The 65,405-nt window shown below is 27.2% G+C and overlaps 2 protein-coding genes across 5 annotated transcripts; both read right to left on the reverse strand.

Annotated features, from left to right (window-relative positions):
- Nucleotides 1–7,988: 7,988 nt before the first annotated feature.
- On the reverse strand, nt 7,989–9,031 carry LOC111627926 (body wall muscle protein HR-29-like). The gene is made up of 3 exons (XM_023371607.1): nt 8,739–9,031; nt 8,340–8,671; nt 7,989–8,276 (listed from the first exon to the last, which is right to left on the reverse strand). Exons 2-3 carry the CDS (start codon nt 8,655–8,657, stop codon nt 8,127–8,129), a joined length of 468 nt encoding a protein of 155 aa, XP_023227375.1. The 5' UTR covers nt 8,658–8,671; nt 8,739–9,031; the 3' UTR covers nt 7,989–8,126.
- Nucleotides 9,032–12,190: 3,159 nt separating this feature from the next.
- LOC111627938 (apoptosis-stimulating of p53 protein 2-like) lies at nt 12,191–60,476 on the reverse strand. 4 transcript variants are annotated; one of them, XM_023371635.1, is made up of 12 exons: nt 60,421–60,453; nt 56,922–57,066; nt 51,746–52,025; nt 22,548–22,738; nt 21,855–22,466; nt 17,884–18,155; nt 14,517–14,929; nt 14,232–14,446; nt 13,837–13,970; nt 13,004–13,170; nt 12,737–12,936; nt 12,192–12,620 (listed from the first exon to the last, which is right to left on the reverse strand). In XM_023371635.1, the coding sequence occupies exons 2-12, from the start codon at nt 56,928–56,930 to the stop codon at nt 12,585–12,587; spliced, it is 2,529 nt and encodes an 842-aa protein (XP_023227403.1). In that variant the 5' UTR covers nt 56,931–57,066; nt 60,421–60,453; the 3' UTR covers nt 12,192–12,584. The 4 variants fall into 4 exon arrangements, with proteins under 4 accessions (XP_023227402.1, XP_023227403.1, XP_023227401.1 ...); XM_023371634.1 differs by lacking the exon at nt 56,922–57,066 and having other exon boundaries at nt 12,191–12,620; nt 22,551–22,738; nt 60,421–60,476; XM_023371633.1 differs by lacking the exon at nt 56,922–57,066 and having other exon boundaries at nt 60,421–60,476.
- Between the last annotated feature and the right edge of the window lie 4,929 nt (nt 60,477–65,405).

Below are 65,405 nucleotides of genomic sequence, written 5' to 3' on the forward strand. Positions count from 1 at the left end.
ATGCGTAAAGAGCTACGTTTACAGAACACCAAAGAGTTGGTATGCGAGCAGACGCGTAATTTTTGTCACCGACTTTTATAACAATAGGCATTTTAGCGAATACCACCTCCATTCGGTCGACGATAAAAAATGAAAAATAAATGAAAATTTATAAAAAACACTTCAAAATTCTAAAAAAATATTTCGCGATACACCTGAGGCACTTTCTGTCTCATGTGTCGCGACACATTGGTATGGAAACACTGCCTTATTCTACAACCAACTTTGAATGAACAGAATTTTTTTCACTATTTTAATCATAACATAAATGCAGTTGAAATAATGCATGCATAAACACACACACACATATATTATATGCTTATATTATGTTTATGCATTCATATAGACAAAAATATGTATGTTTGAAGCCAATGAAAATACCTTACATAATCGCAAGTTAACAAGTAAGTTATTTCAAAAATATTAAATCTTGTAAACTATGACGAAAAATAAGTAATTTATTATATATTTTTTAACATTATAATAAATTTATATTTGNATTATATCTATTATCTTATTACAGTTTTAATAAATAATCAACAAGATAATTGTCATTAAATTAAAAAAATGCTAGTAACTTCTAAAAGATGTGTTCTGTTTACAAAACAAAAAGGAAAAAATAAGATAGAACGGGAAATTTTGTATCCATTAAAATCGTTGAAGATTTAGATTTGTAGCAAATAAAAAATTCAATAACAGGATTTTGTGGATAGCCTAGAGATTTCACTACGATATATTAAATAATAGTTTAATAAAGAATCTGATACAGGATAAAATTTTGTTACGGATAGATGAAAACGTGTAATAAGTATATCCAGTGCAAATATTTCCAGTAATAACACAAGAAATCGTGATTACTAGAAAGAAAAGTATAACAGTATTGAGTTTATCTCCTGTCTACGTTATGTTCCAATTCATGCAATTGGCAAAGTGAGTAAGGCGCACATATCAACTGAAAATAAGTTGAAATCCAAAATTGAAAACACTGTCTGTAGGAATGTCTTAAAATGTACTACTGTGTCTCAACCTTTTTCAGCTACGTTTCCCCAAACAATTCATTTTAGCGTCGCGATTTAATTAACTAAAAGTGTAAAAGAGTTGTTTTTGCAAAAAAGAAATTAAAAAATTGGTGAAATGAATTAAAGAAATCCTAAAAATCATTTGCGTAGAAAAATAATTGATGAAAATATACAGACAAAATTTAATATTAAACTACACATAGAAAAATGGTCGAACATGAAGTCAATTTTAGAATCTAATGGAGCAATATTTTCAACGAAAAAGAATGTTTTCGGAAAAAGTGGATATTGGATCGTTAGATTGCTAGATATGGCTGAAATAAATACAGTACAGCACTATAAAAAAACTGATAGTTAAGTTTGACTGTAAAGTCTTATAGTTTAATTAAAACAGAATTACTCGTGTGAAGACCTGGACAAATTTTAGTTGGATAATAAAAATTAATATTCTGAGTTAGCATCTAAAATAATTAAAGTCTTAATTTTATTTGTCATACTATATTTATGTGTGTTGGCTTTTTCTATAATAGTTCTGATTAAAACCAAGGAAGCCTACAAAATCATTGGAAGATTTGTTGCTGCTGTTCCTTGCTTTGAACCATTCATGGAAAAATTAGTTCAAAGCAAACAGGGACAAATTTCATATTAATTTCATTATTAAATGTAATATATTATATATATATTATACATTGAAATGTGTTTTTCTATTTTTTAATAAAATTTGTATTTTAGTGTTATTTTTATAATACTTTTTCACAAGCATCTTCCTAAAATCTCCTCGCTATCCAACAGTTGAGAACCATTGGAATATAATACAATATCATAAATTTGCTCTTCCTTCATTTTGTATGGAAGAACTTTGTAGTATCTGTGGTAAACAATATATTTTGTCTGATGCGAGATATGTGTTTCTCCAACGATCGTCACTATTCCAAACAATTCTAAGTTTTCAAATATACTTAATTAAAGTTTAAAAATTAAGTAATGGGTTAACTAAAAAATATCTTTCAAAAATTAAAGACATCTCGTACGTTCAATAAATTCGTTCAAAAATTGATTTAATCATTGAAATAACTAACGTTCTACTTTCGATATGACACATAAATATATTTCTGAGTTTTTTGCTTAATTTTTTAAAAAATAAATTGAGTTATTGATGGTTTTATAATTCTTTTCAACTGATCAGATCGATGATAACTGATAGAAACTATTCTTTTCCTTCAATGTTCGAGGAAAGGGAAATAACACTCGATTGCAACAGACACCTTACAAACCCATACTAATTGGGATTCATAAATATATATGAGATATTGTATGAATCTTTTGAATGAATGAATGAATAAATGAATGAATAAAACCATAAAATATACATTTGTAAATTTGATAGAGCAAGTTTATATTTCAATATAACACAAGATTTTTTTCTATAAAAACAAAAAATACTAATTCCAAATAATTTTAATTGCATTATCAAATTGCTGTAATCTATCATTTTGAATAAAATAGCCTTTACACGCCTTTCGGAATTATTTTTGCCCTATTGAATTTATTTTTCGAAAAATTATATTCGAAAAAAAAACAACAGAATTTGGATCGAGTCAGAATAAAGTCATTTTATCATATATTTTAGAATGAAAAAAAGAAAAATGTATTGAAAACGATAACCTAAATTTTATTTAAATTTATTCAAAGCTCTTCGATGATATCCTGATATGTTTCTTAAATTACATATTGAATAATATTTCATTCGATTCTGTTGAAAATTCAGGAATTTATGCCAATTTAAAAAACAGTATTTGTTTGCAATTTAAAACGAAGATTAATGGAGAAAATATTCTATATAATACTTTTCAGAGTGCAAACAAATTTTTTTTATACATTCTTATGTTTTGAAACTCCTTTCTTAGTAGAGTGTAAAATTAAATCCAATAATGCACTTTATATAATCCATTAAACCAAAGGCATAAAATAATTTGCATTTGAAAATAGTAGATAGAACATAAAACAAAAATTATACGTGTATTGTACAGTACATACGCTTCGTGCGGCTTCCAATGTTTTAGTTTCTATTTTTTTTAATTTATTTTTTTTTGTTCCTTTCAGGATATTCAATACAATCTGTTTTGTTTAAAATAAAAAGCAGTCAAGAATTGTATTGTAAAAAATTCCATATTCAAAAATGCTTTAAACATTTTCGTTATCGTTAAACAAATCATATATGGTAAAGTTACGTATAATAATTAATACGTCATTATGTTAAATTAAGACAAAATTAATGTAAAAGAATATTCTAAGCAGTTATAAATTTTATAGTAACCACGATAGAATAATGCTCTGCGGATAGTCGAGACAGTTAAGACGGTAGCTGTCCTCTCTGGGGAATCCGGAATTGAATCCGGGTGATGTAATTTCTGGATTTTTTCATGGGAGATCTTTTCCGGATACGTCGAACCCATTCCTCATTTTGAACACTAAGAGGATCTTTATATATATATATATATGCCTATACACAATATACACAATAATGTATACAGTATATAAAATAATATATTACGATCTTTAATTTGCATCCGTTACTATATTTTATCTTTTCTATTTATTCATGTTTTGGATTTTTTTTGCATTAAGCAAATAAGCAAGAATAAATTTCTAATTATAAAATTTACTTTGATTATTTGAAAACTTAAAATTAAGAAGTTAGAAATTATAATATCGTAGCTACATATTCTTTCAAATAATAAATAATAATTTTTAACTAAAAACTTCCAATGAAATTTTATTGTGAAGCATTACTTAAAATTTATTTTTGTTAATTGGATTTTATTGTTCCACCCAGACAAATGGAATACATTTCATCCGAAGACAACAAAAATTATAATTATTTTTCGAAAATATTTATAAGCGTTTGTTTTCAAAAGACTCTTTAAAACATTGAAGGAATCGAAATATTTATAACAAAAGAATCATAAATAATAATCCGTTGAGAGTCAACGAAAATTTTATTTTCAAAAAAGGAGCAGAATATATAGGATAAGACAATATTTATTTTTCAATATTTTCAAAACTAGAAGAATGAAATTTTAAGAACTTCTCGTTTAAAATATACAATAATTCCATGAATATCCTTTACAAATCACTGAAAACACATCAGTAACAAAGAATATGTAAACCTGTACTTTTGAAACCAAATAAAAGGGTAAAGATCGACAAAAATACAAAAAAACTCGTACAATAGCCGGAGGAAAGAGCTTCGAAAGGAAAAGCTTCGCATCAAATCTCTGATCTTTTTGAACCAAAATAAACGAAATGGAAACTAAAATTCAGGATAATAAAGAAAAGGAGAACGAAGAAAAAATAAGATTTTTATTTCTTGATCAAAGCATCATTGAATCGAAAGAAAAAAATTGCCTTAACTTTGCGATAAAAAATTCGAGTAATATTGATAAAAACGATATAAAATTTATATAATCTTCCGTAAAGGTATTTGTGGTGTTCGGAAAACTGATCATAAGCAGTAATGCTAATTTGAATAATAATAAATTAATTTTTAAGTTACTTCAACTTTTCTAGAAATACAAAACATTTTTCAAAAGTGAAAAAGTACAATGAAATGATCAAATTACATCACTATATACGAAATATATCATATATTTTACGAAAAGATCCTTTATTAGATGATAATATATTTTATATATAAATCCAATCAATACTCATAGTATAATAAAGAATAATATGAAAAAATGATTGAAATTGCAAAATGACAGTAAGTAAAATTTATAAAAAAGAGAAAAGAAGCAGAATTATTATTCAATCATTATAATATGAATAAATCATTTCTTAAAGGATACGGATATCTTCTTGTTTTCCTATAAATTATTCATGATCAAATCAACTAATGCTATTCTGCATATTCATTCACGCCTATTAAATTAGCTCTATAATTTTAATGTAAAAATATTTTATTTACTGATTGCTGCTTTTATTTAATTCCTTTCACATTCAGTCAACATAACAGTATTCACTATGAGCTGATAAAAAAAACCCTATAAAAATGAGTAAAAAATTTATTTTGTAGATTTTTAAATTAGCATCTAATTACATTTTTGAAGTTTGAGTTTAATATTTTTAGATTTTTAAAAATAAATTTATTAAATATAATTTATTATAAACATTAATAATTTACATTTAAAAACTTTAAAAGTGTAGTTGGATAAAGAATTGAGGTTTAAATATATCGAAGTATCTGAAAAAATTATTTTTTAATTTATAACATTATCAATTTCAAAATTAATAATACAAGCATAATTAAAATATAACTTAATATAAAGTATTATAATTCAAATTATAATTGATTGTTTTAGTATAAAAGTAAAACTCCAGACTTTGAAGCTAAAAGTTTGTAAAGTCTGGGGTATTAAATTAGTGCAATTGGTTTTGAATGATTAATAAATATAAAACTTAAAGACCGAATTAAAAGTATTCTGATAATAAAATGGTAAAGAATTTATCTGAAATAATAAATTTAGACAATATAATTAATTGTAATAATAAGTATAATAAAATATATTTTTGATTTCTGTTAAAAAAATGGACCATAAAAAATAAATAACATTTTAATTTTTATTCTAAATATGTTTCATCTTGCGCATCAGTTTATATGTAAAAACGCTATTTTTCAAAACATTTGAAATTCAAACACATAGGCCTATATCTTTTCAGGATTTCAGGATAACATTCCCTTATATCCTTATATAGCTTCATTTAATTCATCTACATCAATTTACTATTGAACGTATTAAGATAATGAAATCGTTATTAATCTTATTTATATTTTATTTAAGTGAATCAGTAATAACATTCGAGAATTTCTGTGGAAAATATAGTCTAATTGGAGATATCAGAATTTTTATTAATTTATTTATTAATTAAAAGAATGCTTCACAAACAATTGAAATGAATTCAGGATGATGGAGAGAAAGAGAAGACGATAGATCGCATTGGTCTTGAGACGTCAACCTACTTAAGTTAATGAATTCGAGATCGAAAAAGGGAAGTTGACCTGATATAATAATATAAATCCTTGCCTTATTTACTTTGTAATAACGTGCCTGTTTGAGAATTATACTGAATATTAATAAAAACTGTATTATTATTATTTAATTTATTATGAGTAAATTTAATAATCTAGACAATTTAATAATTTTAATGCAATTTTAGTCTAATTATCATATGAGAGTTTTATTAAATCAAACAAGCCCCGTTACAACCAAAGATTTATAGTTTTAATATTTAATATTGAAAGGAAAAAGTGATTTATTCCATTCCTGTTTATACTTTGTTAATATTAAGGATGTAAAAGAATTTAGCCAGAGAATATATGATAATGTTGTTTGTGACAGCGCAATATATAGGCTATATGATAAATGAATAATAGTTAACATGAAAATATTTAGTTTAGAAAAAAGTAGTCCAATCCATGTGCTCCTTACAGCAAAAAGTCAAGAAATAATTAATTTATATAATGAATAAATTATTTTAATAAATTCAATTTCCTTAACTTCATCACAACTCTATATTTCAATTTTAAATTTCCAGGGATTTTTGGGAGATGGTATATCCCGGATATATCGGGCCTCATCCCTTACCACCCGATCGCTCTATTGTTTGCCTGGACGAATCCACGATGGACCCAAAAAAGACTTTCTTAGTGCCAATAAGGTGGAAAGAATAAAGTATAAAAAATACAATAATGCTTGATATAACTTTTTTAAACACAAATGATTGCAAATATAAGTTTGAATGAAGGCCCATCAATAGACGAGTGGATAAAACATTGAACACTTGTTAGTTGATCGGGATGTTCGCGCCTGACCAACGACTGGTTAAGGCTGATTTTAAAAAAATTTGATAATACGGAATTTAAACTTACCAAAACAAAAACTCACAATTTTACAAATAAACTATAAAAATAAAAAGATTATTTGAATCAATGCGTAAAGAGCTACGTTTACAGAACACCAAAGAGTTGGTATGCGAGCAGACGCGTAATTTTTGTCACCGACTTTTATAACAATAGGCATTTTAGCGAATACCACCTCCATTCGGTCGACGATAAAAAATGAAAAATAAATGAAAATTTATAAAAAACACTTCAAAATTCTAAAAAAATATTTCGCGATACACCTGAGGCACTTTCTGTCTCATGTGTCGCGACACATTGGTATGGAAACACTGCCTTATTCTACAACCAACTTTGAATGAACAGAATTTTTTTCACTATTTTAATCATAACATAAATGCAGTTGAAATAATGCATGCATAAACACACACACACATATATTATATGCTTATATTATGTTTATGCATTCATATAGACAAAAATATGTATGTTTGAAGCCAATGAAAATACCTTACATAATCGCAAGTTAACAAGTAAGTTATTTCAAAAATATTAAATCTTGTAAACTATGACGAAAAATAAGTAATTTATTATATATTTTTTAACATTATAATAAATTTATATTTGAAAAAGTAAAAAATTGAAGGCATCTTTCAAATATGTCAGTTGTTTTAGAGGTAAAGAAATTGTTATAAAAAGAGTAAAATTCGGCGAAAAATTGATATTCTAAAAATAAGCTAACAACTTCTGATTTTTTATATATGTTGATACATTTTATATTCATATAAATATTTATTTATTCAAAAATTCCTTTTACTATATCCGTTTGACTTTGCCGGATTATTTACAGTTACAAAACAAATATTTCAAATCTTACCCAATTGAATAAATTACAAAAGATCGATTACGGAAACATAAATCTTCGATAGAAATATTTAAATATTATGTAAGACATTTAATTTTAAATCCGAAAATTTGTCTACATGTAAACAAAATAATTGGAAAAGTGAGATAAACTGACTACACGCAAATAATTCAAATTATTCCAGAATTGTTTTTACTTCTGAATTTTATTAAATTTTGTTTTAAATAAATTACTTAAAAGTCAACAGAAATTTTGTTTACTCGTTCGAAATTAAAAATCAAATTTATAATATATTTATTTTTGTTTAAGCTCTGAGAGCAGCGGGAAGAAATCCTTCAATGGACAATATTCCATCAGCAGACCAGAAGCGCTTTAGTTGTTCGAGTTTGGTGTCTTTTGGAAGACTCACTTGATATTTGAATTCTTTGTCCGAGTCGTTTGACTTTGCATGAACCTACAAAACACATATTATTTTATAATTATCGAGAAATTAATACATTCAACGGTTTGGACTTACTATCAATCGATCATCTTCGATGTTTATCAAAACCTCATCCGCAGAATAATCTTTAACATCGAAGCGAACATCCAGATTTCTTCCTTTAGAAAGATCTTCCATAATAAAAGGTCCCGACAAAGATTTCTCCTTAGTTTTGACTTGTTCGTTTTCAGAATCCGAAGAGAATAAGGGCTCGTAAGTGCCCATGCTTTTTCTGAATCGAACCATCTCTTCTTCTATTTTCTTTATTTCGGAAACAAGACGGCTCTCGATAGAATTAAATTCTCTTTCTAACAACTCGACATCAGTCAAAACTTCTTTCTGATTTGTAGCCATTCCGCAAATTAATGCTAAATAAATTATAATTTATATCAAAAATAAAAATGTCAAAGAAAAAAACAATTTCAGAAATCTTACATTCGTGCTGCGAATAATAACGGCAAGAACAAATACCAAGCTAGCAATAAATATGGATACAACAATAAGTATATTGTTAAATTATGCATAAACTATTGTTTTACTTCGGTTTAATTACAATATATTTTGCATTCGTTAGACATCTACGCTTTCTCCCTTTGTTTATATGAAAAATTATTATATTCAATGGACTCGGTCGTGATGTATTTTTAATTCATTAATATGTCAAAGCGTTCGGGAAACCAGTATATTTTTAACTCGGTTTTAAATATCTCAAATACTGTAACAACTCGATAATCGTGACAAGTATATCACGATTAACGCTTATTCAATCGGCATGGCCTTAAGCTCCGTACCACATTCACGATGGCTGTAAAATCCTAATCATAAATTAAAGCAAGCTCACGATCGTACTACTAATACAAAATTCTGATCATGGATAAATGATAAAATCTCGGTTGCTACGATATCGGTTACGGCAGTTTCCATCATTGAAAATGTGACATTTTTGGGTCAATCCGTGACGGCGTATGAAGATATTGTATTCGAAATAAATTTATATAATGTTGCGTTTACACGTGAACCGATATAGTAGATCATCTCTATATTATTATATATCTAAAACTATATTTCCAGGAATATAATTTCAATTTATAACACCGAGATTACGAAAAGTAGCACAAGCTCGCTTTACGACGGCTTTCTAGGAATCAATTAGGTTGTAAAAGCAGAAGTATACTGTATATAATAAAAAATAACCATATTTTTACGCAGGAAAGATCAAATATCAGCCTAATTTGGTGATATTTTTATACATTGTAACTTTAGGTATGATTTACTAGCAATATAACAATGATATACCGGGTAATAAATGCCTCGAAAGTCTCAACAGTGAATTATTAAACATTACTTATTGCTCGACGTATATTTACAATCCGTAAAACATTATATATAGACATAATTATACGTTTTTGGATCTGTGTTTCCGTAAATAGGTTTAAAAATTATTAAATATATTTCCCCCCCTATAACTTCCGATAAATCATGTTATGAAATTCACAAATTTCAAAGTAATTTTTTCGTTTTTCAAGTACAATTAAAGTATCGATACTTTAAAATTAGATACAAAGTCCCCTAATTTGCTAAAACTACTAATTGTCCCTATTTACACAAGACTTTTCTTGTATATTAATATAAGACATACAGTATTAACAAATATAGACGATTATTCTTATCAATTGATAAATTCAAAATATTAAATAGTCCAAATTAAAATCTGACCTTTAATCCTTTCATGTGTACATCACATATTATATATATATATATGAAACATGTGATGTACGTATGAAATTTCATATATTCTTTATATTTATGTACTGTACAGTACTATTTTATACGTGTATATAAAGAATAAACTTTAAAAATTGTTTTGTTAACTCGTGAAATTTTCTTTCCAGCTCTACTTTTTAAAAAAAATATTAATAATTCTTTTTGAATTATAAAAATATTGTATAAACTGTATTTGACTGTCAAAATTCAGAGATTTGGGATTCTTTTCCGAATAACAAAAACAGAATTACTTTATTCTGGATTCCCGAAAAAAAAAAAAAATCGAAATAATTTAAATTCGCATCTTTATCGTTTGTGACTATTATCTCTTTTTAAAAACAATTTAATTGCTAATTATTTCGGTTCTAAAAACACTTTTACGTTAATAGAGTGCGTTAAACATTGCGTTAAATTAACAAGCTAAAATTATCATTTCAGAGACTATTAGCATTCTTTTAACTGTTTAATTTACATAGATTTGCTCACAATAAATTTCAATTCATTAATTAAAAACCCATTCGAATTTGAAATGCTTAAAGAAAAATATTCAACTAAAGTGAAATATTTTTTCATTATTCATGAATATTTAAATAATTTTCAAATTCCAAGATCATTGTAGAAACAGTATAAGCACACAGAGCATCGAATACGGAATTATTTAGCACTTTCATTACTTTTTATAACCAGATTCCTGGAGAAAAACCTTATTGTTATTCAATAAGTTGGGAAGGATTAAGTTACAGGTAATAACTGGTGAAGATTACAGCATCGTTCATCGGAGCGGAAAGACGATCTCAATCAGTCAAGCATTGATAGCTCTTTAATCAGGCAACCTGCGACCGGCATATCGAAAACTAACAAAGTTAGTCGTTTACTTGATTGATGTTACCGCAAAACACAAACAAACTTTTAATAATGAAAATTCCATCTCGTCATACACCAAAGAACCGCGTCGTTTCTTAGAATTGTTCGAATTTCAATTAAATGAAGTTGTAAAAGCAACACATCTTTATTAAAATAAATTTTATCATAACAAAAACTTTCGAGTGCTGCCATCTGTTATGAATAAAAGCAATCAATTTAAATAAATTAATTTTATAATAATTTAATAGCCGTTTTTAAAAGTTTGTTAACTGAAGTTACAGTAAATATTTACACAAATTTCGTTTTAAAATTTTGATCATTTCACTGTAATATCGCACAAAATTAAAATATTTGCTTTGTTTATATGTATTATTTTGCTTTTTTAATACAATTGACAAATTAAAAAAATAAATAAATTTGAAACTATTTAGCACTATAAAATATAATTACGAAATATTTTAGTAATCAGAAAAACAGATTAATTTCTCTCTAAATTATCTCGATAAGATAAATAAATAAAATTTTCACTTATAAATTATTACAGGAAATCATATAGATCTTATGTAAACATTAATAAGATCTATATGATTTCCTATGACTTATGTTATATAAATCATGTTAAGTGTAGTATAAATTCAAGTTTTAATTTAGCTAATGTATATTTGGTAATATCTACCAATAAAATGTAAGAAGTTTTCTAGCTAACTGTAAATAATACAGTATATATAATAATAAAAATAATAAGTCACTCAGGAAAAAAGCTGTAAGCTCTTTATAATTTATATTTAACACTACTTATTCTAATTAATATTGCCGTTTTAAAATAGTATTTATTTAATTATTTAATTAAAAAAAACTATCTCAAGAATTATAATAAAAATATCCAATAATTTGGGAAAATTGTTCATGTTTTAATAATTTATTCTCTTTTCTATTTCTCACAATTTGTCAATATTTGAGTTTTTCTTCCAATAAAACATAAAAAAAAGCATTTGTGTTTACATAACTGCTTTATCTTCCTTTAATTTTTAATATTTCAATACTTTCGATGAGAGTAGAACTCTCTTAAGAATGTCATTCCACTTAGTTTTTCCTCTTAGAGAAAAACAATTTTGATTTAATTTATAAATTTTAAATTAAGAGGAAGTAATTGAAAACAAACAAAACAAACATCAAAGAGAAAAATAATTAAATGCTCTGTATACATAATGAAAGAATTTTTATTAATATATATAATTTTTATTAACATATACACATATATAATATATATGTATATATTATATATATATATAAACGATCAACAAGGTAAGTATACATTTCCATGGCTCGCATCGGACAACGCGTTCATCAGGTGTGCGCAGTATCCTCGGATATGTTTTGTAAAATTGTTTAACCTGATTGGACGGTACTTGTACTGTACAGTGCTGCCATCTATCAGCACATACAAAAATAATCAATCCGCTTTCGTTATTTTTCTTAAATCCCGTATGTACATAAACGTCATTTATTTGTACAACAGATCGATTCAAAAATAATCACGCACATCACAGCGATGGGATCTGCTTTGTCGACGACGTTTTAGTCGATTCGTCTAGCTGCATCGATTCTCGTTAGTGTCGAGAGGCGACGAGATGCGGAACGATTCTCACTATTTTAGGAGTCCTTCCTCGAGCTGATTCGAGGATAAAGCTGAAAACGGAAACATTAAACAAAAAAAAAATTGAGTGCAGTTCGCCACGTGCCGGTAAATTTTCGAAATTCTAATTATTCGGGAGTATCGAAATTCATTAATAACTGCGACTCACCCCCAACAAATTTCTAGGAACGTAACCTTCCCTGTCTTTGAGTTTGGTCCACCACCATTCTCTCTCCATTTCGTCTCCCTTCCTCAAAACCACCATTTTATCCCCCTCGTGAAAGCTTAATTCGTCCGGATTCTGGCTGTCGTAATCGTAAACGGCGTAGACGACTCCGGCATTCAGAATACCCAATTTCTCTTGAACACCTGAGAAGAGAAACCCCATTACTCTGGAGAAATCCGGTGAAAAAAATGTTTGAAAAATTTCACTTACTGTACAAATATTCGGAGCATCCATCGAATCCTTCTTCGTCCTCCTCGCATTTTTCCGCTGCAGTTTCATGATCGCTGAGCGTGGTGGCGAATATACAAGCACCATGTTCTACCAAGTACTTCACCATGGGAAGATTATTACAGGACGCCGCGCAGTGTAATGGAGTCCTGCAATAGATAATTAACATCTTAAACGTATTCGTTAACGCACAGTACGATGAACATTTAAAAAAAATAAAGAAAATTTAATAAACGCATATTTCTACCTATATTAACCGGTAAAGCACGTCGTATGTAACCAGTGATCCGCCGGTTCATAAATTATTAAAAAATATGATACCGTACGGAGCTTTCTATTCGTCCATCGAACAGGACACAAAACGTCACGTTATTCAGCCATTAATATCATGTAAGAGATACGGTTATATTTGTGAGAAAGAGAGAATAAGATCATCCGCTTAATTGAGTATAAAAATTTAAATATTACGAATCACGCGAGATTTTAATAAAACTTTTCCGACCGTCAGAAAATCCGTAATTCTAATATTTATAAAAAGTAATTTACGGGGAAGAGAAGCAGAGATGGCCCCATAAACACGTAAATTTCCATTTTGACTCTCGTCCGGGGGGGATATTAAATAACAACCGAAGAAAATCTCGACAGAAATTAAAAAGAAGTTGGAGTAATCCGATACAGTAAATTTGAAAAAGAAGTTAATCCGTTTATATCGATTTTACCGCCCGAGGGAGAAGCCTAACAAAACCATAACCGGATTGTAATAGGCCGCAAAGTGTCCGGAGTGGAAAACGGATAATTACATAAGTGAAACTCACCATCCATCGCTATCCTGGGCGTTGACGTCGCATCCATATTCCACCAGATACCTGACGATTTCGAAGTGACCGGCACAGATGGCGTTGTGTAGGGCGGTTATTCCTTCGTCATTTGCGGCGCTCGGATTCGTTACCTTCCAAGAAAAAAAGGAAGTTGCATTAAGGAACACTTCCTGTCCAATAGAACTTTCCAAGAAATAGCACTTAAAAACTCTTCGTAAACCGATAAATCGACCGTCTCACAGCAGCTATGCAAATCCGTTATTTATAATTTCTTTGATTAATTTATAAACCGGCAGATAAAATTACTCATTACGGACGCGTTTACTCGTATAAAATGGTAAAACTTTAATTTTAATAAATATTACTAATAAAGTTGGGAGATTTATCTTTACCTCTGCTGTGGTTTTTCTGACAAGCTCCACTTCTCCTTCTAAAGCTGCATCGAGAAGAAGGGCGAGAGGGTCGAAACTCACCCGCCTAATATTTTTTGCAGACCCTTTGGTTTTCAGATTTCCTTTTTTAGCTCTCCGAATGGCTGGTCCCACGTGACTTTCTCTGACGCTCGGCTGTTGTTGCGCATCTTCCGGACTTTTTTCTATAGATTGATCTGCGATAGAGCATTCGGAGTTAAATCGCATTGTATTGTTCGGAAAAAAGAGAAAGTGGCTCGCTCTTACCGATTTTTTCGTTGGTTCCGCCGTCGCCATCCGTTCTGATCTCTTGGGGTTCCGATCTTTCGGGATCGCCCGATTTGAGACTATCTTCGCGTCTCTTTGTCTTGCCGGAAGCGTGACTTTCGTTTTCTTGCGAAGATGCGGGATTTAAGTCTGCGGGTGGCGTCTGACCCTCTGGAAAAAGGAATGCTGGAGGCATTTCGATGCGACGATTGAGTGTGATGTGAATGCTGTGCACGTTGGAACTGTTCTGTGATGAATTGCTACCGCTCTTGATTCGTAATGACGGATCGATCAGATTGGCATTTTGATCCGAGGCAGAGTTTTCTGTCCTATCCGCTTCGGGGGATGTCTTGAATTGAGACTTGTTATCTGAGTGTGGATGAGGAAAATTTGTATGTGGTCGATTACCATATCTGAAATATAAAAAAGTGACAAACCGAAATTAAAAATCCGTTAACGGTCATTTTTAATTAGTTACTTCATAGACCAACCGTTTTGGAATTATACGTATCAAAATTGAGCAGATAATCGTCATAATTTAACGGATTATTTCCTATCTTACGGACAGAGAATAATTTTTATTGCCTCATAGAAACTTTTTTGAATCATCAAAAGGCGCATCGTTTAACGCATTAAACCATAAAAATTCCATTCTTTTAAAATGCCATAAAATGAATTCCTTTAAAACTGTTATTTTATTCCAATTAGTCGAGTTAAAACAAACCGCAAAAAACGAAGGGAAAAAAAATCTACCATCCACTTATTCTCAATTACAGAAAGCCGCCTTTGCAAATCAAAAGCTTTCATTTCTGCCAGCTCTATTTAAAGTTATTATGATTAATTTCTACAAAAACTAGACAAAAGATCTACTTCAGCGAAATCATAAATTATTTCCTATATTTATCTTTGTTTCGCAGCGGACAAACACAAAGCTTATTCTCCAAAAACGATTTTAAACTTTCATTGCAAGTATATACTAGAATAAACAGACGTTTTCACTATTTACAAAGAATGAAATAAGGAAACATTTATGATAAATGCAAAGGTCACACAGTAACGTCATAGAAAGGAGGTGCCGAAGATTTTCATCATACAAAAATAACTATAATAGATCACGGAGATAACAAAATTACATAAAACTCATTCGAAATTATAAATCATCCGTAAAAAATTCGTATGTAGAATTTATTTTTAAAAACTCGCTAAAAATAGTTTTTTAAACATTTTTTCTTTATTTTCTTTACGGTAAACTTCCAGAGAACATCCATTATTTCGAAAATTCTTCTAATATGTCTTTATACTGACAGATTTTTATCGATAAGTTAAAACACAAAAAAATGCCAAATTCCCTCGATAACTCAATAGAACTTATTAAAGAACAAATTCACTGCTAAAAATCTCATTTATCTTTTAAATTGTCGAACAAGACAATTCCATTCAATAATCAGCCAAGAAATTCCCCGAACTGAAGTTACTTGATGGAATCGTTGTGGTTTTAATTATTTATAAATTCTACAAATTGTATTTTTGTACAAAAAAAAGACGTGTAAATCGAATTTTTAAAAAAACTCGATAATTCAGCAAAAAATATTTCCAATTTACTGTAAAATTATTTAAAAAATACATTAACAATAAATAAAAAATATTATCTATTTTAACAGATAATTGCTTTTTCAACCTTGAAAATATGAAAGGTTGAAACGTTTACATTGGAAATACCAAACGTAAACGTATATTTGTGGAAATAATATTGCCTAAGGACCGGAAAAACATAACGAAATAATTTATAATGGCCATCTAATACATAATTATGGCAAATTTATTAGAAAAAATTATCTAACGAATGAAAGTCCATTTGATTTCATGAAAGATGAACAAGTTTGATCGATTTACACTCGAATTCGAGTAGCGAACGTGGAGGAGATTCATTGTTTTTCAATGTTGAAAATGCCATTAAGTTGTCGAACGAAATCGTTTTTCGCGATTAGTATTCCGCTAGCAAACTGCTAGAACTATTTTAAGCCAATGGGGTTTTATCGTTTCCGGATTGAACTAAAGACAAAACTCTTCCGAATAGAAACGGTATCAGAAATTTTATAGGAAGTTCTCAAATTCCTTGTAAAAATAATAATTATTGCTTATTTTATTCAATTATATTTTAAAAGTTGTTTCCATTATCTAACTTCAAAGTGAAAATTTCGATTTGCATAACCATTCTTAACTTGAAACTAGTTTTGACAGATATAATCGTGTTAAAAATTGCGTAGTTATCCGATTTTTTTTTTACAAGTCAAATATGAAAATAGATTGAAGCATTTCGATCCAAACTTATTAGTAAACCGACCTTCCAGTAGCCCGAAGTCAACGAAATAGTGCAATTTAATGAAAAATCTTTTATTTTTTAAATAAAATATTTCGGATAGAAACAAATTCAAAGATATTTGACTGGATTTTTACCTTATTCTACCCATTTATATGCAAACACAATTTACGTACTTATAGTTTTACGTACGTAAAACTATAAGTACGTAACTTACAATAACGAATAAAACACTATTTCGAGGTATAGAGCCGATCACTTCCGTTCATTTTGTTACATCTACAATTACAAATTATAGAAATAAATGATAATGCCATTTTAAATCACTTTAATAATGATAAATAAACGGCAATTTTCTGATTTCCGTCTTTCGGGATTTAAAAAAATATTCACGCAAACGAAAACTTATTTCCATTATTGCAAATTTCGTTTACAGTGAAAATATAAATGAGACGGATTTTGTCGGACAGCACGAACAGACGCGAGAAAATAATACCTGCAAATTAATCAAATGTATTATATACCGGTTGCAATCTAGACCGGGATTATTCATGTATGGCAACATTAGACAATCCTGCTCCATTAAAAGGGGGAAGGGTTATTTCGCCCTTCAACGCTAGTTATAATTTATAATAAACATTAATCAATTGTTAAAGCGTGTTACACGATATTCGAGGTTAACTATATTCATTAACACGTATATTTATCGAACGAATAGTTATTATAAACAGTTCCGTCTCGATACCAGATCAGATTGGCCAAACGGAACTGCTTACGAGAGAGTAAATTTGTAGGAAAATGTGGCGAGTCGAGGACCAACAAACATTTCAGCGAGCGGGCGTTAACGTCGAGAGACGACGTATCCTATTACTTCCACCAGGAACAGGAGAGGAAAGGGCAGGAAATGCAATTTACATGACCGGTAACGGCAGCAATAAGCTGCAGTAAACAGCAACGCTAACAGAATGAAATTGATTAAGGAGATAGTTAGATGGCCTCATTAAAGGCAGAAGCGCCGCATAACGGTAGATTTCGTAAATTACTTACCGATAAGAATCGCTGGCATTGGGATTCTGACAATGAATGAGTCGAGGAGGAGGTAAAGGCTTGCTGGGAGACTTGCTGGGCAAGGGTTTGGCTTCTCCTTGTTCGCTGGTCGAATGACTAGGAGATTCCGACGGCTGCCTCGGTCTAGGGGGTGGCTGTCGGTGGAAGGATGTCACCGGTGGCCCTCCCGAAAATCCTTTTCGAACCGACGATGGAGCGATGGAGTTTGCAGCCGGTTTGATCCACTGCTCTTTGGTTACTTGTGTCGGCACCTGGAATATTTTATTTTGTTACAAATCTCTGTCCAAGTTTCACGCGAAGACTGCTTAATACGAATTAAAACCGCTTCAAACGGTAATTAACGATTTTTTAACCGATTAAAATTCAGACTATTCGAATAAGATCTAATTACACAAAATTATGTTTCCTGTGTCGAAGAAAATGCCATGTTCTGTCAACAAAGTTTTATTTTTTTTACGAAGCAGAAAAACCGATTTGGAAAAATCTCGTTCGAAATTGATTTCGAACGAGATTTTTCAAAATTCGGTCCTCGGGCGAGTAAATTAAATCTACTGCGGATGTTCTCAAAATATATTACCAAGCACTTCTCTTGTAATGAGCTCGTCAATATTGAAGCCTTATGCAATGTGTACATAAATAATGTTGTATCGTTTCGATAATTACATCGGAGGAAGCTCTTAAAATGACCTCTAACAATTTACTCGGTGATGTCTCAAGTCCACACACTAGCTGCTAATGTATAGCGTGTTTTAAAAATGATAACGATAAGCAAAACTTTTTAAAATCAAGTTCTCTTCGAATGAAGATAGGAAGTTTGTTCGAGTGATGGCAAATGCACAATAAAAACCGGCTGTGCAATCTTTCCATTACCTTTGGATGAATAATGGGGTGGGTAATAAAATGTTTTCCCCTTTCGAGACTTCAAAACTATGCTCCTTAATGTTTAATGTAAACAATTTTTGAAAAATGCCATTTTTTATATTAAATATTAAAATATTTCACAAGTATATTCTCTAGCGATTTTTCTTCTGGAAATTTTAGTTATCTTATCAGAAGTTTTTCTTTCTTTAAGAAAATAAACTCGAAACTAAATTTCTTAAACTGTTGTTCATTTGGAAAGAGAAAATCGACGTTGCTCCAAGCTAAAATGACAAAACGGTTGATAAAAAGTTTCGCATTTCCGAGATTGCTTCGGATGGAATAAAACAGATTAGAAATAATGTAAAAAAAGGTGATATTCATTTTTATTTGTGAAAAAATTTACATTTTATAACACTCTTCGAAGTGTCTATTCAGATTTTTTTTTAATAAAAAGTGATTTAGAAAAAATTCATGGCTTTTCATTTATAAAATTTTAAAAGTCATCCATTATTCATTTACCTATAAAAATAAAATGCATTAATTCAAAGTATAACAACAACGAAGACAAATTCTTCATTATAGCAACTTAAAATGAAATTTGATTCGATCGATCTTGAAATTCCACTTATAAAAGATACGAAAATATTTGATTAAATACGCTTCTCCGGTTAGAAAAATTCTCTTATTTCGATACAGATTCAATGATACACACAAATTTTATCGCCTTTTCAAAAGTTATGTAAAGCTGCTTCTCTCATCAATCATCGATGCTAATTTAATCCAATATGTAGATGATTCATCGTCTTCTTTCATCCAGTGTTTCTCAATTTGGATGCCTAATAAATGAACACTCAACAATCTAATAAATTAAAAACTCCTTCGACAGTAATAGCAAGACATTTTGGAAAATCACGTTCTCTCCATCCTTTTCAGCGAATTAAGATAAAGATAAAATTTTTTGATCATCAATCAAGCGTTTTAAATTATTTAAATCGGATCTACAGCCATTATTTGTATAATTTTCTATTAAGTAAGTAAGGTAGAAATAATACAATTTGAAGAGTAATACCAAAAATTTATTATTATTATTTTTAAAACCAAATACGTTGTCACATAACCTTACATCATTTAAATAAATATTAAGATTGGAAAATTATTGCAAAAATAATCAATTATAATTCAAATGTAATAAAAGTAATTTGTTAAAACTCATATTTTACAAAATAAATTTTCTGTTTTTTTATTATATTATATTACACATAAAATATCAATTTTTTAGCTTATAAAACAAAAGAAAAAAAAATTTAATGAACATTTGCTATTTCTGTTTCACGACTTGATCAAATCACACAGTCGACAAAGTTGTGAAGTGCCAGTTTTAAATATGCACGTACTGTATTTAGTTTAAGCTTTTACATTTATTTTTAATGCAAACTAGTTCACTTTTTTATTCTTAAAAATGTAATCTAAATATAAATTTGAATAAAGAATAAATTTGATGAGCATATTTTTTATTTATGCTAATTCCTGACTAAAGAACTGCCTGAAATACTTTAATAAATTACTATATTTTCAGATCAAAATATAAGTTATATTATTTTTCACAAGAAAAATTCTTGTTTAATATAAACCTTTAGAAATTTCTTAGAAAATGCAAAAAAGTATTTAAACACTATAATATTTCCTAAGAGATTATATTTTCTTCTTTAATCAAAGACGTGTAGGTGTAATATTTGTTAAAATAACACACGTCGTTAACTTGATTCATATACAATATAAAAATAACTTTACTTTCCTTCTTAATATGAAACTTCTTTACATTTATTCATATTTTTTCGATTTTCCAATAGACTATTGCAAGTCATACGAATGCGGGCGAAGTCAATCGTTACATTTTCCAATAAAATTATCATTAATCAATTTTAATTATTATTAATTTTTTACATTATATAACTTATAATTATGATTCTTTTCGTCGCAAAAGCGATATTCGATATCAATCAATATCATTATCAATTTGCAAAAGTGTAAATTGATTCTTTAGTCAATAAGTAAAGTTTAAGAATGTAGAGAGTTTTCTTTTTTTAAAATCAAGATAAGAGTATATTGTATATTTTAAACGTGGGTCTTCCATATAAACAGCAATATAATAGATTTAAATTAATTAAATTATATAGCCTAAATCAATTAGCGTGATCTCGAAAGAGAAATCGAAATAAATTTATCTTAGATATTTCGCTAATGTGATGAAATTCGTAGTGATTAAAAGGCTTTCTCGTTCTCGTATCATTATCCCATCCTCATAGAAAAAGTTCAGCTTATGCGCATATTTTATCGAAAACAAATGATAAAAAAATTTCCGTTTTCACAAAATTATATCCTAAAAATGATTACGTAAAAAAAAATTCAATATTTACAACATTAAATACTAGTTTCGGAGGACAACAAAATCTGTAAAGAAAATGACTTCGTTTTTTTTAACGAAATGCTGTTTAACAAAATAAAAATATATTTTACTGTTTCATTCAAAATACATATTTATTTCTCTGCATGATTTCACTAAAAGTAATGGCAATTCTTATATATTGTTCAATATATAAGCTTACATTTTCTACTGTCCATGCGGATATGAATGCGGGCTATTTTCATCGATTTATATAAAATACCGCATCATTTCAAGTAAAATACGACGAAATTACTGCTTTCAAAGAACAATGACTCAATTGAAATGAATTGTGTAATAAAAAACAGTCTTCAATCATATTGAAATGATTAAAAGATCGTATATCTTGTAGGTCTGTAAAAGCAATTGTCCGTAGGTTTTAACATCAAAACTATTGGTTAAATTTTCAATTTATTAAAAGGATCATATCAGATAATGTTAAACGATGTATCTAAATCTTATTATTATTATTTTTTCAGTAAATTTCATTTATTATATTCATTGGATGACAGCTGATGTTTTAAAAAATATCAAACTTCCTTATTAGTTCGTCAATTTTGACGTTATAAAGAAAAATTAAATCAATGTTCATCGAGAGAGAAAGAGAGAGAGTGTGTAAAAAAAGAAAAAGAAAAAAGAAACTTACCGTCGTGATTGCGTTACTTTTATTGGGAAGATTTTGATTTCGAGAGCTGGGAAGATGGGATACTAACAACGAAGAATTGTAAGTGGTGCCGTATGGACGAGGCGCCAAATTACTAAGTCCCTGAGGTGGTGTGGGTTTTACAGATGCTACTGGGCCCTTATTCTGTCCCGCAGGGATACCGTTTTGCACAATGGGTTGTGGTTCTTCTGGCCTGCCAGAATTTACTTCCTTCCTTACCGGAAATTTGGTGTTGTAAGGAAGTGTTTGATATTTGGGATCTTTTTTGTTTGGAGCAAAATCGCCCTCCGTCGAATGAACTTTAGTAATAATGTCATCGTGACTTCTATCGGGTTCTTGCACCACACGCTTGACTGGCTCTACTGCTGCCACATTTGACGTCAAGTTTCGAACTCTAGAATTTGATTGTTTGGCAAGAGTCACCGCTTGGATATGATTAGCCAATTGTTGATTATGTACGCGTTTTCGATGAAGTCGTTGTTGCAATTCTCGAATTCTCTGATCCATGAGAGTGATTTCTTCCTGCCTCTGAGATAACGTCTCTCTTTGTTGCGCTATTCTAGCGTTCTGTTGTTCTGTCAAATTTGCGCGATACTAAAATAAAACCAGTTTTATTTATTTTTTTTATTTGGAATAAATATAAATTAATTTTAAATCATTAATAAATCTACCCACTACCAATTCTTGGCGTAATTTTTTCAATTCCATAGCAGTCGTTGTTGTTCCGTTGGTAATTTTTCTTCCAGCTAAATTGCCCTGTCTCAGTTCTTCTAATTGTTTGGTGAGCTCTTCTACTTTGGCTACAGCCACTGACAATTCTTTTTCCTTTTCATTAAATAATGCTCGAACAGAATCCAATTCTGCGGCTGGAGAGAGTACGGGCATACGTTATCTTTCTTAATATAATTCAAATAAGGGTTTATAATTATTTATAAAAAATTAATTATGTTAAATATAAATTAAAAAATTATATTTTGACATGTTAAACTAATTATTTTAACTCCACTCTTCAATCAGAGAATAGCAAAAGGCATTATCACTCGGTTCTAGATGGATAAGTTAATTTATTAGAGAAAAAATTTTTCAAATTAAACCTTAACTGAAGTGGTTTATCGGTGCGTGAAATGAGGGTAATAAATAGTCTACTTAAGACGGAACATTGATGGAAGAAGACAAGAACAGATATATTGTTGGCTCATTAATGAACAAGACAGTAACAACGACAGTCATTGATTTGATAGAAGACATGCTGTACAATTTTATATCCGTTGTGCTTTCGAATAGAATGGCTGAATTTTTTCCTAAAAGTAAATAGCCGAAATCAATTTACACAGCTTGAATATATATATAATGTTACAGTGAAACGACTTTTTCCACCAGACAAAACATGTTCCGAAGTTCTCTAGGGTATCGATAGTTATCATCATCTTTAATTATTCAAATTTAATTAATGTAATCCTTATTTCAAAGTATAATTGTTTAATTATTTCTTGTTTGTTACAATTATGTGTTTAATATATTAATTATGTTAAAAGAAAATAATATTTCTTTAAATAAAGAATTTTCTTATAAATTTTTCAAAATATAAATAACGGTTTATTCATTTGAATATTTCAAAATGCAAACTAAAACCGTAAAAAGTACGAAATACTGAAAAATATAAAATTGAAAAGAAGTATAATACCAATTAATTTATTGTAATCTAATAATAGTTTTGTATGAAAAAGCCGAACTATTTTCAATATACAGTATATAAAAAAAACGAAATTAAATAAAATCAGAGTAAAGTACGAAAAATTTGTATTTAATAAATTTATTTATTAATATAATATAAAATCCTTTATTTTAGATAAAATTTAATGATTAAATATATAACTTCTTTATAATACTTCAAAACTTTACGTAATTTAAACAGATTTCCGATAATCCTGAAAACATTACAATACGATTTAAAACTATACAAATTTCCCTATTACTTAGTATTTAAATGGAAAAACTCTAAAACTGTTCTGTTAAAATATATTTTGTTATAAAATAAAACGACTGTTTCAACAGATTTCAAACCTTAAAGCATATAACAAATTAAATACAGATACAAAGACTGCAGAGAGAAAAACCACGTAAAAGCTAACAGTTTTGGCGATAATACATTGAATATCAGACAAGATAATATTTATAATGTGCATAAAAAACATAGATTTGCAAATTGGCAGAAAAATTCTATATTAAGTTCATAAAGGCAGAACCTCTTAGTCTTTCTTTATATATTTAATAAAAAATATTTTTAATAATCGCAATTCTGAAAAGGCAAAAAAATTATTTATTTTGTGAAAGTTTATTTAATACAGACTGAATTCATTGCTCGTTAAGTTAAAACAGTCTGATATTCAAGATCGAAAAAATACTGTTTAAACTTTAAAGAATCGTAAAGGATACAAACAAGTTTAACAAATAAAGTTTCATATTTTTATTGAAAATGTGTTATGAATTAACTTACATCAAACCTTATATCTAAGCGTCAATTAAACAACCATACCTTTTTAAATCAAAAGTAATCTCTCAAATATTAAAACACACATAAAATAATAGATAATAATTCAACACGCCCACACAATTTTTAAAGAGTATATTAAAGTTTTTTATATTAACTCTGATTTCCCTAAAACTGGCAATGGATATGTTTTTAAAAAAATCAATCCTGATAGTCAAAATCATACCAAAACATAAAAAATGAGAAATGATATGCCTATTCACAAACTTTTACAGCAAATATATTTTAAACGTAATATAGTATTTCTTTTATTAAACGAGTGTTTCATAGTTAAATGCACAGCATTTCTTCGATTTAATGAAGTGATTTTTCTGGACCGAATCCATTTGAGTTTCCCAACTACAGCACCAGAGCGATAGAAGTCAAGTAAATACTGACTACTCGTAAAGAAAAGTTCATTTTTTATTCATTTTTACAAAATTCTTTGCCAAAGATTTCTAAATAAAGCAGTTCAAAAGATGAATTGATAACAAAAGAACATTTTTCACATAACTTCTGTAATAAGCAAAATAATCTAACAGTAGCTCATGATTAAGATATTTTATCTGTATCCAAATGTTGATCTACTGCAAAGAAATACAATACATATTTGAAACTTTTACGGTGTACTTTTTAAAAGATTAATTGGATCATTTCTTATCAATATTTTTTATTGATAAGAAATGATCCAATTAATCTTATATGATATAGATAAATGTACTATTATAATACATTAATTAAATAATTTATATTTAAATTATTTAATTAATGTGTCATAATAGTACAAATCTCTAAGGGAGTAGGAAATGTAAAATAAAAATACAGCAAAGTAAAATGTAAATATAAAAAAGCAATGCTTGTGATGAATTTAGAATAATTTTTAATGTATAGGGGAGATCGGGGCAAGATCGGCATGTTAAGCTTTACTTAAATTTTGTGTAATAAATACTGCTGTAAACTGAAAAAAAAGCTTTGCATATTGTCTATTGGAATGTTACCTTACTATAGAACTGGTTAAAATCAGTTTGGAAATAAAAATAATTAAAATAATTACAACTTTACAAGAAGAGAGAAATTGACGAAGTTGCCCCGGGTATAGGGGCAAGATCGGCAACTTCTCTCTTTTTGTAAAGTTGTAATTATTTTAATTATTTTTATTAAAGTTGCCCCTGGTATAGGGGCAACAGTAATGGGGCAAGATAGGCACGTATATAAAATTATGTTATTAACAATGTATAAGTTGGAATTCACTATTAAAACAAAGAAATACAAATCCAACACCCATTTAATATTATTACAACGAAATGCAAGTTCAAAGACATATATACATGAATAACAAATGCAAACATGTTTTCATTTATCATCTGTTTGATTTTTATCCTTTGCTTCTAATGTGGCTTTATGTTGCCGATCTTACCCCGCTAGTCATGATTTCGAAACATTAAGTACAACCCTGAGAACAGAATGCCAAGCCACGATCTGGCCACGTGAATAAGTTGAAGTTACATCCTTCTAACAGGAAAAGTAACTTTCGTTATCATGGAATTATAACAAAACCTGCCAATTCAATATAAATGGAAAAAAAATATTATATGGAATTGAACGAAAATGAAAATTTGCTTGATAATTCAACTACGCTTGTTGGAGAACAATAAAAACACTACACTCAACAAGCCACCAATAAAACTCAACTGCCTAACCTATAACCAAAGTCTCCTTTTAATTTGTTTTTTAAAAAAAGCGCTTGACAAACTTACCCCGCATGCCGAAGTTGCCCCGATCTCCCCTAATGTAATTATAAATATATTTTAGATAAAATAATGTTTCCTATACTAAAATTTGTTTCATACTGGTATTTGATATTGTAAATGTTAAATATACTTTATCAATTTAATGGCAACGAACTTTAACAAAACCTCTCTCACTAAATTTTTAAAATTTATATATATATATTTTAAATCATAGTAAATCTTAGATTTATTACATATAATATATACATTTTTAAAAATCTAAAATGTTATTGAAATTCAATTATAATCAGAATATTTGTGGACAAAAGAAAACAAATATAATAAATTTTCGATTTAATGGACTTCTAGTGAGAGAGATTTTGTTAAAGCTCGTTGCCAATTAATTGATATAAATTAGTAAAAAAACGAACGATTTTAAAAATTTATATGTATATACATTTACATTTTTAATCTTACTTTATCGATTTATTGGCTATACAGTATATATAACTTTACTTTGTCCTTAAAACATTTCATAAAGTAATTTACTAATGTATATAATGATAATTTATTATTAAAGAAACTGTTAAATTCCAAAAATTCTGAAATGAAATGCTATGCAATATTCATTTTTAAATAATTAAAAAAATATATATTTTTACTATATTTTTACATTTCGAGAATCTTTTTTCTCCTTTTAAGTTTTTTTTAATTAGTAAAAATCTTCAAAATTTTGCAACAATATTATTTTGATTTTTACTTGTATGCTATTTTTCAAATCTTTTTGCATTAAATTAATTTGACATTTGAGTACATATATATATTTTTTATTTCTGAGATTACTTATAACTTTTCCATGCCTTTTAATATTTTAAGATGTAAAAACATTATTTATAAACAAAAATTGTGTAATACCAGCAAAACAGAGCAGAAATAATAGATTAGAAATGGATTCTTGCAAGAAGGAAGCCAAATATCATCAATATTTTTGCATTATCTTCTAAATATTTTTTATGTAAGGTATGACATTGTTACTAAAGTAAATATTATTCAAAGTTTCAATATTAAGCAAGACTGGAAATATATTTTCATACAGAAAATGACTTTATTAAAACAAAAGAAAGATAAGTAAACACATTTGTAAAACTGAATTTCTGATCCTGTCCGGATTTTTTCTTTTTTACTTTATATGAAAATTCTAATTTATTATTTTTATTATTGATTTTATTTCCATTAATATCATGAAACGATAGCTTCAGATGTAATAAAATGATTTCGCTTCTTTGTATTATATTTTACGATATACAATTAATAATCGACAAATATAACTTGAAAAGACAAAAACAATTATTTCAACAAAATAAAAAAAAAGAACATTTTCACTGTTGATTTATTCCTATATACCTATAAACATATTACTTTTTCGGTTGACTATTTTCAAATTCAATTTCCCTTCTGACATCATTAATTATTCCTAAAATATGAAGTACAGTACATTCTTTATGTTGATATTATATAAGTAATGAATATTTTTCTGCTTTTAATAAAGTAAAAGGAATATAACTTGAATTCATTAAATAAAACATTTAATAAATTTTTCACGAAATTACTTTTTTCCTTTGTTCTTCATTTAATTATAAACTAGAAGCTATTAAACGATACGGTTTCGCGTTCTATTTTATTCTTTTTTAAATAATATCCATATAATAGTATTTACCTGAAATTTCACTGTTTCTATTTTTCTATAAGATAAATTTAGATACTTAATAGTAGAATTTATAAAAACTTAATGTTTAATATAAAATGTAGATGATAGAACAATTAGTCTAATGGTAAGCGACCAATACAGATTTAAAGTTCTATTAAGTCGCATTGAGAATTTTTATTCCCAATTGACCTGCTCTATTCCCAGAATGGTTTCTTTAAATAAGGCAAGAGTATACCTATCCTTTTTTACACAGTTTCCATTTCAGGTACTTTAAAGATTATTTACATGAAAAATATAAACTCGACTTCATTCGATAGTAGTGTCAATCCATATAAAACCTAGGAAAAATAATATCGGTACAAATTTAGAAAAATAAAACATCAGCTATTAAATATTTCATGTAAATTCATATTAAAGATAACTTTGTTTTTCCTAAAATAGGAGAAAAATATTTAAATATATTCACTATCCAGTGAATACATTTCACTATTTCACTATTCGACGAATGGAAAGAAGAACGATTTCAAAAGAATGCAGCTTTGAAAAAATCGATTTAAAAATCGCAATTTATAGCATATTTATATAAAAACTTTATAGGAACAGTAAGAAGAAAAATATATTGGTAACATTCACTAAAATAGCAATATTGGTTGTCTGTATATGGTTGCGAGTGAAAAGATCGGGGTGTGGTGTCTGCATATTATTCTCGATCGATGAAAAATATTTCCCTTGAGAAAGATTCCTTCTCTTTGATATTTGTATTGAACTGGCCACAAAGCAGCGCTCGCTTTTAAAAATTTTATAAGTGATTTTACATAATTAAAGATTCGCCATATTTTAGAAAATAATAAAATCAGATATGTCGAGTTAAAAAAAAAACTTCAAAGTTAGAAGTAACTTAATCTGAAAAATTTTCAAAAACTAAAAAAAAAAGCAAAATTATTTTTTAATAGAAAATAACTGGAAACGTATTAATTTTTTGTTATCTATAATTAAATAATGCAAAAAGAGAGATAACGCAATTTTTTATATCTTTTTCGTTACCTTATTAAAAACTAAATATAATTCGAAAGACTATAAAAAATGAGAAGCTGGCAATGTCGATAAATTAAAAACAAAATGTTTCTTCCATTAAATAATTTTTCATTATTTTTTTTTAGCAAAACATGTTTTAAAATTAGAGTATTTCAGTATATCTAAATTATTTGAACAGGAGAAAAGAAACAATTAAATTTAATCACTTTTCTAAATAAGATATGAGTAAATCTAGTTTAATGTGTACAATGTGCTTTATATATTTTAAAAAATGTACAAATTTTCATATATTATTACAATAAGATTATTGTAAATTTAGATATTTTTTTCTTCATTTTGACAAGATCCTCTTTTTGCTTTTTAATTTGTTCTGTTCTAATTTATAATCTATTTTAAAAGGAAGATATAGTTTAATGAGAAACAATTTAATCAGCAAGATTCATTTAAAGGAGAAGTACTCCGATAGCATAATTGCCTTTTTGGTAGATTAAAATCTTATTTATAATCGAACAACTTGTTTGCATAGTTGCTTTGATGCTTATCATGAGGGAACTAATGAAGAAGATAAAAACCATAATATCCAGAAGAAAAAAAAACTTTTAATTTACTACTTTTATCATATCAACATTTCATCTATGAAATATTTATACCTCCTTACTTAATTAGATACTCATTATTAATGAAACATAGTATAAGATACCTGGCAATTACTGTTATGAACATAAAGAAAAAATTCTAGAATATTCAATCTTGTGTCAGAACTTCCTATTAAAGTGATGATGCAAATTCTTACCGCAAAGAAGATATACAAACCTCTATACATCTTAAAATAGTTTCTTTTTAACGCTATACAATGGTTTTAGAATTCGGTTTATTTATGCAGTACTAAACTATTTCCATGACTTTAGACATACGGTTCAGTAACCATAAAAGCATTGTTCGGTCCAGCATTAGACCGTAAATGACGACTACGAAACTCATTTCAGACTTCAGAAACCAGAAAGACTTTACGGAGTCAAGTCGAATGTCTAATTTTGACTTCAATAATTTTTTTTTTGAATATCAGCAAATGGTTTTTCGAAAACGATGTAGATATTAACACGTTCAGCTTACAGTTTCTTCGAGAAAAGATTTTGAAATGGACTGAAACTGGAGAGAAAGATGAAATTACTTCATAAGTCAATATACCATCTTTTTAAAACATTTCCGTGATTTTGTTACTTCACTGCTATTTTCTAAGCCGTCTCTCAGCAGATATTAACTATATAAACAATTTAACTTAGATAATACGATTTTAATATACCACATATCTATTTTTATCATTAAAATATTAATTTCAAACTCTTGCTGTTAAGAATGCCTTTGTGAACATCTTGTATGATGACGAGAACCATCGACTAATAAAGCATTAATAAAGATTGTTCAATCTTTACGAAATAAGTTAGAACATCATTAACTCTTAATTGCAATTTAAATATGCTTCGATAATTAGAAATAGCTATCGGTTTTTTTCGTTACCTATAAAAACAATTCGATTTAGGAGGGAAGGAGCGAGAATAGCTTTTAAACAGTTTAATGATTTAAAATGCTTAATATGATTTTAATCGATTATTGATCAAAAAAAAGATTCTAAAAATGAGTTTATGAAGCTCATTTCGTATAATTGCCAAGAATACAAACCAATGTAAGTAATACAATAATTAACTTTCGAAGTATCACAATATAGGAAATATTTACACTGGTAAAATCAATAAGCAGAGCGAACTCATCCAAGAAATTAAACATCAATGAAAAATGAGTAAGATATTTATTTTGTTTGTAGTTCTTTCTTCTACAGGTGTCATACCACATATACTACACAAAAGTTCTAAATACTTTTAACCTTAATTACGAATTTTATATAATTATGTGAAAAACAGCAATATTGCATGTTTACGTGTCATCTTCGGAGATTTTTTTGAAATCACAGATAAAGTACTGTACATTAACATCATACAATTACTATAAAACAGTTATTTTTAGTAGCGGTATCAACAGAGCATCACATTTACTATACTGTACTGTACAGTATAGTATAGTAACATCACACATCAACACCATAATATTATTTATGAGAAAATGACATTTATACATTTGTCTTACAATTATTGTTAGTAAACTCTGTAGTCTACAGAAATATATATTTTAATTTACCATTTATAAACTTTTATGAAAAATAAATAAATTGTAATCACAGATATTGCTAACAATCGTTAAATGTTTTGGGGCATGCTAGTTATGATAACCTTAAAGTTAAAATACATTTATAGAACTTTTAATTATTATCTTCCGATAAATAAACATTTCCAAGCGGTGTTTTAGTAATGTTAACCTCAACATGTGGCTGATAACAATATTTATTTGTTCGTGGTACAGTAGTTTAAATTATACGCTGGATGAATTACTGTTAATTAGTATTAATAATTACAATTAATAACTCGTCAAGCTATATATTTTTTAAATTGCTTTGACGTGTCCTGTAAATGTCAGAGTCAATAAAACAAGAATTTCCACTATTTACACTTTTATTTATTTATTCCGCTTGATGTTATCAGTAGCTAATTATCATTAACATCGGCGAGTCCAAAATTGATTACAATAAGCGGATATCACGTTTTTAGCCAAAAAATAGTAATTAAAATTACTGTATGGTATTAGAATCACTTTATCGTTTATTTTTCTTCTCAACTAAAACCAAATTACTTTTGAGTGTAATGAAATTCTAGTAATTATTATTATTTCATTGATTATGACTTTAAAAACAATTGTTTATCACTATTATTGTTTATATTCAATTAAGAAAGCGGCAATTACTTCTTCATGCAAATTTCCCAATTGATTTTTCTAACTTCTTTAATTTAATTTCTCTAAAAAACAAGATGTTGAAAAACATTACCAAAATTGCTAAACTTTGTTTAGAATGATAAATATAAATGTTTTCAAATGAAGACATATTTAAAACATACAAAGACTTAAATTTATAACGCCACCAGAACTCGCCATTACAAATTAAAGGAATTTTAATTTTATTGTAGATCCATAAAATTACAAATATAAAGACATGACTTCATGGAATTATATTTTATTAAATTAACATGGAATTTTCTAATCATTTTCAATTGTATTTTTTTATTAATTAATTTAATGTCGATAATGGTGATTCATTATAACAAAAGTTTTCATTATGTAGTCATTCATATGTTTATAATATTGTAAAATTTTCTTAATTCATTTTTATTTTTAATAAAAAACAATAATCATCAGTAAATATAGTCTATATATTTATATTTTAACAAATTTAATTAATATAATTATTCAAGATAGAAAACGTGATCTTATATAATAAATTAACATTAGCAAAAATACATTATCCGCATGAAACAGTGAGAACACTAGATTCATATGTCTCTACTGATAAACAGCTTTCCTAATTGGGGTGTATTCACCAAAAACATTTCAGGAATCCTTGTTAACAATTAGTAAAAAGACCTAGTAACGACGTAGACTACAACGAAAAAGCATTCTTATTTTATCATAATTTTTCACAGCAGTATGTTACATTTTTTGTGTAAAGAAATTCACATTTAGAAAATATATATACAAAAAATTATATAGGCTAAAGTACACAATTTCGTAAATATATTGATTTCTTCATGCTTTGAATTATTTTAATCTATGAAAAATTATTTTCAAAGTTGAAATATCACAATATAGTTTTTAAAATATCGAATCAAACATTTAAATGCACCTTTAAAACGTATACACGAAACTGCACTCGTTCAATTACGTATATCAAATATTTAATCTCGCAATAAATTTTAAAGATACAATAATTTTCTTATTACTGTTTTCTATTTCCACTTCTGCTGCTACGGAACAGCTTAAAATGCGACGCTGAATATAAACAAATGCATTTGTAATAAAAATGCTGTTTTCCATTTTTTTCCTGTTTTTGTTCATCGAAATAGCAATCTTAATATATTTTTGGCTTTAATACAGCATTTCTGAATGGATATACTGAATAAATATATGGAAGATAAATGCACCCTTAATAATATGTAAAAACTGACCCTTTTTCTTATAGTTTGAATAAACCATTTATTTTGATACATTGCCAGATTTTTCAAAAGATCACAGAATTTTTTAGTAAACTTATATGTCTGTAATATGTTCTTTTTTTCCCTAATCGAACAGTGTTTTGAATTTTCAATTTTGTATATGAGAACTTCCAAACTAACTTTCCATCCTTAGCCAGACTTTTTAAAATCTAATTCTTTTAAGCATAGAGAAAAACAGATGGATCCGTACGAATCCTTCGTGAACTTTTAAGTTTATATTCGATCGATCAACCTGATCTATTCTATAATGCATTGTCAACGTAACGAATTTCCTCTACTTTTGCAATGGTTTCGAATACAAATAACGCGCTAACTGAGAGTGTAAATGTCAAAAGGAAAGTCAAATAAATTCGACGATCGATTTACATCATCCAGTTTATTTACAAACCGATAATATTCGAATTTCAATTTTATCATTTCACGAAAAATATTCAAATTATTTCTCCACGCTGAATAAAATTAAATTTTAACGACAATTTTTATTATTAAAATACTACCAAAATTTATTAATTAATCGAATACTTTAGGAAAAAAAATCCGAAACAGAAAAATTTATTTATAAGATTTCTATGGCCACTATTTCTTCTAGAAGTTATCGGATAATAAATTAGTTAGGTCATCAGTAATCCGCCACAATCTGGATCTTTAGTATCTCGAACATTCATCTTAAAATCCCGTGATGAAAAAGCACCAGTATTTTCCATTAAGCTCACATATTTCATTCGATGTCTTAAAAAAATTTCAAACAATTTTTATTTATTCGTTTAATCATCTAATCACCATTTTCTCGTGTTTTATTTTACTAAATTCAAATCTGGGATTTTAAACAATGTAATAAAGTCTGTTTCTCAACTGGTATAATGTAAATAGAAACCATGTAAGACCAGATAAAAAAAATGTGTAAATAAACCATTTTATTTTATTTTAAAATAAGAAAAAAGTAGTGTGTTAAATTGCATTATTTAAATTTCTCTGTTTTATTTCATTAATTTCTTGGCTCAAATTAAATAATTATTCAATTAAATATAATTATAAATAATACGGCATATATTCTTCAATTAAGATACTTTCAGTAAGGTTTTTGCTTATTCTCATAAATTTTTTTAAGATTAAATGCTGTCTTATCGAAAATATCTCATTGATTCTTTTTACGGATTAAGAAATTTACTGTACTCAAGAACTCAATTATTCAGAGGAAGAAAGTCTAGCACCATAATGTTTGATAGAGGTATATAACTTACCTCTGTTAAGAAGTATGGATAATACATATGCATGGATAATGTTCTCGAAGGTACTTTAAATTAAAATTCTTGACAAACACGATCACGTATTGACATCAGAGTTAATATAATACATTACAGTGAAGCAATAGATCATTACGCTACAATACTTAATCGTTTTAATGAAAGTGCAGCGAACGACAAAAGTTTAGTAGCTATAAAGGTATTATTGACTGATGACTAACAGCTTATTTAATCGCGATTTAAATATCGATCACGAACACTCAATAATTTCATTAAATTAATAAAATATTATTATATTTATATTTTAAGCATTAAGAAATTTCAAATTCTAAAAGATATATTACACTGTACTGCTACTACTTATAATAAATATAATAAAGTATGAAATACATTGAAGAATTATAATACGAATTTTCGGGGTTCAAAGGGTCTCGAAATGTCGAGATATGCAAAAACCAGGAGGGTCAAATTTGTCAGGATTACAATACTTTCCTCTGTTATATACATAACAACCGGGAAAGTAAATCATCGCAATAGGAGGGTTGGATTCGAATCTGAACGCATCTCTCGTAATTTTTCACAAGATTCCGCTATATCAAAACGAGATTTTGTTTACAATCTTTTGACTGTGCGGGCTGACTTACTGCAGATCAAACCTGTAAAGGCAAACAACTTATATTTACTATTTACGGCCGTACATTTCATTGCGTAATATGTCATGCATAATCAATCTAATCTATTTATTTGAAAAATACGCTACTAGATATAAAGTTGCAACAAATTACTCTAATTAAATAACTGAAAATTATTCAAAATTATTAAAGATCAATAGTTTTAAACATTTATAATTTACTGATAAATAATTGCCCTTGTGTTGTATGCATTAAACCTGAACATTTAAAACCAGAAATAACTGGATAATTTATCTATTTTATAATCTATTATCTCTACTGTTTTAATTGAACTGGCAGTAAATAAAGTAAAAAATAAATNTTATTATTTTTATTATTGATTTTATTTCCATTAATATCATGAAACGATAGCTTCAGATGTAATAAAATGATTTCGCTTCTTTGTATTATATTTTACGATATACAATTAATAATCGACAAATATAACTTGAAAAGACAAAAACAATTATTTCAACAAAATAAAAAAAAAGAACATTTTCACTGTTGATTTATTCCTATATACCTATAAACATATTACTTTTTCGGTTGACTATTTTCAAATTCAATTTCCCTTCTGACATCATTAATTATTCCTAAAATATGAAGTACAGTACATTCTTTATGTTGATATTATATAAGTAATGAATATTTTTCTGCTTTTAATAAAGTAAAAGGAATATAACTTGAATTCATTAAATAAAACATTTAATAAATTTTTCACGAAATTACTTTTTTCCTTTGTTCTTCATTTAATTATAAACTAGAAGCTATTAAACGATACGGTTTCGCGTTCTATTTTATTCTTTTTTAAATAATATCCATATAATAGTATTTACCTGAAATTTCACTGTTTCTATTTTTCTATAAGATAAATTTAGATACTTAATAGTAGAATTTATAAAAACTTAATGTTTAATATAAAATGTAGATGATAGAACAATTAGTCTAATGGTAAGCGACCAATACAGATTTAAAGTTCTATTAAGTCGCATTGAGAATTTTTATTCCCAATTGACCTGCTCTATTCCCAGAATGGTTTCTTTAAATAAGGCAAGAGTATACCTATCCTTTTTTACACAGTTTCCATTTCAGGTACTTTAAAGATTATTTACATGAAAAATATAAACTCGACTTCATTCGATAGTAGTGTCAATCCATATAAAACCTAGGAAAAATAATATCGGTACAAATTTAGAAAAATAAAACATCAGCTATTAAATATTTCATGTAAATTCATATTAAAGATAACTTTGTTTTTCCTAAAATAGGAGAAAAATATTTAAATATATTCACTATCCAGTGAATACATTTCACTATTTCACTATTCGACGAATGGAAAGAAGAACGATTTCAAAAGAATGCAGCTTTGAAAAAATCGATTTAAAAATCGCAATTTATAGCATATTTATATAAAAACTTTATAGGAACAGTAAGAAGAAAAATATATTGGTAACATTCACTAAAATAGCAATATTGGTTGTCTGTATATGGTTGCGAGTGAAAAGATCGGGGTGTGGTGTCTGCATATTATTCTCGATCGATGAAAAATATTTCCCTTGAGAAAGATTCCTTCTCTTTGATATTTGTATTGAACTGGCCACAAAGCAGCGCTCGCTTTTAAAAATTTTATAAGTGATTTTACATAATTAAAGATTCGCCATATTTTAGAAAATAATAAAATCAGATATGTCGAGTTAAAAAAAAAACAAAACAAAAAATAAATTAAATAATTTAGTAAATTATTTTACATTAATAATTTTCAATTGTAAACGCTTAAAGTAAATATGTTTTAATTTCATTACAAAAATGAAATAATTGAAAAATAAGACCTAAATGTTAATCTGGTTATTCAATTTTTCAAAACTTGTTAATGACGATAAGACAATTATTACTTCAAATAAGTAAATTTTACACCACAAGTACATAAACCTTAATCGATTTTCTGATTTTACATAATGATTTACAATTAATATATTATCCAGACAAATAATTAAATTTCAAAAGAAAGGAAAATATCAAAGAGCAATCAGAAATCATATTTCATATTCCGAGCGTATTCACAACATGACTTATTAATGAAGTTTTGTGCTGCTATGCAAAATAATTTATAAATTAATTTATATTTTTATATTTATAAAAAGCAATATACTGAATATAAATTTAAATAATTTATTATTATTTGTCAAATTGTTATTTTTATCGTTCACAAAATAGTCGAAGCTTTTTTGAATGAGAATGTTTGTAAATCCTTTTCGAATATTTAAATTAGTATTAAAAATACGGTTAATTCGAATTTGCTACAATTAGTACAAATGTAGATAATTTATTATCTAGTTAGTACATCTCGTATCTCAAGAATAAACTGGAAAAGATAAAGTAGCATATGGTCACCGGTTCCAAGAATGAGTGCGTGTCGAGGATTTTCCAAAATGTACAGTACGTGCTCTGTAAAATCCTTGGGAGTATGTGAAATCTCACGTGTTTCACAGTTTTAGTGACACATTAGAGTTGTTTAGCTATGCTTCTACACTGTCTAAGCATGAAACGTACAGCACAGATTTATCTGGATAAAACAGCTGAAGTGATTAAGGAAGTGGAAAAGAAAATAAAATGTGATAGAGCCAGAGAACAGGAACATTGACGAACACCAGATACTCAAACTTGCAAACTAGAAACTTGCAAAAAACCAGTTTAATTTTCAAAAATGTATAATTCCATTCGGTGTTCAAATTAAAAAGATTCAATTGTATTAAACTTTTGAATTGTTTCAACTTGTTAATAAATAATTATTTTCCAGAATATTATAAATGCAATACTCAATAATTTCAAATGTTTTCTATTAAACTTTCTTTTATGATGCAGTTAAAAGTAGTATATTTACATCATAACATTGGTGCATTTATCAAGAGAATGATATAACAGTTATTGTTATAAGTTTCATAGTGGTAAAGGCATTGTTTTACAATATAACAGTAGAAAAGAAACCAAACATAGTTCTAAAATGAAAAAAAACTTAAAAATCTGTATATAGCGTAAGACGATTTAAATAGATAATTCAAAAATGTGCAATTTATAATCTCAATTAAAAATCGATTGGAAAAAATATGTAAATTACTTTTAACACAAACGAGTTACAATTAAATAAATATAATAAGTGATACCGTTATTTGTAAACATTAATGTACAAATACTTGAATTTTTATTATTTATACGATTGCATATTAAAATAAATTGTTATGAACAAATCCTCTCAAAACATTAGCGGCGCCTTTTATAATACTCGTAATTTAATGAAGTGTGTTCTGTTTCTCTAAGGTACATTCTTGGTTAAGTATCAATCAAGTATTCTTCTCACCTGGATGGACTAATGTAGAATTTTTAAAACATACGGAAGATGAAAATGTAATCATCAACAACAGTTCAATTGAATTTACTAAGTATACGAATAAATCTGCAAAGATTACACGAATATTACAATTTGCATGTAATATTATTTATTAACTTTAATTTTACTAGTTAAAAAATAAATTTAAATAAAATTAATTATAGTTTTTTCTCCTGGAATTAGATTCATAATACGTCGATTGTGTTTCGTGATTATATTCTGAAACATTTTCAAAATTGCAATCTTCAATACACGAAAGCAGACTTTAACAAATAAATCTCTATCTAATTATTCTACATTTTAAAAATGACAATTAAAATGTAATCGTATGAAATTAAACAAGACGCGGTTTCCTTTCGATTTTCTCTCGAATAAACGTATGAATATCTTCAACGAAATGACTTCAATCTTCGAAAAGTTGTTTAAATTCTATCAAAACAAAACTTATTTTTCAATGGAGGAAAAAAGAAATTAAATTTGAAAGATTGATGATAAAAAATAAATTGAATAAACCGAAATAAATTTAAGAAATCATTACAATTGTTATAGTGATGGTGGTAAAATATATAAGCATAATAAATAATGCATTATTTTAAAATTTTATTTCAAGTATTTTTTACACAGATTTATATACTGAAAATATCTTTTGTCGACTCAGCAAATTTTTTTTTTTAGTGAAGTAATAAATATTTTGTAAAAAATTNAGATAAAATAAAAATAGTCAATATGAGCTTTATAAATAATAAAAACTTATAGCCTATATATTCTCAAAGTACGAGTAATTCAAATAATCGATAAACTATTTAATATTCAAAGATATATATTCAAAGAGAATATTCAAATATTCAAATTACACAATAGAAAAATCAAAGTATGTTTTCTCCATACTTCCTCCAGGACATACAGTATTGTATTTATATTGTTGTTGATATTAAACTTTCACACTTTCACAATTAAGCTTTATCAACTGGTGATAAAATAATTAAATATTGTTTAAAAATTAACATTTCGAATAGGAAATTATAAATTTTATTATATGTTAAAAAGTTAATTACATTATCATTAATATGTAATTTAAATAGCGATATTTGCAACACAAAGAACAGATGATAATCTCTGGAATTATTAGAGATTTCATTTTTGCTAGATACTAAATGCATGGAATCAGATTCAATCGAAAATTACTCAAAGTGTAAAATTTAGAATAAGGTTAAGTTAGTTTTCATAGTATACATTTTTTGTGAAATTAAAGGTATCAAAATTTTATTCTTTCGCCATCAATTTAAATTACGAATTATTATAATTAATAACATTTATCATAAAGCANCACGCAAGGGAAACTAATAATATAATTTAAACATGAATTACTATAAAAGTAAGATTTTTAAGTGTTTATAATGTATTTTCACATTTAGAAAATTAATTACACTATTATATATTACATTAAATTAATAAATGAAATATTCTATCGCTTACTGATAAATCATATATTATATTATTATATTTAAGGTATATATTATAAATTTCACCAAAATAATGCAACACAAAGAACAGATGATAATCTCTGGAATTATTAGAGATTTCATTTTTGCTAGATACTAAATGCATGGAATAAGATTCAATCGAAAATTACTCAAAGTGTAAAATTTAGAATAAGGTTAAGTTAGTTTTCATAGTATACATTTTTTGTGAAATTAAAGGTATCAAAATTTTATTCTTTCGCCATCAATTTAAATTACGAATTATTATAATTAATAACATTTATCATAAAGCAAAAACGGTTTTGGGTCCAAGATAAGCTATTTCATATCGTTACGCTAGAAAACAACCAATAGAAGAATAATGAGGATAATTTAACTTGTAATCAATGATTAATTTGTACATGTGCCTATGCCTAAGGTCAGAGAATATTTAAGCCAATTAATAAAGAGGTTAACTTTCTAGCTGCGAATAACTTACTAACAACAATTGCTTTCGATTTTATTGATACTAATCCAATCAATTAACTTATGTCAATTTTAACTGCTGATATAATAATTCTAAACCATTCAAATAGGCTAAAAAATAAAAAGTTTAAAAATTATATCTATTAAACTCGTAACGGATCTGTCTGAAAATTAAACATGAAACTGTTAACAAGAACATTTAAATATTTATCCTATTTATTTATTTATTTTTTTACTCTGTGCAAATTGTTAATCCTTTCAAAAGTTAACAATTCAATTTTCATTTCAAGATCAATAAATTGAATTGGATTTATTAAGTGAAGCACTAGCACACAGTAAAGTTACAGAAACAAATTTTATTTGAATATTATGGACGAAAATCTAATCGGCAATAGTATCATCTAGATCTCATTGTGGATGGCCAAGAGATTGAGAATGAAATGCTCGACCGAACTATTATAGAAGGAAAAATAAATAAAATTATGGACTCTTCGGTATTCCAGTTCGAATTCGGATTGTTATGAGAAAATTCTTTATTTTCTCATAACAATCATTCAACAGTCGGAAATTTGAATATTACGTTTCTTTTTTTGGAGTCTTTATTTTTAAATCTAGATAAAACTAAAATTACCTTAACTGACTTGACTATTCAACTAATATATTTAATTGAATACTCTTGCTTATTTTACAATATTAATTTTCTTTTTCCATAAAATATTTTATAAAATAGTTTACAGTAAAGAAAAACAATTATAATTTGAAAATTTTTCCGTAGTCTTTTAACTTATTACTAAAGTAAAAAAAAAATAATAACTTTTCATTACAAAATACCTTGATATTAAACATAAATATATTTGTTGAATATTATAATTAAATTTTTCTATAATTGTAGTTAAAATTTGAAATTTTATATCGAAATTATTGAGTAAATTACTTTACATATAAATTAATATATTTTTTTCTAAAGAATATAGCAGCAGGAAAATATGTCTAAAATATAGATTATTATATTTATCATTAAATATATGGACTGAATATTTAACAGCATCGAATTTTGTAATATTCATAACAAAATCTGTAATCACAAAGAAAGAAAAAAATTTGGCACCACTACATGAAAATTATTTGGAAATTTCACAACAAGATACTTTCTTTCAGATAAACTTCTCAAGTAATGCCTCAGGCAATTCCGTATACCTCATGCGAATCATGCAAACCTTTAAATTCAACAGCAGTTGACGATGACAGTAACCAGAAAATCCTATGTTTTACCATTTTCGAGAAAGTTTCAAGTTTTATTCTTAAGGCAGAAAGGACATATAATGTTTTGAATTGTAACGGTTGCTATGACAAAGAGAACTCTATGAGCTGTTGTCCTGGCAACGTACCAGAAAGAATACAGCAAAGAGTACTCGAAACAGAACACTAAAAGAAAGCAACTCTAATATTTATACTTCGGTTTATTAACAAAATTTATTCTTTATTTCAAACTTTGGCAAATTCCTAATTGTTGTGTCGAAGAAACAAAATGGAGTCTTGCCAAGAATTGCCGACGGGATTAAAATTATACGATCTAAACTGATTAATTAGTTTCTAAATCGATGATAATAAATAAGGATTTCTTACAGTAAGTGACTATAATTTCATGATTTTTTTAATACATACGAACAATTGCCACGCAAGGGAAACTAATAATATAATTTAAACATGAATTACTATAAAAGTAAGATTTTTAAGTGTTTATAATGTATTTTCACATTTAGAAAATATATATACAAAAAATTATATAGGCTAAAGTACACAATTTCGTAAATATATTGATTTCTTCATGCTTTGAATTATTTTAATCTATGAAAAATTATTTTCAAAGTTGAAATATCACAATATAGTTTTTAAAATATCGAATCAAACATTTAAATGCACCTTTAAAACGTATACACGAAACTGCACTCGTTCAATTACGTATATCAAATATTTAATCTCGCAATAAATTTTAAAGATACAATAATTTTCTTATTACTGTTTTCTATTTCCACTTCTGCTGCTACGGAACAGCTTAAAATGCGACGCTGAATATAAACAAATGCATTTGTAATAAAAATGCTGTTTTCCATTTTTTTCCTGTTTTTGTTCATCGAAATAGCAATCTTAATATATTTTTGGCTTTAATACAGCATTTCTGAATGGATATACTGAATAAATATATGGAAGATAAATGCACCCTTAATAATATGTAAAAACTGACCCTTTTTCTTATAGTTTGAATAAACCATTTATTTTGATACATTGCCAGATTTTTCAAAAGATCACAGAATTTTTTAGTAAACTTATATGTCTGTAATATGTTCTTTTTTTCCCTAATCGAACAGTGTTTTGAATTTTCAATTTTGTATATGAGAACTTCCAAACTAACTTTCCATCCTTAGCCAGACTTTTTAAAATCTAATTCTTTTAAGCATAGAGAAAAACAGATGGATCCGTACGAATCCTTCGTGAACTTTTAAGTTTATATTCGATCGATCAACCTGATCTATTCTATAATGCATTGTCAACGTAACGAATTTCCTCTACTTTTGCAATGGTTTCGAATACAAATAACGCGCTAACTGAGAGTGTAAATGTCAAAAGGAAAGTCAAATAAATTCGACGATCGATTTACATCATCCAGTTTATTTACAAACCGATAATATTCGAATTTCAATTTTATCATTTCACGAAAAATATTCAAATTATTTCTCCACGCTGAATAAAATTAAATTTTAACGACAATTTTTATTATTAAAATACTACCAAAATTTATTAATTAATCGAATACTTTAGGAAAAAAAATCCGAAACAGAAAAATTTATTTATAAGATTTCTATGGCCACTATTTCTTCTAGAAGTTATCGGATAATAAATTAGTTAGGTCATCAGTAATCCGCCACAATCTGGATCTTTAGTATCTCGAACATTCATCTTAAAATCCCGTGATGAAAAAGCACCAGTATTTTCCATTAAGCTCACATATTTCATTCGATGTCTTAAAAAAATTTCAAACAATTTTTATTTATTCGTTTAATCATCTAATCACCATTTTCTCGTGTTTTATTTTACTAAATTCAAATCTGGGATTTTAAACAATGTAATAAAGTCTGTTTCTCAACTGGTATAATGTAAATAGAAACCATGTAAGACCAGATAAAAAAAATGTGTAAATAAACCATTTTATTTTATTTTAAAATAAGAAAAAAGTAGTGTGTTAAATTGCATTATTTAAATTTCTCTGTTTTATTTCATTAATTTCTTGGCTCAAATTAAATAATTATTCAATTAAATATAATTATAAATAATACGGCATATATTCTTCAATTAAGATACTTTCAGTAAGGTTTTTGCTTATTCTCATAAATTTTTTTAAGATTAAATGCTGTCTTATCGAAAATATCTCATTGATTCTTTTTACGGATTAAGAAATTTACTGTACTCAAGAACTCAATTATTCAGAGGAAGAAAGTCTAGCACCATAATGTTTGATAGAGGTATATAACTTACCTCTGTTAAGAAGTATGGATAATACATATGCATGGATAATGTTCTCGAAGGTACTTTAAATTAAAATTCTTGACAAACACGATCACGTATTGACATCAGAGTTAATATAATACATTACAGTGAAGCAATAGATCATTACGCTACAATACTTAATCGTTTTAATGAAAGTGCAGCGAACGACAAAAGTTTAGTAGCTATAAAGGTATTATTGACTGATGACTAACAGCTTATTTAATCGCGATTTAAATATCGATCACGAACACTCAATAATTTCATTAAATTAATAAAATATTATTATATTTATATTTTAAGCATTAAGAAATTTCAAATTCTAAAAGATATATTACACTGTACTGCTACTACTTATAATAAATATAATAAAGTATGAAATACATTGAAGAATTATAATACGAATTTTCGGGGTTCAAAGGGTCTCGAAATGTCGAGATATGCAAAAACCAGGAGGGTCAAATTTGTCAGGATTACAATACTTTCCTCTGTTATATACATAACAACCGGGAAAGTAAATCATCGCAATAGGAGGGTTGGATTCGAATCTGAACGCATCTCTCGTAATTTTTCACAAGATTCCGCTATATCAAAACGAGATTTTGTTTACAATCTTTTGACTGTGCGGGCTGACTTACTGCAGATCAAACCTGTAAAGGCAAACAACTTATATTTACTATTTACGGCCGTACATTTCATTGCGTAATATGTCATGCATAATCAATCTAATCTATTTATTTGAAAAATACGCTACTAGATATAAAGTTGCAACAAATTACTCTAATTAAATAACTGAAAATTATTCAAAATTATTAAAGATCAATAGTTTTAAACATTTATAATTTACTGATAAATAATTGCCCTTGTGTTGTATGCATTAAACCTGAACATTTAAAACCAGAAATAACTGGATAATTTATCTATTTTATAATCTATTATCTCTACTGTTTTAATTGAACTGGCAGTAAATAAAGTAAAAAATAAATATTTTTACTCTCAACAAGCTTCTAAAAACGCATGGATGACAAAAACAAATAAATAAATCGAAAGTTTGAGGATTTTCCTCTACAGTTTATGGTTTATTTCATGTGTTTCGAGCTCTTATCTGGAGATAAGAACTGGAAACACGTGAAGTATATTGCATTTTATAGCCTTACACAATTTTAAAACTAATAAATTAAATAAAGTGTATATATTTTCGATCATTTCAAAGTTTAAAAATTTACAATTATTATTACAATAACGAAAAATTATGATATTAATCGAAACTTAGTACTTTATTTTAAAATACTTTTTTAATTAATTAATTTTCCTTACATTAAAAAATTAACTTTCGAAGCGATATTTACAAAATTTGAATGATTTTTTTTTAAAAAAANCTTTCACACTTTCACAATTAAGCTTTATCAACTGGTGATAAAATAATTAAATATTGTTTAAAAATTAACATTTCGAATAGGAAATTATAAATTTTATTATATGTTAAAAAGTTAATTACATTATTATTAATATGTAATTTAAATAGCGATATTTAGAACAATCTAATTACTACATCTCACCTTGGACTGCTGCCATTTTTCATATTAAAGAGAAAATTTTTTAGATATATATTTGTACTTAACAATATATAATATATATTGTCGAAAACGTTATTTTGACTAGCATTTAATCTATTTTATTCAGATTTCTACCTTAAAACCTATACATTAATTATCTTTCTTTTCGTCCTCAGATTTCCTTCTACAAGCATTTATTTACTTTTATTTTTAATGACAGTCTCTTTTGATAAATTTATGTTCCTTAAAAGTGTTCGGTATTTAATATCAATTTTGATAATTAAGAAGAATGAGTGTATTATTTCTTTAACAAACTAAAAAACTGTTTAAAGTCAGAAGTGTTACCATTTGTCAAATAGGCGCGCTAATTATTAAAGCGTTAACTCTCTGTTTTGAAAAAAAAAACTTTCTTACGCAAAAAATATTAAAGATAAAATTCATATTCAAATTTTATTAATAACAATTTTTAACAAATATCGTATTTCGTGTTTCCTTCTGCTGGAATTTTAAATGTGTCCAATATAATAAAAAATTTTCTATATTTTATGTTAGAATTATTGAATGAATTATTTTTTAAATAATTTATATAAGTATGATAAAAAAAAAATATTTCACTACGTTGTAATATCAAACATTAAAAAAAGCAAAACTGCAATAAACAACAACGTATGAACCAAACGCATTAACCTCTCCTAAATATAATTGTAATTTAAATTAAATAGAGTTACCGTAAAACTTATTCAAAATTTTTCTTGAATAATTAAATGGTAATTGCTACTATTACAATTGACTTAATCTAAATCAATTTAGGCGTAAAAAATAGAGATTAACTGCAAGTTCATAGTGATGCGATTTTTTCCAGTTTAATAATTAAAAACAATTTTTTAAAATTGTTTTTAATTATTCAAATATTTTCGAATATTACAAAACGATATTTTTTTTAAATAAAAACTTCTATCGAAATTATAACAGAAATATATCTCTAAGCTCATCTATATCTCATTTGAGCTAAATTATCCTGTTATAATTTACTTAAAAACAATTTTTTAAAATTGTTTTTAATTGTTAAACTGGAAAAATTTGATGAGTAAAATATTTATATATTTATTTAAAAATTAATTAAACCTAGAACTTCCGACCTCTGATTTGACAAGCATTCTTAGATTTCGTCTACTAGACCTGAAATGGCGGCAATGTTTTCATCCGTGACCGAAGTCTTGCCAAGGTCAACGAACCGAAAATTCCCACTACGAAACAATTAAAAACTGATACAGAAATTGTTCTAAGACCGGGTACACTATCTAAAGCAATCGATCTCCTTTTTCTTTGCCCTAAGACTTGTAGGGCTCGGATTTCTCACGAACAAGCCGATGAAACTGGCGATGTGACAGATATTTTTTCTGATATGAAAAATGTCTGTCAATTTCGGAGTGGATCACTTGACTTACATCTATTGTCTAAGCTCTTCATTCGCAGCATCTTTTGTATCATTCATCATCGTTCATGCTTAACCATTTCGATATAGCCTATGCCCATAAAAAACTCATTAAAAACGAAGAAAATTGTACTTTTATGTATGGGTACGAATAAAAATCTTTTTTCGAATGGTTTATGCAAATCTGATTATTTGAATGAAAAATATTTTTGAATCAAATAATCGTGAAAGGAAAACGATTAGTGAAATCTTGTCGTTTCGAGCATTTATGCGATATTAAAGAGGATTTATATAAATATCATCTATAGCCTTTAGCATCCCGTAATAAATCATTTCAACGTGATAAAATTCGCATAGGGTCCATAAAATTTCATTTCGAATTTCTCAATTTACACCTAAAATATAGAATATTTCTCTAAAATTTAGTTCAAAAACAAACTATTTACGCCGTCAAACTGGAATATTTTTATCGAAATAAACACGAGCGCGGATCTTTTATTTGAAATAAACTTCATCTAATAATATCAAATAGCTTCAAGAGTTTTCGTTGAGAAAGATGACAATTATCAATTTAAAATTTTCTTCGATTTCGAATATTGTAAAACGATATTTTTTTGAATAAAAACTTCTATCGAAATTATAACAGAAATATATCTCTAAGCTCATCTATTTATGCTCATTTGAGCTAAATTATCCTGTTATAATTTACTTAATTGTATAAATAAATTAATTAATTAAATGCATTCATGTTTTTCTAATTAAAAGTAAAGAAAGTAATGCAGTATATTCAGGATATATCTGAATAACATCCAAATTTCTCGCTTCTCCCTTTCTCTTTACCTTTCAATCCTCTCTTCTTCTCATGGAACTAAATACGAATTTCAAAATAAAGTAAATTTCATCAATTAAATTTTAATGAAACTTTCTTTTCTAAATTTCAAGAAACTTGAAAATAATAGTTTTAAAACAGCGTTTTTCGCCGCAAAAAATATATGAAACATTTATTTATTAACAAAGTAAAATATTTTAAAGTAAAGTTTAAACTTCAAACTTAATTTAAAATCTATCCACTAGAGAAGCAAATCGCGCACTTTCTGGTAATAATTTGAAATAACATTAAAAATAAAAGAATAACTTGTATCTACGAGGCTGCGCTTAAACCATCGGAAAAAGAATTCTGAAATCTAATTTGGTAAATAAGATACAATTTCACGTCAAACTCTATTGGAAACCAAACTGAGATAGATTGAATAATGGTATAAACTATAAATATTATCAGTATTAAATATTCCCTTGCTTATTCGGAAGGTAATTGCTCCAGAAGAGTTTACTTCTTTAGTAATAGACTTAACGTAGAAAAAGTAAAATACTAATTTAACAAGTTAATTGGTAAATGAGAATACAAAAGTATTAATAATATGCTTGAGTGCTTTTACAAACACAACCCAATGTGGAATATGAGCATTTGTCGTGTGCACAATACCGTGAAAATCATCTTTAAGCACAACAACTAGCAGTAAGAACTTTTTTAACTGCGACACAAAAAGATAATTATAAGGAATGTTCGCTCAAGATCACTTTTTCACTCGGGATCGACTCTACATAGTACATTGTCATTCCATGATGAAATTTCATGTACAATTGATTTAAATTCATAAATTTCTAACAGAAGTATTCGTTAAATTCTACATATACACGCAAACGTACAACTATTTTAAATAGTACTGTACTTCTTTAAACATTTTTTAAAATAGACACTAATAAAAGAAAAATTGATTTTATATTATCTTAATATAATAATACATTTATAAAAGTTCATAAAACTAGATAAGTTTTTTTTTTACAGAAGTTTCTTATTAAATAAAAATTTAATTCAATAATTTCTTTCGGAAAAAGGATTATATTTCTACTTGGTTTTGTTTATTTTTTAACATCAAAACTAAAATACAGCAAGAGTTATGCTCGATTTATGTAACAAAAACGATGTTATTGCTTTTATAATAATTAATATTCATTAAACTGCTTCATTATAAATTGGACGAATTCAAGATTTAACGTAAAACCATTATAATAATACTACTAAAATATAATTCTTTAAAATAAAACAAAATTTACAAATACGTTTGCATTGAGTGATTAAAATATATTTTTTTAAAATATTTAGATAGCAATTAAATTCCACAGTAATAAACTAGGTTTTGGAAAAACTAACAGCATAAATTTTCCTTTTACAGAATATATATAATTAATAAAATTTAAACTTGTAAAGTAAAATTCATTTTAATTATAGTAAATCAATCTAAATAAAATTAAGATTAACATAAATGACTTAATAAATAATGCAAATTAAATTATAATTAACGCAGTAATGGATAAATAAGTACGACTCATTTGTAAGAAAACGTTTCTAAGAATAAATATAAATGAATATGAATGTAAAGAAGTGGAAAAGTTTGAAAACAACACTAGGTTCAATTCATACTGTGTAGAATAAGTTGATTATTAAGTCATTTCAAGTGGTCTCTCCTTTATTAACGGAATTATACATCAACAGAATGGAGATAATTCTTAAATTGCCTATTTTTTAAGTTTAATCATAATTACTTTTTCTTTCTTTTTTGGAAGGAGCTATTCTAGACTTATTTTTAATGTAATGAGCCCTTTATAAACATATCTAATTAAAGCAATATGGTTGTAAATTAAAGTTACATACGAGTATACGAGACAGATATATGCTGCTGTAGGCTGTTTCATCGCCTCTTCACATTTAAACATAACTTTATCTTGCGATGTCATCAGAATAATTTACATTAAACCTACATATTGTAATATTGTCTAATCAAATATAAATGAATTTATTCTTTAACTTTTAACATTAATTACAACGCTTTAGTTAACGGACAACGAGTTTACCCATCGAGGCTTTAAATCGAATTGATAATTAAAGTGAAATCGTAAGCAATACAAAAATCTGTATAATACATTTCTCCATTTTGCAACCACCTAAGATTGTAGACAAAAATAAACACCTAATATTTAACAAATTAAATTTAGAGTAATTAGAATATAAACTGGCGAGAAAATATTACACTACAATTGTTTTTAAAGTGCTCTTAATAATAACTGTAAGGAGCTAAATCCAACAAAATACAAATTCGGTCAAACCTATGAGCAACGGCCACTGATAAGAACATAAAAATAACTATCGTTCGAAGGTTATTTTGTATGCATTTCAAAAAGAAACTTTCCTGGAAAAAAAAAATGGTGCCACTTACAGTTGCTCGTTGTTGGGTGGTAGTGTTATAGAAGCTCGACAGTATTTAAAATTAGTCAAGTTTTAAAAATTACGAAGCATTTCTAATAATTTTGGCATTAAAAATATATTAAATAAGTATCCTCATCAGGAAGTGTTATATCAATGTAATATGAATAAAGAAAAGCTATTTTAAGAATTTTTTTTTGTAATTTTTATGATTAATAATTTTGCGAGTGTTCTTATTATAAATTAAATTTTTCCTTACATCAATAGCGAGAAAATATTTAACTTTTTAAAATGAATTGAAAATTTTATTTATAATATATATTTAAAATTTATTTTCAATTCATTTTAAATATACTATATAAACAGTACATTAACATACTCTATAGTATTAAGAATCAAAACCGTTTCGATTCATTGCTTTTAATAAAGTAGATTATTCAATGAAATCAGCGATAAGCTTTTACATTTTATTAAAAACATTGAATCTCAAAAATTTATTTATATATATATTTAGCCTTTCTGATAAAAGCATTGTATTATTTCATTATTTTAAATTTTTGAAACACAAGGGAAATAATTTTAAAATATGTTATTGATTTTTTGCTTCGAAAATAATATATTTGTTTTACTATCGTGATTAAGTTCACGCTGGCTATAACAAATATTTGTTAATAAATTTTATAAACATGAATATAAAAAAGAACAAGAATTACCTTAATTACATTTTCATATTTTAAGAAATGAAATTAAAAAAAAAGAAGAGAATTTAAATAAAATTAATGAAACTTTCTGCTTCAAATTTAAAAAGTTTTTGAGAAATTTTGATATTGTTTAAACAGTTGATTTAACAATTTAAAACATTTTATCGGATAGTAAATTCATTTTTGGTCATTAATTTCTTCAAAAATCGTAAACCGTGTCGTAAAATCAAGTAATATTAAAATATATAAAACGTCGCAAAATTCAATCTAAATCAATTTGTTGTTAAATTGATAATATCAATTATTTTTTGACATTAAAATTTGTATGCTGCTAAACAGATTAAATTTTTTTAATTAAAAAATAATCTGTTTCAATAATTACGTTTTCAAATGTTTTTATTTAAATTATAAATTTCAAAAATTGAATAATATGAATACGTAATTATTGCGAGTGAGATAACTGCCTTTGAAAAAACTTTAACCGTTAATATATTTTAAAATTGAATGTATTATTTATCGATAATAGAGGTTTGAAAATAGGAAATACTTTAAACGAAAAACTCAATTTAAACCTAGGCAAACTTAGTGGCTTTTGGTTCATTTTATTCATACAGCAATTCTGCAAAGGCAAATTACAAACTTTCGTTTCTGGTATAGAATATGGAGAAAACGACTGGGACGATAGCATCGATCAATAATACGACGACAGCATTAGAGATAATATTAAGCAGGAAGCCGCCAAACAGTCAAATTTGATGAAAACTCAGTTAGATGACTTCCACCTACCCGGAAGTGATTCAAGGATACTTCCATTTGTATGTAGTTACCAAGACAACGTGACTATGACATTTACCAATCAATTTCCACAAATTCTACCTTTACTAGTTTTATGCTGTTACCAGATCTTAACAGGGGCAATGAACCTAAAATTAGAATATTAAAACTAAATAAGTTATTAACTTTTTCTTACTCAAGTTGCTATTATTCGCTCGTTGTTGGCCGACTTGTCCTCTTAATGCTCTTAACCGACGAAGTTTTAGTTCTTGAGCTTCGACCTTTTCTCTCAAATGCCTTAATCGTTCGGTGTCGTTACTCTGTGGTCCTTGATGATGACGAGCCTCTTGTTGTTTCAGGAATTTCAGTCGTTGTTCCCTTGCCATTAGAAGCTGTTGTTGTGCTTCTATTTGTTGTTGTTGCCGAGCAGCCATTGTCCGGAGTTCTTCCAAAGTCAGATCTCCACTTCCTGTTAACTGAAAACAAACAAAATACAATTAGAAATCCATAAAAGTTATTTATAAAAATGCATAAATTAAAAAATGACGAATGGAAACTCTGTCATCTATTTAGACAAAAGAATATTTCAAGAATACAGATGTTCTTTATTGATCTCGTAATGATTTATGAATGCTGTCGGATAATGATAACCATTTTAATAACCATTATCTAATGTCTTATGAAAATGACAGGATGAAGTGGCGAAGTACTCGCATCAAATCTCATGCCACCAGTTCTATGCCAAGAGCAACTAAAATGTGACAGATACTTCAAAAATAATTTCTAATGCTTACTCAAATTAGGCTAATTATCAAACGCTTATTTATTCGACAATTTTGAACTATTATATCATTATTATTCAAATTTGTGATTTTCACAAAACTAAAGCCTGATCGTCGTGAGTATATTATAACAATGAATAATTGGATGTTATGTTCATATTCGATTCTGTTGAGAATTGAAAACTGAAAATGTTTTATTTTCTTTCGTGTTTATATTTTTAAATGGAAAAACTAAATTTTTTCATTAGAAATTACCACATAATTACACACCATATAGCGATCTGGGTTCGAATTCGATCCATGCTCGTAATATAGCAAATAATTCGGTTGGGTATATTTAATTATGGCAACACGACACGTGGGCCATCTGCCGAGGGAAAATGCTCCCCGGGAGGACTTTCTATGGGAAACTGGCGACTATTTAGGTGTTAATAATGCGAAGAAAACTCGGTAAACTCCACGTGGCCATCCCTTTGGCGAGGCCCGAACCCACAACCAAGTAACTACCGGTGTTCAGTGCTTTTATCCACTCGGCTTCACGAATGATTAGGACTAAAATTTTATTTTTCGTTCCTTATTCTTGTGATTCTCCACTATGAAGTGAGGACATATACAGTAAGGCTTAAGAGTCTAAAATTTAGTCAGGTGGCAAAACAAATTCGAGAAAAGTTGAACAAAAATAAATTCTATTAAAAAATATTTATTGTTTACATTTTAAATATGTTCAAATTAAATATAAAAAAATTCCTTTCTGTTGAATGATGTTTATCATTCAACATAAATTATCCATTAAAAAAGAATGAAACTTTTTAATACTTAATTTACATAACCTATATGTTTAGCAAGTAAAAATATAACATTACGATAAACAAAATTTGTAATGTAAACAGATATAGGGCCTATATATTATCCACCAAAAAGGAGGTCAACGATAAAAATATTTTAATATAGAAATAAAAATTCTAACAGTGATTGATTTCCAGCACAGTATTATTAAATACATTTTATAACGATTTTACAGTGTATAACACTTTTTAAAAGGTACGGAATTGGCATCGAAGATACTGACAACATATCTCGTATCGCGTTAATAAAATTAATATATCACACCGTAGTGTTTTTTATGAGTGACAAGAGTCCTGCCTACGTATCACGTGACACGGGAGGCCCGTCACATAGAAACAGCAGGTGGCATCGTGGGAACGAACAATCACCGGAAGTGTCGGCTGACCCACAGGTAGGTCATGGTAGGTCGCCCCACCTCCTCGTTAGTTGATTGACTCGAAAATTATCATTAAGCGGATTGGTTTCTATGATAACATCAGATAAATTCAAATAAGCAATCAGTGTTATCTAATGCACGAGCCAGTTAAAGTTGTAAAGTTTTGTTTGCGATAGTATACAAACGGCTCAATAAGATATCAAACAGAAAGCAAAATAATTTACACCCAAAAGATAACATCTGTCTGCTTCTGCTAAATATTATCATAAGAAAAAGAGCTAAATATTTTCTCTCTCTATAGTTTTCAGTTTATTTCAGATATATTCACACACAATTGTATATATCTAAAAGAGGGAAACATCTGAATTAAAATATAATTTTATTTTTATAAAAGACTACTCTTTGTAAGAAGTATTTTCTACAATTAATGTAAGAAATGAAACGGTTCATATTTTTCTATTTCCAATTGTTTGTAATTTAATTTTTCAACGTGACTTTCCATTCCAGCAATAAAACCAAACTGTTTGCTACAATAAATTCGAACAACACACGGTATTGAAGGAAAGAGCGAGGTGAAATTGGTCACCAACAAACATTCTCCTGATTCTCCACAAGAGATTTGATACTTAGTTATTATTAAACCCGAAATCTATCTGTCAGATGGCAGATAAAAACAAGATGAAATTAATCGAAAATACTTATATAAAAACGAAATAATCGACGTAAAGTAAAAAATCAAGTTTTAATTTCGTAAACATTATACATACGTATGTATATTACATATGTAAAACGCATTAAAACTAACGGATCAATATTTATATTCGCATAATTATCCAAATTAGTAAAAGGCATATTGCGATATAAAATTTTTACTACGAAAGTCATTTATTGCTTCATTATTTTGCATCTGTATGGGTTATATTATTCCAGAATTTACGTCCACATATCCATCAATATTTATGTGCAAATCTTATAAATATTAAAAGTGACCTGTTTGTGATACATTATTTTATCACCTCACTACACTGTATCTATTGATTAACCGTTAGGAAAGAGAAGTAAGGAAAGAAATTAACATTACTTTTTTTTTCTTTTTAATAACAAACGTTTTCGGTTTTTATACAGCCTTAATGCACCCGAAGCATATTAAAATGATTATTGCAGAATTGAATTGTGGTAAGCTTATCGTTGCTAAAATTATTACGTTCCATCGCACGTTTTGACATTTAATTAACGTGTTAAGTGATTGTAAATTGATTAAATCCTTTCCTGTAGTGCAATGATTTTCCAACAGGTATCCGCACTTATTGAATTTTCATTTTAAATAAAAGATATATATGTACGATGTTTTAATTTATATGACAAAACGTTTCACTCAAAAATTCAGAAATTTCGGTTAAGTTAAAAATTTAGATTACAGAAATTTTGGATGAGAAAAATGAAAAGAGAGAGAGAGAAAGGGAGGGAGAGAGCTAAAGAATTTTATAAAATTCGAAAAAAGTTTTGGAAGATGCTTAAGAACACAATAATGTTTCCCCCTCTCAGATCGAATTTAGTGAGGCGTAAATGAAGAGCGTATTCGGATCATGCGCAATGGAATACAATAACGGGTCATAAGGCTACATTGTTCAGTGGATGGATACGTCAAATGAACGGCAAATAACTAATTTAATTTGGTTGAGGACAGAGACTGACCTCTTACTGAAAAAAAATATAAGCCACTGAATTTATATTTCAAGCGTGAATAATAAATATTAAAAACAGAAAATAATATTTTGTACCGAACGAAAAACAAGTATCCAAAGTAGTATGAAGAATCAACCCTGTATAAAACATTCTTTTAAAAAATGTTTTATATTAACTTTTTATATTTTTTTAAAAAAATGTTCTGCATACAATACACAATTTACATTTAAAAAATATTTTTATAACAAACGTTAGATTAACACATTAACAGTTATTTAACATAAAATGATGTTTAATCGTGATTTGTCAAATAAATACAACTTTACAATAAATAAATTGATAAATTATAATAAAAACATTTAAATATATTAATAAAAATAAAAACAAAATGTCCAGTAAACGTTTAAAAGAGATTATAACACGTAAATATATAGATTTACACGCGTTTTATAATTTAATAAATAGAAACTTTTCGTTTTCCACAAATTATATAAAATTTAAACAAAGTATTCAATTTTTAAATATGCATTGTACGAACTAACAAGATTCGGATGTGCTTCCGGAATAGTTATTCAACATTAATATGTTAAATCCGGATTCATCAAATCAGTGCTAAGAGCATTTCAGTGGCGTGCACAACTCCCATAACAAGCAGGCAGGTAAGATCCCGTTAAGAACGGCACATCTACAGTTTCAATGAGGCTATTTACAGCCAATAGACAGCATAACTCTCCACTCAGCCTTAATTGTCTTTCAGTGGACTTCCTGATGCAGTAACATTTTCTCTATATTTCCCAATGGTAAAAAATGATGGATCATCCAATTCAAAATTATTAAAACTTAATACTGTAATTTGAACTCTCATAAATTAAGTACTTATGAAAACGCTAAATAAATTTTACTTATCTAATTAGCAATAAATTAGAAGTTGAATAATTATAATTATTTTATTCGCAAAACAAACAAAACCACTACTCTAATTACCGCGCTTATTTTACGGAATTTGCCGAGTATAAATTATTAGCATCTGGGAAAAATAAAACTTTTATTTACAAAAGTAAAAAAATAAAAAAATTGATTAACAATAAATAAAGTGCCATTAAAACTTCACTTGTGGAATTTCTTAATATCAACAAACTCGTTTTATAGTATTACTGACAGCGATGCGCTCTAATTCTTATACACTTCATACCTGACATTAATTTAAGTATTTTTACTGTTATTTAAATTACAATGTTACTATTGTTTAATAGTCCGATAAGCCACACCCCTTTCTAAACATAATATGCAACCACTTCAAGGTCAGTTGGCAGCTTTGGACAACAACGCCCCTGGATTAGTACAAATATCATCTTTGCAGGTTCCAAAGAGTTGAACGATACCGGCCACTCCCATTATAGCGGCTAAACAGTTGACACAAGCATTTATTTAGCCAATAGCACTTCTTTTTACAAACGAAATATTTTCCTGTCAAATTTCAATCGTTGTATGCTATGAAATATATTGTTACAAAGTATTAAAACACTAGTCAAAAAGTACACCTGTACTGTACATCGAATTGTATGTATACGGCGATCGTTCTTGTTTTATAATCGTTACCGTTACCCGTCGTTCGAGCGGATATTTTTAATTTGACCTAATCGAATGTGTTTTGCTATAGGGAATTTAAAGGGCTTACTTACCAACACCATACTTAATAGCTGCACCTGTCCTCTATCACCAAAATGGACGTGGCACGGCGTCGCACCATTTGCCGTCTCGGTGGCAGTCACGTGGTGCGGATGACGTCACGGACGGACGAGACCACTTCACCCCCGAAGGGTGGTCCTAAAAAGACGTGACGGAATGTAGGGTGTGCATTTTTAGAAAGGAGAAATTCTGCCGGTCCGTACCATTAAGCTAGAGGGAAGTAATGACTATTCAAAACGAATCTTCCGGATTTGATTGTTGAACTATTACTAGTATCGTTACCATAATATACGTACGAGAATTTCCAATGCTGTGACTCCAGCTTGCAGTTCATTACGGGCTTTACGATTGATAAATGATATATGTCTACTCATAAAGCAGATAGTTGCGGCAATTTAAATTACAGAAAACGTTGCATAAATTTCAATCAAATCGCTTATACGGTGATAAACAATTGTTTATTTTCAAAAGATATTCGGTTCTGCAACAAAGTAACGACACTAGCCAACACGAATAATTCTCTAAATGAATTTTTATTACCTTGTCTAATTATTATTCCCAGACTAATTAACTTTCTTTTGAATACGAAATCTTCAAAGGGGGAAGAAAAAAAAGAAAATGTATAATTGATCTTTTGTTTGCGAAATTATCAATTTCTTAAATTTGAATGCACTCAATAAATTCTAATAATTACTCTGTCTCAATTATAATTTTTAACATTTAAAACTAAGTAAAAGTATTTAAAAGATGAAATAGTTAATTAGCTTCAATTAATGTTATAATTATTTGGAAAATCATTAAATCGGATGGAGTAAAGTATTTGGGATATTTCTGGCAATAAACATTAATAGTAAAGATGTTGAACTGAAGCATCTTGATCGATCCAAATATATGATCGCTTTTAAAAAGAAGAATATCGATCTGACAAGAGAACTAAATAAATCTGATAGAGTTTGAAGAAGAGGATTTCTTATGGACAACTTGTACAGTACAATTGGAAACTTTTCCGAAGAAAATAGCCTAAGCATTCGAATTATTTTCTATTTAAAAGAAAAATAAAAACATATCGAATTGAAACGAAAGGCCGTAATTACTTTTTCTATCCATTGATTATTGTATTAGAAATAAATTTCCGCTCGAATTACAAAAATTTTCAAAACTAAAAGTTTTGAATTTCAATNGCTTTTTACGAAAAAGTATGTCACAAATACATGCTCGGATCGATGCCTTTTAATTAATATAGCTTTTTTAACTTTCCTCGCGGATTCCGTTAATTGAAAACTGATTTTTAATTGCATAAGATTTTCTTGAAGTGGAAATTTAATATCTTTTCTCATAACGAATTAACTGGAAAGCTGTGGAAAAAGTAACCGGCGGCAAAAAAAGGCTAACGATTTTCACAATAGTAAGAATTTTTAGCGGATGAATAATTCATTAAAAACTTACGAAAATATGATATATAGGCTAATCTAGTACTTTGGTATCGGCGGATAAGCATGCTAAATCAGGCTTAACTGAGGTTCTTAACATAAGACAGATTATCTCTCTGGGGAATGCCAACTCCTCTCTCACTAACTTCTCCAGTAACGAGATTAATATAACACTTCTGATATCGATAGTCTTATTCGACGAGCGGGGACCCCATTTGTAAGTCTCCGATGGAGAGAATAAGCAGCTGCTCTTATTTCAATAAGATGTCAGTCGACAGTATAAAAAAAGTAAATAATTTTACTTAAACACTCTCTTTAATGAAATAAACTGACTTAAGCATATTTCGGATTCTATCTAATAAACTGGAGAAATAGCTAATTTTCTTTAAATTTAACTTTAAATGAGTGAAAAGAAGAAATTCTATTTGCAATACTGTTTAAAATGTATATTTAAATAATAAAATTTTACTTTTATAGGCTCAATTAAAGCTTTTACTTTTCGATTTTATATTCGCTTTGCAAAAGCCGACTTACTTCCTAATAGTTAGATTATCGTCGGTTTACTTTTATCTTTCTTAGAGTTGAGGCATCTGGTTTTTAAGTGGATAAAAACTGACGCAATAGTTCTGCTTTGATATTTCTGTTTAAGTAGCTTAAATCTTTCTAACGTTTACGAAGATGTTCTAAAATGCCCGTTTTGCAGCAAAAGTTTCTAAATAATTTAATTCGTGCTTTAATTATAAAATTTGATTCGATCCTTTCATTTTCTCCTTTCTTTCATACAATTTGCGGAATCGAAATTCTAAAGATATACGGCATTGAGATATGGAGCAGAAAATTTTTCTCGGTTAAGCGATTTTATTCGAGAATTAAAGTAAAAATTTATAGCTTTTAATAAAAATTTCGGGTGTACACTGTCGCAAAAAGTAATTAATCTTTAAAATTTATTATCGGTATGTTTCAATCTATGTAAATTATTTCCATTTACACGATCGCAATTTCTGGATGCATGAACCCGAGTTTTAATCTGTATTTGTGCTAAAATTCTCTTTAATCACACCAAACAATTCGTAAGTTCGTCAAACAGATCTATCATTTTCACTAAACAAATGGAGAGGGAAGTATTATAATGAGCGTTACTTGGCAACGGAGTGTAATGAGAATAAACGGCATATTCTAATAGTAAAAGGTCTGTTCAAAGTGGTTAATACCAAGTAAAGGAATACCAAACTGACCTCCAGTGTAATCCACAGTAAGAGCTAATTTCCTATCTCGTTTAATTTAAATCCATTAACTTCTAAATGTAATCGATTCTAATCCATCAGCTTTCTATTTCTAGATCCTTATGATTACTTTAATATATAAGTTATATTATTGATTAAAAATGAAACTTTTTGAGAAGATATTTAAGATTGTAACTTTATCAACTCTACTATAAAATAATAAAATCATCTAATTAAATTTAATTTAGCTTTAGGAAAAAATATTTAAAACAAACAAAACTTATTTATATTATATTTTTAAATACTCAGATAAGAATTGTTCCTCTTACAGATGTATAAACGTATAAATTAATAAAAATTTCTTCTGGATTGTTCCATTTATAATTGAAATTTTTATTTATCTTTCGATCGAAGATATGTTTGTGTATTTTCCAAAACGTATATTTATATATTGAAATAAAAAAAATTTCTCTATATTATAAATAACCTAAGCTACAATTTTTATAATTTGTTTGGATACCTTTGTAAATTTTAAATTTTATTCGAAATATAAACAAACCTCTTTAAATTATCAAAACTTTAATTAAAAATGTCCAAATGTAAACTAATTTTAAAAAATCTTTTATGTATTTCTAAACAAATAAATCTTTCTGTTTTTTAAATTTATCTCAAAAGAAACTACAGCAAAAAAACTGCATAATTCTATAAATATATTATGCAAAATGTTCAGTTACAGGGTGAGAAAAATAAACAAATCATATATTTTACATTTACTTATGCAATATCGCCCACATTTACATTTTCTGAAAAAAAAAAAATCAATAAACTCTTTTACTTACTTTTTCTGCCCAATTTAACAATTCCCTCATATCTGGTTTATGTTGTGAAGAGCCCCCTAAAAATATTTTTAAAAATAAATTTACTTAAAATCTAAAGATATATATATATATACAATGAATAATTAATAAAAATAATATTTCATTATTGTTCTAAGCATTAATCATTATTAAGATATTATACTTATGAAATGTTTAAATTACAAAACTTGTTTATGTTCCAAAAATAGGCAATAGAAGAATATCAAAACAAGTATTTGATAATTAAAAATAAATTAATTTATTTAATTTTCAAATCTTGCAGAAATTAAATTTTTAATCTTAATGGTTTGGGCAATCGTCAGCAATGGGATAACGGATTATTTATATTTTTCCAGATAATATAATTATACGCAAACAATTTTATAATCATTCAATAATATAATAGGCCTATATAAAACTCGCTTCATACTATGTTTTAATGGTTTACAAAATAAGTAATGTAAAAAGATAGAAAAAAAACATAAGTTTATTACGAAATCTTCTAGTTTATTAATGATAGGATTTATTATTTATTACTCTATTCGCTTTTCCTATCGATGTTATCGATATTAAAGAATGGAAAATATACCTTAATTTTCTTCTAGTGGCACTAAAAATATCAAATTTACAACTAAAATATACAATTGACCTAGTAGAAAATTTCTCTAGTTAAAACCATTCAAAGTGGTCAATGGCCTGAATAACTATAACTTTTTTCCCTTTCTATTTTTTTCCCCCGAGATATTGCTGAATTTGATTGCATCATACACTAGTAAAAAAAATCGGGATTTTTTGGAATATTCTAAAATTCATATTGTTTAATGGGTTTTTATCTTAAATCAAATTGAAATGTGATTGATTATATTGGAAATTAACTGAATGAATAGGAATAGCCCTGGGATAAAGTTCAGAAACGAGTTTTGCTTCTTGGAATGTTGATACTTCCTAAAAAAGGTTCACCCATTCTTAAAAATTTTTATCTACATTTTATAACATTGTCTTAATAAGTAATCATAAAAATTGCATAATTTACGACCTTTTAAATATACAGTAACCGGTAATTAACATTTTAATCGTTAATCATACAAGCTAGAGATACAATTTAAATAAATGTATCGTAAAATCAGCTAAGTTATTCACGTATACGTTATTGTAAACAACTGATTCTCCCCCTTCTCAACTCTACCTCATAGTTCTTTCTTGAACTTGGTTCACATAGCGGTAATCCCGTCAGCAGACTACATCCATTTTTTGATTTTTCACCTCAAAAATTACTAACGTTACGTATGTAAATACATCCGAAACACAACAGGAATCGACTTAATCCACAGATATAAGGTGGTAATACAACAGACTGACAGAATGAACTTTAAAAGTGGTCAGCGTCCCCTATGATTCAAAGTTGTCAAACCGGTCGCTTATGCTACTTTGCGAGGCGACTTTAAAAATGCAAAGGGCCTTTTCCTCTTCCAATTAATGAATATTTCAATTGGTTCAGAACTTCTGAAATTCAAAATGTAATACATGTTTCGAAGAAAATTCAATTTCAAATTACCTATTCCAAACAAAAAGAAACATACAAATCAATACGATCTCCGTTTGCCCTTTCTGTCGATGCAACTTCTTTCCCGAATGCGGAAAGATTAAAAAAGAAAAATTCTTTTACTATTTTTTCCCCGAACTGAAATTTTAAAAATTAAATTTTCAGATGAAATATTGAATGACATCTGCGTTTTCCTGTTTTTTTTTTTTTTTTTTTTACGAGGAATATAAACATAACGCGAAACTTTGAAGTCTTTGTCATCCAAATACACTCGGAATAATTTAAATGTTGAAAATGTAGTAATGAAATAAACTATACCACGAATAAGAATAAAAATATGAGTATAAACTCGTAAAATATTTTATTTGATAATTTTTACGAAGAAATTACGTTAACAATGAAAGCAAAAGTATTTATGGACATATTTGATAAGAATTAGATTATAAAGCACTTAGCTTACATATTCGGCAGATTTATCGCATCCCATCTGATATGCAAACATCCGCAAGAAGATTCTCTATAATCTGATTATACAGTCAAGAGAAGCGTGTTTCTCGAAAGTTAAACAAGACAGCTAAAAAGTATTTTCGAAGTACTAAAGTAACCGAATAGAGAGGCATTATCAAGCAAAACTTCTCAAAATATATTTCCATTTACTCGTACTGGAACTTAATTCGAGAATACACAATAAATTTAAAATATGCCCCAATTTATTTAATGAAAGTTGATTTGATACTAATAAGATTTTCTCTTCGTTGCACGTAAGAGAAAAGAAATTTTGAAATACCAAAGACTTCCTCTAGTTTGAATACTTCAATGTGTCAACGTATGAGAGTAGGTCATATCGATTGTTAAGCGAAGGACATTTCTTATATTTTTTACATATAATAACCATAGAATAACCACTTCCTTCTTAAATAGATCATTGTTTTTTTGTCATTATCTTTTGTAATTCGAGAACGTCATTTGCGAAAGAGCAATTGAAACCCAATACAAAAGAAAATTCGAAAAAAAATTTCGAAAGAAGATAAAAATGAAGCAATAAAATAAGGTAGATACTCTATGGTAAAACACACGTTTAAATAAAATATATATCCTACTTTTTGAGATAAAAATTCTATAATATCTATATAAATCGAACGTCTACAAAGAAGAAAATATAACAATTTTAAGCAAACACTCTACGTTCAGATTGAAAATTCAAATATGAATTTCCATACAACGGACTTTTTTTTAAACCTCTTATAAGATTTATTTCGGTTTCAATCGATATTAGAATTTATTTCTCCATTTTAAGATTTAATATAATTGAAAATAAGTAATTAGGACCGTCCATTTCAATAAATCTATTAAGTTCATCTGACTCGGAAATTAAATTTGATTTGTAAAAAGTTAAATAATATAATTTTAAATTTACGGTCAAAGCTTTTAAAAAATTTAATAAAAGCTATTGATCGATAGAAAAGAATTAATTGCTCAAATTAAAGTAATTGGTACTTTTCTTTTATCGACAAGCTACTAACCAGCAATAACTATTGTTTGTGTCTATCATTTTTTCAAACAATAGCCATTTAAACCAACATAAATGCCAAATAATAAGCTTTTAATGCCAATATTTTTGTAATAAATCATAATTAAATGCTTCTTGAAAGAATCTAAAGTTTATTATATTGTTAAAACTAGAACTAAGTAAACAAATTACGAAAATCTCAATAAATAAATGTTTAATGTAAGCAAATAGTTTACGAATAGAAAATCATTACAATTACAATCCTTCAATAAGTAAATATATAAATAAAATCTATTAAAAGCCTTTAACATTTCATTTCATCTGACAATAGCCGAAAGAAACAATAAAGAAATCAAAGTTTTGTTCGATTCACTTTAACATACGCCGTATGTTACTTTCTTGTTACACGAGTAATCGAAGATTTTCAATGAATTCCAGTCTTGCACTACCTCTATTCTTTCAATTTCTAATAGTATTAACCACGTAGCTAACATTCTTTCTTTTTTAGAAACCATTAAATTCCTTAAGTTCTCCGAATATTAATCTTTCTAAATAAAATATTAGAAAATTCATTCTTTGTAAAATATCGCGTGCGTTTTAAGATTACCCAACTGATTCTGTTATTTATCTCTCATTTATGAGAACTTTGACACTAAATTCCTCGAAATAAAGTAGTAGCATGCTAATAACACTATTGTTTTAAAATAAAGTTTCCTCCCAATAAAAAAAAATTGTCTTTTCTATATTAAATAGCATGTTCAAAATGACGCATAATATTTCTGCAGCGATGTTATTAAAAACAACAGCAGGTGCTTTTATTTCCACTGTAGTTAACTACAGCATTTAAACATATTTTTTGAATTAAATATGAAATCTATCAATCATCGGTATCGATATAACAATTTCGCATGAAATTTCTTTCAAATCGCCGAAGAAAAGTTTGAACAGGAAAAGTTTTCTACGAATCAAAAACCAATCATGCACAATTACATGAATTAATCAAATTTTTTTAATTCAGTTTTTTATTATCATTAAAAATAAATTACGTTCGCATTCAAATAAAATCAAATATATAATAAAAAATAATGAATTTTTTTTTTCGTTTCTAAGTTCGCATGTAAAAGTGGAACAAACGCATTTAACTTTTGTTAATTTAATTTAATTCGGCGCTTATAATAATTAAATTGCATTTTGATTTAATTTCACTTTTGGATATCCGCAGCAAAACTGTGTTCATTATTTCGAATAATTAAATGTTTATTAAAGACTATCTTTCAATTCTGCGTGTCCTTTCTAAACGTGATAATGTAGGACAAAGTATTTCAACGCATTTTCTAAATTTAGCACAACATTTTGACACCGATTCAATAGTAGTAGACACGAAACTTTTATTAAGATCATAATTATTGTGAAGAGATTAACGAAAACTTAACTTTTATCACTATTAAAAGAATTTTCTAATAACGCAACTCTTTTTAAAAATTTGATAATTACTTTCTTTTCTTTAGCGTTTTCATTCGAAACATTTAAAAATAGTGATTAAAATATACAAAAAAAAAAAAAAAATGGAAGCATTTGATTGTGCCACTATCCACATCGACAAAAAAATCGAACACTCGATATCAGTGTATTTTTCCAATAATATATTCAACTTTTTATAATAAATTATCTACATTTTAATGTACTGTTTCTAACACAATCAAAGCATTTTAAAAAAATATATAAAGTTTAATTATAACCATTAACATAAATTATGAAATAAAACAAAATTTTATCATTAGTTTAATTTGTTAAAAGTTTTTATATCGGTTTATTTTAAGGATAAATTCTGAATACAAAGTTTTACAATGAATATTTATGCATCTGTAATAAGTTTTTTGATATTTATATGCATTTATAATGTATAAGCATTAT

The sequence above is a fragment of the Centruroides sculpturatus genome, unplaced genomic scaffold (genome assembly GCF_000671375.1).
Source record: "Centruroides sculpturatus isolate CEXI.00-Female unplaced genomic scaffold, Cexi_2.0 scaffold230, whole genome shotgun sequence".
NCBI lineage: Eukaryota > Metazoa > Arthropoda > Arachnida > Scorpiones > Buthidae > Centruroides > Centruroides sculpturatus.

Bases quoted from the DNA above. Each gene is read 5' to 3' on its own strand.
- LOC111627926 (XM_023371607.1), bottom strand. From the start codon at position 8,657: ATGGCTACAAATCAGAAAGAAGTTTTGACTGATGTCGAGTTGTTAGAA. The intron at 8,277-8,339 runs GTAAGTCCAAAC...TGTGTTTTGTAG, and splicing joins TCGAAGATGATCGATTGATA to GTTCATGCAAAGTCAAACGA.
- LOC111627938 (XM_023371633.1), bottom strand. From the start codon at position 60,450: ATGAGGGAATTGTTAAATTGGGCAGAAAAA. The intron at 14,930-17,883 runs GTAAGTAATTTA...TTTATATTTCAG, and splicing joins AATGCCAGCGATTCTTATCG to ATATGGTAATCGACCACATA. The intron at 13,971-14,231 runs GTAAAGATAAAT...TTTTCTTGGAAG, and splicing joins TCAGAAAAACCACAGCAGAG to GTAACGAATCCGAGCGCCGC.